This window comes from Halictus rubicundus, chromosome 1 (genome assembly GCF_050948215.1).
Source record: "Halictus rubicundus isolate RS-2024b chromosome 1, iyHalRubi1_principal, whole genome shotgun sequence".
Taxonomy (NCBI): Eukaryota; Metazoa; Arthropoda; class Insecta; order Hymenoptera; family Halictidae; genus Halictus; species Halictus rubicundus.
In genome coordinates this window covers 23,907,927-23,968,874 of record NC_135149.1, presented here as the reverse complement: position 1 = coordinate 23,968,874, position 60,948 = coordinate 23,907,927, and the positions used below count along the sequence as shown (strand labels likewise).

At 38.2% G+C, this 60,948-nt stretch overlaps 5 protein-coding genes across 12 annotated transcripts; 4 read left to right on the top strand and 1 right to left on the bottom strand.

Annotated features, from left to right (window-relative positions):
* The first annotated feature begins 774 nt into the window (after positions 1 to 774).
* Wdr79 (Telomerase Cajal body protein 1 homolog) lies at positions 775 to 3,105 on the top strand. Its single transcript, XM_076798229.1, has 5 exons — positions 775 to 1,119; positions 1,236 to 1,873; positions 1,967 to 2,199; positions 2,289 to 2,522; positions 2,590 to 3,105. The coding sequence occupies exons 1-5, from the start codon at positions 1,066 to 1,068 to the stop codon at positions 2,805 to 2,807; spliced, it is 1,377 nt and encodes a 458-aa protein (XP_076654344.1). The 5' UTR covers positions 775 to 1,065; the 3' UTR covers positions 2,808 to 3,105.
* Positions 3,106 to 4,180: 1,075 nt separating this feature from the next.
* Positions 4,181 to 11,177, top strand: LOC143358207 (uncharacterized). 6 transcript variants are annotated; one of them, XM_076795176.1, is made up of 10 exons: positions 4,181 to 4,445; positions 4,855 to 4,920; positions 5,534 to 5,701; positions 6,045 to 6,207; positions 6,636 to 6,707; positions 6,873 to 6,992; positions 7,268 to 7,375; positions 7,976 to 8,275; positions 8,374 to 8,466; positions 8,692 to 11,177. In XM_076795176.1, exons 1-10 carry the CDS (start codon positions 4,366 to 4,368, stop codon positions 8,800 to 8,802), a joined length of 1,281 nt encoding a protein of 426 aa, XP_076651291.1. In that variant the 5' UTR covers positions 4,181 to 4,365; the 3' UTR covers positions 8,803 to 11,177. The 6 variants fall into 6 exon arrangements, with proteins under 6 accessions (XP_076651291.1, XP_076651282.1, XP_076651300.1 ...); XM_076795167.1 differs by having other exon boundaries at positions 6,855 to 6,992; XM_076795185.1 differs by lacking the exon at positions 6,636 to 6,707.
* Positions 11,178 to 11,702: 525 nt separating this feature from the next.
* Positions 11,703 to 13,333, top strand: Oscp1 (Organic solute carrier partner 1). Its single transcript, XM_076795242.1, has 4 exons — positions 11,703 to 11,918; positions 12,090 to 12,409; positions 12,485 to 12,768; positions 12,838 to 13,333. Exons 1-4 carry the CDS (start codon positions 11,807 to 11,809, stop codon positions 13,211 to 13,213), a joined length of 1,092 nt encoding a protein of 363 aa, XP_076651357.1. The 5' UTR covers positions 11,703 to 11,806; the 3' UTR covers positions 13,214 to 13,333.
* Positions 13,257 to 17,113, bottom strand: LOC143358239 (enoyl-[acyl-carrier-protein] reductase, mitochondrial). Of its 2 annotated transcripts, none has more exons than XM_076795222.1 (6): positions 17,008 to 17,113; positions 16,084 to 16,402; positions 15,759 to 15,995; positions 14,551 to 14,772; positions 14,215 to 14,445; positions 13,257 to 13,804 (listed from the first exon to the last, which is right to left on the bottom strand). In XM_076795222.1, the coding sequence occupies exons 2-6, from the start codon at positions 16,273 to 16,275 to the stop codon at positions 13,577 to 13,579; spliced, it is 1,110 nt and encodes a 369-aa protein (XP_076651337.1). In that variant the 5' UTR covers positions 16,276 to 16,402; positions 17,008 to 17,113; the 3' UTR covers positions 13,257 to 13,576. The 2 variants fall into 2 exon arrangements, with proteins under 2 accessions (XP_076651337.1, XP_076651345.1); XM_076795230.1 differs by having other exon boundaries at positions 16,084 to 16,391; positions 17,008 to 17,111.
* Positions 17,114 to 17,595: 482 nt separating this feature from the next.
* LOC143358191 (solute carrier family 12 member 9) lies at positions 17,596 to 23,708 on the top strand. Of its 2 annotated transcripts, none has more exons than XM_076795149.1 (10): positions 17,596 to 17,955; positions 18,517 to 18,795; positions 18,881 to 19,015; positions 19,304 to 19,641; positions 19,944 to 20,157; positions 20,621 to 20,890; positions 20,980 to 21,187; positions 21,264 to 22,052; positions 22,122 to 22,553; positions 23,088 to 23,708. In XM_076795149.1, the coding sequence occupies exons 2-10, from the start codon at positions 18,528 to 18,530 to the stop codon at positions 23,284 to 23,286; spliced, it is 2,853 nt and encodes a 950-aa protein (XP_076651264.1). In that variant the 5' UTR covers positions 17,596 to 17,955; positions 18,517 to 18,527; the 3' UTR covers positions 23,287 to 23,708. The 2 variants fall into 2 exon arrangements, with proteins under 2 accessions (XP_076651264.1, XP_076651271.1); XM_076795156.1 differs by lacking the exon at positions 17,596 to 17,955 and adding an exon at positions 17,973 to 18,187.
* The last annotated feature ends 37,240 nt before the right edge of the window (positions 23,709 to 60,948 follow it).

Sequence of the window (60,948 nt, the reverse complement as noted above, 5' to 3'; positions counted from 1 at the left end):
AATCCGCCATTGCAAGTGCATTTTCAAGAGATGAAGGAATTTTCCTTCAGGCGGAAGAAAAAGCGAGCTTACCAGTATTACCTACCGGCAACGACTACCAGGTGCAGGTGATTGGTGCAGGCTATTGTACCCTAAGTTCGCTAGGTAGGTAGGTACATCCATAGTTTGGAATGAGAGGTCAGTTCGGAAAAGGTACAAGGTCTCTTATTTTGATGACAAAGCACAAGCAAAAATATACATATTTGACGAAATTCGTAGTTAAAATAAAAAATATATGCCCATCGATAGACTACAGGTACATGATGCATTTAAAAGAACAAAAATATAATATATATAATAATTATTATGCATCATGGAATATCGGATATTTAATCATTCACCATTTACTTCGGAAAATAAAGCAAAAAATTGGCAAAATAAAATACTGTTCAACTACTATTAGCATGAAGTCAAATAAACGTTATTACTTTTTTAATATCCTTACCATTTTGTATACTATGATATACAACTGTTATTTCTAGTATTTCTTTAAAATCTCTTTAAAAGAATACTCACTCACAGGAGTCTATCCACAAAAATGATTAACAAAAACCGTTTTTATAACAATAACTCGAAAATTACAAATTGGAACCACTGAAAGCTATCTATTTAATTAATTGTATTTGAAAATTAAGTAGAAAACAACCTACTGTTTAAAATTTAAATTGTAACACTCCACTGCAATACACGCTGGCCAATACTAAAAACAATAAAAGCTTTGTACCAACCTAACTATACAAAAATAAAATAACAATAAACAATTTAAATATTGTATTTATAATAAATTTCAAAATGCGTAACATCATTTCAAAATAGTAAAAATAATATAACAATTTAACATTGATGCATATTGTTATTTTGTGTATTTGTCAATCTAACCTATTACATCTTACCAGTATTGCGATTGTAAATAGTATAACTGAAAATGTATTCAAATATCAACAAACAGGAAGAATAATAGCTTCTTAAATAGTCACATGTTATAATAATTGATAGAAGTTATTATCGTATTTATGTAGTATAATCATGGAAAACTTTCAAGCCACAGAAAATGTAGTTAAAACTCCTGATCCACCTATGGTAAGTGTTTGAAAATATTAATTAACACTTACAAAATGAATTTTTTCATTTAACCAGAGAAGAAATGACTTAACGTTTATTATGGTATAATATACAGTTTATTATTTATATTGTAGTCAAATTCATTGATGCCCGAGGAAACATTACAAGATGAAATAAATACAATAGAGATGCAAGATTTAGAAATAAATGAAACAGTAAATGAAAAGTTAGTAGAAGAACATAATGTTGAAGAATTACAAGAAAAATCCACTGATCAAAGCTTACAAAATGTTGAAGGCAGCAATATAGATGAAGATGTGTTACGATATAACTATTGTGTAGATATTTATAGTCTTCGTTATAACTGGAATAATGTAGCAAAACAGTTATGCAAAGCCATGAAAGACTATGAACCAACTAAATCGTGTGAAAATTTTACAAAAGGTTGTCAGTGGTCACCTGACGGAACATGTTTACTAGTATCTTCAGAGGATTTTAGAAACAGAATATATGAAATACCTCGTAAATTATATAATGAAAAGATTCGTCCAATCGGTCAGAATTTCGATCCATTGGATTTAACACCAATGAGCATCACAGCAGTATTAACTATAAAAGAAGGAGGCCTTATATATGATACTTGTTGGTATCCTTACATGAATTCTTGGGATCCTGCGACATGTTGTTTCCTAAGTACTAGTAGAGAAAGCCCGATACACTTGTGGGATGCTTTCAATGGTGAATTACGAGCAACTTATAGGGCTTACAATCAGTTAGTACTACGAATGATTTTAATCAGTATTTAAAACATATTTCTTACAAGCAGGTGAAGAATATTTTAATATGTACTGTTTTATTATACCAGAGTTGACGAAGTAGAAGCTTCAATTAGTGTCCAGTTTGTTGATTCTGCGAAAGAAGTATGGGCTGGTTTTAAAAATGCTTTGAGACTTTTTAATATGGAACGTCCAGGTCGTCAAATAAGTACTATTCAGTTTAAGAAAGATTTTCCAAATGTTAGCGGATTAGTTTCCTGCATTAGAGAGAATCCAATCATGCCTGGTCTAGTTGCTTTTGGCACATATGCTAAATGCATTGGTGAGTATTTCAAATAAATTAAAATACTCTAATACTAGATAATCAATACGTTGTAGCATATTATTTATATTTACTTGTTTTAATTTTAGGTTTATATAAAAACGGACCATTATGTTCATTTAAAACTGGAAATGGTGTAACTCAAATTGAATTTAGTCCTTGTGGTACAAAATTATTTTCAGCTGTTAGACGCAGTAGTGAATTTTTATGTTGGGATCTTCGTAATCCTGGCACTGTACTCTACACTCTTCAAGGACGTAAATCTGATACAAATCAGAGAATACAGTTCGATATTACGCCTGATGGCAAACAAATAATTTCAGGTATGCGAGTGAATAATTATATTGCAAATTGTTATTATTTATTAATGATAATATTTATTCTGTTTAGGTGGCACGGATGGAAACTATACCGTTTGGGATTTAGTTGAAAATACGAGTTGTACAAATCTTAATTTCTCACATGATATGAAGTTATATCGTGATTGTATAAATGGTGTAAGTTTACATAAAACATTAGCAATACTTGCTACAAGTACAGGACAAAGATTATGTGATAGTGATACGGAAATAAGATATAATGATGTCGGATTATGGTGTTTTCCTTGATAATTGAGTGTAACTATGATAGTATTATAAATCACACTATTATATATACGAGATCTTTTGTACTATAATTTCATTATAGCATTTTATAGTCTAAAGTACAGTAATGTCAGAAAATTTCTGATTTCGAATCATCACACATATAAACTACAAAATGTTGTGACTGACTTATTTTATAGCAGTGAAATATGTAATTGAATTTTAATATAAAAAGAGAATACTTCTTTACATAGGGATATGTAAAAAATATATAAATTATAAGACAAAAGAATGGAATATAATGATATTTTATACATTATAATATTTGTGCACTCATTGTGTATATCATATTGTGTTGCTTTGTTTTTAAGTTATTAGCAATCAAAATCGACCAATAGCGGCGTACGAGATAGTACTTGATTTGACTTATGCACAATTGATGGGCCAGAAAAATCTTGAAATTATTAATAACTTAAAAACAACGCTGAAATCGCAATTTTTTTATTCATAATTTTCGTCGTGTATTATCCCGAACAAACATCCCTTAAATTTTCTCTTGTTTAAAATAACTAAAATTAAAGCAGTAGTAACATATATTTAGAGATCATTTATATCCATATATAAACATATTTGTAATTTACTAGCTACGTTTAATTAATCTTTAATATTTTATATTTTATTATAATTTAGAAAAATTATATTTCAACGAAAATGACTTAATTTTTAACATCATTATACGTATGTCATACATACATATATGTTCTATAAAATGTATATATATATATACGTTTCTAAAATATATTTTAGAAACTTAAACTTTACTTATGTTTAAAATAAATCGATGAAAGATAAAATTAACAAAATGGTGTATGAAATAAATTAAGAGACAGTACATTATTAATTTATTCATTACTTTTTTATATTTCATTCATTTCATAGATAAAACACTTCACTTCTCTTATTATATCAGAGAGTTATTGTATACTTATAATTCTTAAAGATAAAAAATTATTAATGCAGACCATACGTGGTACTGTAATTTTTAAAATAATTAAAACCATAGTGCTATTAAATTTAAACTACATTAAGCAAATACAAAATATTTTCTATTTCGAATATTCTTAACTGTAAATTATTGTAATTTTGCCTTTAGATGATTATGATTATTTTTTTTCTATTTTCACGATAATGACACTTCGACAACAAAAATTTATTTTATAGTATTTATAAAAATATATTTAACCTTTTATATTTATAGAAATTGATTGCAAATAGTTCGTTTTAGTTTAATCCGGTAATTCAAATTAAATTGTTTCTCTACAGCAGGCCCGTCATAGTTACGTCACTGTTTCACAGACGATTCAGCGTACTTGTGAAAGCTTCGTACCAATCGTACCATATTTTTCAATTAGTCGACGACAAACCATCATGGCGATGGGTTTTAGTTGCGTCTTTACTTTACAGATGAAAAATTCATTGTGATGGTCTGAGAAGAGATTCTTTTGTAATTATTTTCAACAGTCGCAGGGCCTCACCATTTTACTTTGTTTCTGTTATTTTCTCATAAATCACAAATTTCATTATGGTAAAATTAACAGAGGAGATGGTCGTGGCTCGGACACGAGTGTCCGATTTCTCTGCTGTAAAGAAACTTAATTGTTGGTACGTATTTGAAAAGATGTTACAGTTCTCAAACAAATTGTTCGACTTTCTCCAACAGTTAGCCGATTTATACGGACAAGAGTATTAAACTGACAAGTTCAATGTTCCCAGTATTTTTTGTAATAGATGCAGCTATGTGATTTACAGTTCTTTCTGCTATATTCTTACTACAGAAGCAATTGTCTACTCTAAAGTATTCACAGATTTGTTCTATTACCTTATTAACAATTATTTTTCTAACCGTGTTATTCGACATTTGTATATTTAAATGATTGAAATTTTGATGTTTGTTCACTTAGTTATTATTTTTTATTAATAATCATTTTATCTCTCTTAAATATTCCACAATATTTATCATGATACGATTATTACAAAATGCAAATACATAATTTCCTTCTTGTTATTCTAGGGGTACCGAACTAACTGATGTGAGTATTTTACGGAAAATGAAAAATGTGGAAGTGCTGTCCTTAAGGTAAATAATTTAAATAAAAAATTGGATGATTAAAAATCTGTTATACTGAATTTTATTGTGCGTTGTTACAATTTCTGCAACAGAAACTATATTGCAATCCTTGTTTACAACAGAATGCTACTATGAAAATCAAATTATTTATAGCAATGATTTAAGTCTCTCAAATCTGTTTGTATCACAGAAACTCTAATGCTCTCCTACTATGGAGAGGTTTGTGAAAAAATGAAGATCATAAGTACAACCTACATATGAAGAAGTTGTTCTACCCACACGTTTTGAATTCATTGTAATATATTTTCCAGTGACCAGAGAAAGAGAATTCAATTTTCCTTTATAACAACATGCAATGTTTTCATTTCGAATTGCTGATGTATGAAAATATTTTCTCCGATTTTATATGATAATTTTTTCTTGAAAGTTAATCACATTTTATTTTAATCTGAGTACATGTCTACATGTACCTTATTTGTAATCTGTAATTTTTTAAATAGTAATGTACATGCATTCGAACACACATAATTTGTTCTTATTATTTAATTACTTTTTATAAGATAATAAGATCATTTTTTTAATTTTATTTGTTAATATTGATGTTATTCTAATTTATTTTCAGTGTGAACAATATTAATACTCTCGCTGATTTCCAATATTGCCTAAGCCTCCAAGATTTGTTTGTGAGGAAGAATAACATTAAAGACTTGAATGAAGTATGTTACCTCCAAGGTCTACCCAATCTACGAAATTTATGGCTTGGTGAAAATCCTTGTGCTGAGAAAGAGGGGTAATATACCTTCTATCCTATGCTACAATTAATGCTGGGTTTATATTAGTCCAGTTGCTGGTTCCCGTGATTACATTCCGGTGGTTTGACTAGAAATTAGTCAGTGCCTACATACTCTTCGTTCACTAGAAGATGGCGTAAAGTAGACTGTCAATCTAGTCATTTGAATGGATGGTTTGCTGGAATGATGGTACTGTAATTGAATGAAAACTATTTACACTACTCCAGTTACGATCTAGTGTTGAACTGGATCACTGGACTGGAATGCTACTGGGCCAATGGAAACCCACTTAATTTGTAGTTTTCTTAAAAACTAAAATATTTAATTAATTATTTCGATTAGGTATCGGTTAACAGTACTTAGAGCTTTGCCAAATTTACAAAAGCTTGACGACAAAGTAGTTTCGGCAGAAGAAGTGCAAACAGCTGTAACCCGAGGTCATATTCTAGTTCATCCCCTTGATATTGATGCGTCTCCACCTCAGTCCGAAGTAGTTAGTCCAGAGGTAAGATGATTCATTCAACAATATTTTACGATACATTTTTATAGAATGTGTTCAGTTATTTTATCATAAAAAGTATTTTATTTAAAACATTCACATAATTTTGTTATTACTGTATATCATCTACTGATCACTAGTGATCACTTGCTGTTATTCATAAAAACTAAGAGATTAAACCTAAGGAGTTCGCGATACAATTATACCATGCTCCTTAAGATTTTGATGTGTGCTAATGCTAAATTGTAGCTATGTATTACATTAGGAAAAGGTTTGTTTTCACTTAAATTGCTCCTAGATTTAACCTTTTCAGTTTCTATTAATACAGTTGGGATTTTATTTAATGTTACTAAAATAAGTTTATTAAAATATGTTATTGTGTTACTATGCCTTTAACAAACATCCTAACGTTTCAATAACATTTACACAATTAGGATATTGTCACTGAATATATTGAAGAAACAGAAGTGATAAGACATCGAAGATATAGTTCATCAAGTGATCAGGTAATATAATATTTAAACTTTCATCTGCTTTTCTTAATTTTCGTTTGTAATAATTTTTCGAAACTGTTATAAGGATTTTTTTTGTTTATTCTCATAAATATGTTTACAGTAATATACATGATGTGTTATATAAGGATATTTTCTTAGCATGGTGCTTGTTTACAGAGAAGCTTTGAAGAAACACAGCATAATCAAGAAGAATATCATGATTCAGATCGTAGAAATGCAAACTATAATGCATCGCCATCTCATCGCTATTCACAAAATAATCAATACACATACGAAGTGAGTAAACTGATTATTATGTGTACGTACATATACAAATACTTTGCATGAGAATTTTTATATTAATATGTTCTTCCATTTAAAAATACAAGGAATCCTATTATTATCGATGTATTTAGATTTTCAATTACTTGCTTCTGCATTTATATTAGATTTAGAATGATACTAACTTTCTCATTTAGTATTTGCTGAGCAGAATAATTAACTATCTTAATATTTAATAAACGAGCTTGATTATATCATTGCTCCCTTTATCTGTATTCATACACTAACAGCTACAGAATGGACAGTCAAAGAATCACAACAAAGATGACACTGTATGTAATACAGAGTCACGCAACGTCAGTGAAAGTGTGACCACTAACACTGTTGAAGTAATGAAGGTATATTTTACAGAATTGCAAAAATTAATTCCGCAGCATAATAGTTCGTTTATAGTGTTACCTTGATAGTTCTTGCATTCATCAATTACATTCATACTCATATAATTAATCGACTAGAGCTGCTACTATTATTTGAAGTAGTAATCACTGGCAAGTAGATATTCTATAAAGATATTGATAATCGCTCATACGCAATACATAGCATGTGTATACATATGAGATAGTTCACCAAAAAGCGTGATATCTCATTACTAGAGGTGTGCGAGTACCGAAGATGTTTGGTTGGGATGGGTTTAGAATTTTATTTGGGATTGGTCTCGACCCGATGCCTTCCCGACCCGTCCCCACCATCTCTACTCATCATCAGTTTTTGATATAATTAGATGTATTCCGCTTCTGGTGAATTTATCGTGTGTATGTTACATAGCAATATTTTGTTGTCATCAAAATTTGAATAGGTTGCGAGAGCAGAGCAATCATCCGTCAGAAATCACAGTTAATTTTACAACATTTGCTTTGTCTTGTAACGATTAATGAAAGTAGATATAACGGTTGATTTCGAGTCAACATACAGAAATTGCATTGTCTTACGATTTTTAGGAATACGATGAACGACCAGCGGTTTCAAGACATAACGGTGAATATGATGAAAGACGTACCTATACAGAATATAGTAATAATGAAAATCCTCAAAGGACATATGCGCCAACGTCTCCACGTACGCAATACTCCTCGAATGAGCCAATAGATGATAGGCGTTCAGATAGAAATAATTACGAATACGACAACAGACAAAAATCGGAATACGAAGAACACCACGAGCAGAGGATAAATACAGAATTTGAAGATCATCAACAACCTCTTCAGCCTAGAAGGACGGCCCATCAAAACATTGAAAGGGTTAGAATTGAAATGGCAAATTATTTTGAGAAGAGATTGAGTACCAACCAAGCAAATTTTTTCTTTGTATAGAAAAAAATAATGAAATAAAATTACAGGAAGATTCGAACCAAGCGCCTGGATGGGTAAGACACTCTGACAAAGAAAAATGTAGGACGCAATTCCATTATCACAGAAGGCCTGTTACAAGGGTAAGGTCTCCTATTTTTAACCCTGTAGCGGTCACGGTCGTAAAAATTCGTTCCGAGATCGCAATGTATCTGAGAGATACAGTAACTTAAAATTTGTGCCGTAGTGATATTTACAAGTATTTGGAATTAGATTTAATATGTATCTGTCAGATCAACCGTGACCTCCGGAGGGTTAAATTTGACATAATGATATTCAGGTAACATTTTCTTATGTTTTCATTTTAGAACTCGAATATACTATCAGCTGTGCTTTGCTTAGTTAAAGAACTCGATTATCCAAGCTTGGAAGTGGTAGAAATGGCCGTTAGGAATCGAATGGACGAATTGGAAGAATGATGTTTCTGACACCGTCCCCAAAATGCTCAGGGGACGGTGGTCTTCTCTCAGATGGGCAGCGTATCTTCAATCCCAAGTCCGGAATTCTCCGATTCTCTCGACTCTACCATAATTCCTTGTCAGTGCGTTGAAAACGATGCAAATTGCAACCTGAATCATCACATGTGCGACAGACATTCGATTGACGATACCACCGAGAAACGTCAGACCCGTCGGAATGGATGCGTGGACGCCTGCTCAACGCGAAATCCAAAAAATGTATCGATAGATCCAAGCCCGAGGTACTTCGGAAACAACCAATGCGCGTATAAACTTAGGGATTCGGTACCGGATAACTTGATGTCAGTAGTCGGTAATTATGAAGAAAGGAAAACGAACGATGTTAGAAGAGTGGCAAGCAGTGACAGCATCCCCCGAGGTGGTTACACCGGTTTAACTTTGAGCCCGGGATGCAGGGTTTTAAGTCAAGATTGTGTGAGAAGGTCGAAAAGCCCCGACGTTAGAAACACGATTGTCCCTCTTCGATACATTCAATCGGCTAAAGGTACTTGGACATATAACTTGTAAGTTAAATTGTTAGAGGTGTGCGAGAACCCGAAAATGTCAGGTACCCGATGGTCGGAGCGGGACGAGTCGGGTTCTCGAAAATTTCGGGTACTCACACACTTCTGTGAATTGTATATTACTTATACAATTATTGATTGAAATATTATTGATTCAATCATTATATTACTTAAACGAAATGACATGACTCTGGCAAGTTTCTTAGGAAGAAAGATATATATATATATATATATTTAGATTATATATATATATATAAAAAATAATGAAAATCGATTGTGATATTTCTACAAGGAGTGAAAACAATTAATTACCCCTGTGTATTATAAAAGACATAAGTATTCTCAGAATAAGGTGACATGTTTACCTATTTCAAGTAAACGGTATAAAAATCAAAACAGATTAATATTGCATTCTTTAAGTAAATCTGGGATTTATTACGTTAATAATTTAATGCGTTAAGACGCATTAATTTAAAAGGAATGTTATTTATTATTCGCATCTACGCGACTGAGATTACAATTCCAGTAATTTTTCGATATTAATTTATTTCAAGGATTATAAATAGAACTGATACATACGTGTACTTGATATTTTTTGCAGATTGTAAGGTAACATGATATTTAAATTATATTTTGTATACAGTGTGGAGCATTTAAATGGAAATATCATAAAATCTTCGTTTTACTTGGCCGTATAAAAAGTTACATTATTTTAAGAGACGAATGTAATAGTAGAAAATTTTGTTATTGATCTCATTTTGAAATGAAATACCAAGGTGAATTTTTTTCATCTTTAATGTAATTATTTTGTATAAAAAAATAGGTGAAGCTTTTCGTAGAAGTGTTCTGGTACGACCATAAATAACGGAAACACTTAACCTTTCCATTTAGATCTCCCGTCCCGTAAGAAGGCATACAATCAAATTAATTTCATGCCGAATTATATAGGTTTTCTTTTAAATATTAGATGACTTTTATTTAAGCATGATATTAATCTTAAGTTTGAATTTTTTAGGACCTGACATTTATAGCATGCAATAATTTATACAGTAGATTATTATGTGTACAGAATACTTGAAAATTGTTTGACAGCGTTTTTAAGATTTTTTAGGGAATTATTGAATACCCTTACATACCGTGTTTGATTTTTGACACATTGTTATTTTTACACATTTATATATATATATATATATATACTCGAAAAGCATTTGTGACTGTAAAAACTTGCGTATTGATTTCTTTGAAACGCTTACCTGCTTTCACTTTTTTCACGGAATTAATTTACTTGGAAAGCTCTAAACAGTGCAATGGAGTCATGACCGTTTATTCCATAGTACTGTAAAATAGTACTTAAAATGATATGAAATGTGGGGTAACGAGATAACAAAATGAAAGAACGATATACCTGTGCAATAGAGTGTACTATAGATTAATATTAGACTGAAAAATATGCGTGACATGTTTGGTTTAGAATTTTCGTGCATCAGTAAATAACAGCTGACAACAGACACTAAAGGAAAAAGGCTACTAAATTATTTCTAGAATCTAAACCGTTCCACTTAACTGAGCCAATTTTCATCGTAGATTTAAGATATTTTATAAAAATGCGGAATACATCTTTTGTTACATATAACCGTCCAATTGTATTATTTTTTAACTGAGTAATGTTACTGTTATTTATATTGTTGGCAACTATTACCATTAATTGTTTAATATCTGATTGCATAATATAGCGCAGATAATAACCATTTTTCTTTTTACTTAAGAACAAATTTTTATGCAGTTATAAAATAAAAGTAACAATTGTAAAAACGTCTTTCATTCCGAATACAATAGTTTCGAATAATTTGTGTAGATTGTTGATTATAAGGTTGTCTATAACATCAATGTTATAGACTGAAATAACGTGATTGAAAACTGTTATTTAAAATTTTATTATTCGCTAAATATTATATGTGTTGAGACTATTAAATTATTGATTGTTATAAGTTAAAAATTTTTACTATACTTAATGTACACAATTATAATAACTTGCTGCAATTAAAGGCATTAATGTGTTTTAAGAAATAAATTAATTACAAAAATAATTTCGTATTCATTATTTCAACATATAGATAATAAATTTCCAGTATCATTGTTTAGTATGAAAGGGAAAGTATTAATTTAATCTAATTTAGTACTTAACATAAGTCATCTACCATTTATTGTTGTCACCTTGAAAAATGTAGTGTTTATATACGGGCAGAAGAATGATTGTCAGCGGGTGTACGGCATAAAATATCGCGCAGTCTCTAAATATACCGCGTCAATTAATTGTATGTACACTACTGTTGTCAGGACAACCGAATGGATAGAGTAATTGTTACGCGTATTGAACGTTCAAAGTGCTAAAACACTTAGTTCCTGGTAATAGTGAACGTTAAGAAACAATTCGTGCAAAAATGTATAACTACGTAACACCAATTCTTTATTTAAATATGGGTGGTGAAATGTTGTATGTTCTACAACAGAGATTGAAAGCACAAAAGATCAGTGTTGATAAATCTGTACATGGCAAGTTTATTGTTCCTTTCTACTAAATCTACGTTTTATCTATAGGAAAAACATATATTATTTATTACTACCTTTTAAAAATTTAAATATTAACTTAAATTATAAAATAACTTTGTCCTACTTTCATGTGGTAAAGATCAAGTTAATGGAATTACTACGTATTGTTTTTAGTGCTAGAAGGTGTAACCACTGCTTTACTTAGTCCTAAAATACTAACTTCTATATTTGAGGAAGAATCTATGAGTGGGTTGACTGCCCTTAGATCAACTTTAGAGGCTGTTGTCCTATCATCTATTGTAAAACTTGATACAAGTAGCATGGATAAACTATTTGACCTCATGACCATGATGGTGAAATATCAATTAACTGCAGCCACTGGCCCTAAAGAAGTTATTCTGTTAACATTAAATCACACAGATGCAATGCGTGAGATGGTCAGCCATCCAACTGCACAAAGATGCCTTGGAATGCTGCACCAAATGATCATCGATGTAAGCGAATTGTGTTTCCATTAATTAACTCGTTAGCACCAAGTTTGTATAAATAGACCGTTATTCGTTGCATAGATATACGAGGATTTAACTTGCGATGAAATCTGGAATATCAGGCGTGATTGTTTAAAAGAATTAGACTCGTATTGCGTAAGGGTGTCTCTTCTTCTCAGGTTTGGATTGCAAAATGACGACGGTAGTTTTAACGTAACGACAATGAACCGAAAATACGACGAGAAATATGAAGAAAACAAAAGCACTTTTTCCGAGATGAAGGTGCGCGAAATGCATCGCAAAAACTCCTGCAGTGGTTCGTTTAATCTTTACGGTGAACGTGGTACTTTACTGGGTAAAAATATGTAAGTAAAGAATCAAAAACATTCGATGGTTACTAAAACAAGTACATATACTTAACAAGTATCATACAGGTATGCAATGACTAATGAAATGTCGAAGCTAGCAAAGAAAGGAGAAAATGAAGATCATATCCAAAATTGTGGTGCCAAAGCAGAACTTGGTATGTTGGCTATTCAATTGGGGACTGAAGAAGCTTCGTATACAAGACCTTTTACTTTGAACTTACTCTCAAACAATGATTATGATAATGGAAACATGGAAAAAGATAGTTCTGATTCGAAAGACGCGAATTCAAGTGATACAGTTGACATAAAAAGTGAAAAAACAGTGTTCAACGAAGATTATAAAGCAAAACTTGATAACGTACGTGCAGATTTTTCTGAAGACAAACTGAATGACATGGAAAGCCAAATGTTGATATTGGATATGTTGGAAAAAACAAACTAATTTCATGTGACATAATTTTAAGTTACGCAATAAAAACACCAAATTCTTTTGCACATTTTGTCTATAATTGTATACAACAATCTTTCTGTACAAATAAATACTTCTTCATTTAACAATAAAGTACCTCAGTATTTATAATATTCACGAAACGTTGTATTTCATGTTAAGTTTCTCATATGCTGCACAAAATCTTAATTATAAACTGCATAACAATGTATGTTTCATATTAAAAATTAAGAGCTGTTCACTTTACTAACACAATAAATCAATATTATTTGCATATTTTAAGTTTTAATCATTTCGAAAATACAGCCGTTTCGTTGAAAGTTTAGAAAATTCTTATTTTCTAAAAAGATTTTAAGTTTAAGATGTCATATCCAAAATATACTTTATACCAGTTCGACCATCAATGTTGAGTGCATTTATAACAGCTTCTTGGAACTGAGAAAATGGGACTAGCTTATGTGGTGGAGCTTTGAGCTTTTTGTCTTGGAATAATTTCCCTAATTCACTAAACATGTCTGAACGTTCCGTGGAATTTTTGTTTGCGTTTGTCCATGCTGTCATCCAGAATCCTTTCAAAGTTATGTCCTATATATATTATGGAGTTATTAAACAGGTAATTAAAACCGGTATTGGATTAATAAAGTTGTACCGAAATCGATATAATACCGAAATGTAACTGTCATAGCAACTGCATATCAATTTCGGTATTGCTAACATAATAAAATAATACTAGTTTTAAATCTATGCTTAAAAATACTTTGGAAAGTATCATAAACGTTATTATAAATTAGGGAAACCGAAAAAATGACCAATAAATACCGGTAAATATACCGGTATGACACAATACTGGTATTTTTGATACCAGGTTTCTATAACGGTTCTGAAGGTACACCAAAAAATATAGGCATAATACCTGTTATTAACAGATATCTCAGGTCCAATTATGATATAGAATATCTTATGAATTTTAATTACAATTAGAAGACTTAGAATACCTTAAAAATAAGTGCAGAAGTTGGAACTGTTAAAGGTTCCCTGGACATGCCACCATAAGTTACCATAGTACCTCCTGGTGCTAAATGTCTCATACAATCTAATGCATTTTGTCCACATATACAGTTGAGAGCCAATTTTGGGGATGGTAACTTATTACTTTTAAAGATTTGAGTTTTCCTTACATCAGTATCAGTCAATATTTCATTTGCACCTAAACTAGTTAAATAATCCTAAAAGAAAATCCAATATTACATGTAGATTTATAAATTTTATAATGTGAATCATATTAGCATGAACATGTTAATATATGAAATGTGTTGGTCTTTCTTTCTTGCCTTTAATTCTTGTAAATTTGGCCTGTCCCTAACAACACTGACAGACTTATAATTCCATATTTTACATAATTGTATAACCATTTGCCCCACCGCAGAATTTCCACCATTTTGAATGACAGTATCCCCTGGTTTCAATGCTACAAAGTCTTTTAACATTCTATACGCAGTGCATGGATTTACATTTAACATACTGGCTTCTATTACTCCAACATCTTTTGGAATCTAAGGGTTTTGTAACAGTTACAATGTTAATCTATGTACAGGATGAGTCACCTAACGTTTTCACCTCAAATATCTGTGTTGTTTTCAAAGACACATTAAATGTCTTGAGAATAAAGTTGAATGGTAAAATGGGGCTCACGCGATACCAAACAAATTTTTGTTTTTATGTCATTTTTTTAGAGATATCAAGGTTACTTTAATTTTTTAAAATGCGACCACCTCTTTTTAAACACCTACAATGATAGTCCCTTTTGTTAGGAATTCAATGACTATAATTACTCAAAGTCATTCAAGGTCACAAACACAGCAAACATATAAAATTTAAAAAGATTATTTTTGTTAAAAGATAGTGTACAGATGAGTGCTCCAACAACCGTTGAAAATATGCATTAGCGTATCATCACAACATGTACGAATATCACGCAGATTCTTTCAGAGTCTGCTTACAAAAATGTATTGATGTAAACAGCCACAATTTCGAACATTTATGAAATAAAGGTATTCTGCTCTTATATTTTAAATCTTATGTTTCCTCTGCATGTGACCCTGAATGATCTTGAGTAATAATTACAGTCACTGAATTCCTAATGAAAGGAACTATCATTGTGGGTGTTTAAAAAGGATGGTCTGGGTTAGGTCTGGGTTATGTATTCTGTTCTCACATTTTAAATCTTATATGTTTTCTCTGTCCGTGACCTTAAATAACATTGAGTAATTATAGTCACTGAATTTGTAATGAAAAGGACACATTGCAGGTGTTTAAAAAAAGTTTTTTCATTTAAAAAAATAAAGGTGACATTGACATCTCTAAAATAATGACATAAAAACAAACATTTCTTTGGTATCGTGTGAGCTCCATTTTACCATTCAATTTTGTCCTAAAGACATTTAATGTATCTTTGAAAACAACAAAGATATTTGAGGTGAAAACGTTATGTGACTCACCCTGTATATGTTTAAATGTTAAACTGTAAATTGTTTTATACTTTCATGACATCTTCAGAATTATAAGTTGCGTGTGTTCTCCATGTTCCTAGATTCGTACCATTTGGAATAATTTTGTCACCGACAAATAGATTTTTAACACCAGATCCAACAGCTATTACTTCGCCGACTCCTTCATTTCCTGGAGTAGCTGGTAAAGCTGGCTTGCTCGGATATTTACCTTGTATAGTATTAATGTCTGCTGGATTAACAGGTGCTAGTAACCATTTCACAGAAACCTTTACGAAGAACAATTTTTTATAACAAACAATTGTAAGAGACAAATTTCTATTTAATAATTTTACTGATTAGTCAAAGACAAATTACCTGATTACTTTCTGGCTTATTAATTGTTTGTGTTTGTATCTGTAAAACATCTGCAGGTTCCCCATACTCCTTATAAAGCAATGATTTTACAGAATTGACTTTCAAATGTGTGCCCATTCCACGAGTTAATGTAAAGTTTGTTTTAATCGATTGTGAAACCGGCAATACTAACTTTCTTACATAGATAACCATTTTGGTGTATATTTTCTCAAATATCTTGTCGTGCTTCGAGCTCTGTTCTTTGACGAAGTTCCGAACGTGTAGAAAATGACAGCGATAGTCTGACGCCTCTTACAGCTTGCCGCGGTCTGTAAACACGCTGCAATTCATATGACTTACACGATACATGCCAAAGTTACGGCGTCGTCAATGCTGCCGATAAGACCCTACATGTACTTTCTTTGATGCAGTGTCAAACATAGAAAAGGTCAGCGAAGCTCGAGAACTTCTTTATGTTTCATTATTTTTTTATGGGACTTTCACCAACACATTCGTGGTATTTTTCTGATTAAAATTAAACCAAATATGATATGATTCCGATGATAATTACTTGTATAATGAACGAATAAAGTTTCGGACGCAAAGGACAGCCTATGAGAAAGAATGAAACGCAGAGAGAAAAGCGTTCGGAAAAGATGAAAGACTATCGTGATCTCAGGTCTTTAAATCAGAAATTAAACTTTTTTATTATTAATTATTTTTTCATGGGACTCTCACCAACATGCTCGTGGCATTTTTCTAAAGAAAATGATACCAATTTTCTGTTAATGCAATTGTAATGGGAAGTAACTTTCAGCGTTCATTACACAAGTAAATATCATCGGAATTATGTCATCTTTGTTATCATTTTCCTTAGAAAAATGCCGCGAACACGTTGGTGAGAGTCCCATGAAAAAATAATGAAAAATAAAGAAGTTTTCCTACTGGCTTAGTAGTGGTCTCCTGATCTCACACTGTCTCACACCGATATACCCGACCCGTGTCATATTCACACTTGTTGGCAGCGGTGGCTCTCGAGCTTCTTGGCCCCTCACGGGGTATACCCCGCGGAATTAGGGATATATGTAGAGAGGAAATGAGAGTTCTCACGTCCGGGATTTTAGTGTCCCCGGTATAATGCTGCCGCCTAGTCTAATTTTTAGCCTGGACCAGAACCTGCTTCATCTTTTTAGCCTGGACTAGAACCTGCATCATCTTACCTGCGTCATTAGCAGCGGATTCCAAATAATGCCAGAGTGGATACTACTTCTATGTAGGCTCTGATCCAACCTATGTAAAAGATGATGCAGGTTCTAATACAGGCTAAGAAGATTATGCAGGTTCTGGTCCAGGCTAAAAAGTTGATGGAGGTTCTGTTCCAGACTAAAAAAATGATGCAGGTTCTGTTCTAGGCTAAAAAGATGATGCAGAAAAGTGGGGACACTAAAACCCCGAGCGTAAGCACTCTCATTTCTTCTCTGAGGCTAACGTAACGGTCTATGTAGGCAAACTGTACTGCGTTATTATTAAATCATCAATACTACATAGACGAAAATATTCAGAAATTCGATTGACAGGTTTAGGTTTATTTAACAATATTACTCGATACGTTGCATTTAATTCACAAAATATTAAAATATTTTACAAACAATTAAAATTCTGTTCTCGTAGCAGAAAGAATGTTCATAAAGCGTCCTCCTGCAATTAAAAATTGTAATACGTATTTCCTGGCATGAGTTTGATAACCTCGAATGATTACGTTGTACAGTGTATATGTATGTATATAGTCAGTGGTTGTTTGACACTTCGATAGGTGACATGACATCATGCTTGTGATTTAATTAATACGTGTACCGATAGTTTTGTGTTGTGTTATGTAAATAAAAAACCGAAGTATGTAAATTTTGCGTATCAATATACATTCCTCGTAACTGTAACAAAGATAACCGCTATATTCTAAATGTTACCACTTGTGGGACTTGTTTTTGTAGTTCTGTGCATTGTTCATTGTTAAGTTATAGGAACGCAATTAATCTGTGAATCAGATTGAACGACGCAGTTCCATGTTATTGATCATCAGTAAACTGCGGATGTTTATGCAAATGCATATTCTTACAGGAAATAGGTAAAGTTATAAGACTTGGACAGAAATATGTTTTGTCATTAGAAGATTCTAAAAATATATTTTTTTGACAAATATCAGTGATCTAACATCTAGATCACGTACATACATCATACACGGTACGATTCAAAACCATTGAAGTGACAACATAGCAAAATCATATCACATAGCATATACCGTGTATACATTGTGCATATTTACTTACATTTCTCCTGCATATTTATTGCATATTCTGACATATTTTACTTGCATAAACATCCGTAGTCTAATCATCACTTATCAGCTGATATTAAATATTAATGTGTTTATTGAAAAGCAACACGTATTTCTAGGAAGCAAGAAAATGATAGCATCAGAAATAGGGTCAACGAACAATGAATCTACACACGTTAAGATTGGGAGTGAAAAAGCCCCATTAATCCATGGGAGAAGTGTCCTTTATAGATTAAGTAATTTCTTCAGAATCCGAAGAGTTCAGCATACCGAAGGAGATGGATATGTTGAATTTGGTAGTTTGGGTGCAGACAGTGGTCGTACCTTGGGAACATTTGCCGGTGTGTTCAGTCCTGTCACATTATCCATGTTCAGCGCCTTAATTTTTATACGAATGGGTAGCTTTTGTTATATAATAATATAGCCCAATGTGTTATTAACAAAAATATTTTAACATTGCATAATGTAAATTTGATATTTCAGGATATATTGTGGGCAATGCAGGATTACTGGTAACTTTGGCTCAATTTGTGATTGCTTATGGAATTTTAGTATTCACTGTGGCATCTGTGTGCGCAATCTCAACAAATGGAGCAGTTGAAGGAGGAGGCGCATATTGTATCCTTGATCATATTGTATTCTTTATCAATTCGTAAGCCATTAAGAAAAATTTGTCATACGTTGAACAGAGATAAGTTATCAGTCATCAGTGTACTCCATTTGCTTCTATCTGCTGTTTTTAATTATGTTCTCCAATTAACATTGTGCTCGATTAAATAATAATTTGTAAGATTTAAAATGGTTCTTATTTATAGAAACAATTTGTATTTTTTTTAATGCAGTTCAAATGAAGTTTATACTAAGATTTCATAAAACTACAATTTTTCCTTATGAAATATTATACAGTTATGATTAGCCGTACCCTTGGGCCAGAATTTGGTGGCTCTATCGGTACATTATTTTTTATGGCTAACATTGTATCAAGTGCACTTTGTATCTCTGGATGCGCTGAAGGACTGATAGAAAACTTTGGGCCATCTGGCTATTTGTCTGGCAAGAGTGCTCTTATCCCAGATGGCAGATGGTGGCGATTTTTATATTGTTCTGTGTTAAACACTGCCAATTTATTAGTATGTTTAATAGGAGCATCAATGTTTGCAAAAACTAGTGTAGCTATTTTGGCCATAACTTGTGTTTGCCTGTCAAGTGTTTTTATAAGCTTTTTGGCACAAGGATCTATGGAGGTAATAATATATTATTATAGGTACCAGAGAACCCGACAATGTCAGGTACTTGATGGTCGGGACTATCGGGATTCCGAATATTCTTGGAAAAAATTCCGAAAATGGTCGAAAACCCGAATATGCTTGGGAATCTCAATATATTCGAGAACCCGTCCCGATTCCGAATAAAATTCTCGACTCGTCCCGCCCTGACATTTTCGGGTTCTCCTACACCTCCATGTATTATCTAGAAAAGAATTTAGTATATTGAATTACTAGATTTTATGTGGAAGCAATTTTTGATGTTATTCTTTTTACTGTAGATACCAATTCCAGATGCAAACACAATTGTTCAAAATGCAACTGAACATGTCAATGGTACATATACAGGGTTGTTATCATCTACTCTTTTAAATAATCTTTATTCAAACTATACTTATGATTACTCAAGTGGTGGAGCAATGACTAGTTTTGCAAGTGTATTCGGTGTATTATTCAGTGGTGTAACCGGGATAATGGCAGGAGCAAACATGAGTGGTAATTTCAAAGCTGATTTAATGACTCGATATGACCGAGCCGTTTAATGCAAAATTGGTGTAAGTCAATTTACTCCATTGACCCTTCGTTTTCGTGCAAAGAGAAAGAGGGTAGGTGTCATTTAAAACAGTAAAAACGTTGGAAAAATACTGTTATATTATTTTCAACCAGTTGAACATATTAAGAAAGAAAATAAATTTCTATGTCACTCCACTTTGTTGCAGTTCAGGTAGAATATTTTTTATTTTGCATTAAGATCAGCTGTCTACTTATAAGCTATTTTCGAAATTGGATTCAATTTACCCAAAAAGTTTACACTTTTCTTTAACACTGCTTCTTTTATTCTCAATGTTCAGTAGTTAATCTTGTTGACTTAGATTGCTTTTGCATCGAACAGCTCATTTGTTTATAACTACATAATTTTTTTAATAATTTATAAATAATATTTTATAATTATTTATAGGCGAACTAAAGAATCCAGGCAGAAACATTCCATATGGAACTTTATCAGCAGTATTGTTTACATTTATATGCTATATCCTTCTATCGATTTTTACAGCTGCAAGTACAAGTCGATTTTTGTTGCAAAATGATTTTATATATATGATGCCAATTAATATTTGGCCACCGTTCGTAGCGATTGGAATATTGACAGCAACATTTAGTGCTGGATTGAGTAATTTAATAGGGTCGAGCAGAGTACTAGAAGCGTTAGCCAAAGATAATGTATTTGGTAAATTGAAATGAATATTTTCCACAAAAATATTTTTGCACGATTTTTACGCTTTCGTTTCGATTTTTTAATAATTTTGACAATTGCAGGGTCTGGATTAAACTTCATAACACAAGGAACATGGAAAGGAAATCCAATTGCTGCAGTTTTTACTTCGTGGACATTAGTTCAAGTAATTTTGCTTGTGGGCTCCTTGAATACTATAGCTCAAATTAATTCGGTATTGTTCTTATTAAGTTATTTGGCCACTAATTTGGCTTGCCTTGGACTTGAACTAGCTAGTGCTCCAAACTTTAGGTACCATTCAATTTGTATTTGTGTTATGTTAGTTCTTAGTACAATACATTTTAAATCGTTGCATATCTCTTTACAGACCAACGTTCAACTATTTTACGTGGCACACAGCAACAATTGGACTTCTTGGAACATTGATAATGATGTTCGTTATAAACAGTATCTATGCTTCCAGTAGTATAATATTATGTTTAATATTAATCATTGTATTACATTTATTCTCACCGAGTAAAAATGCACCATGGGGAAGCATATCGCAAGCATTGATATTCCACCAAGTCAGGAAATACTTATTAATGCTTGATTCACGCAAAGACCATGTAAAGTTTTGGCGACCACAAATGTTGTTAATGGTAGCATCTCCACGATCGGCATGTCCGCTTATAGATTTTGTGAATGATTTGAAAAAAGGAGGACTTTATGTCATTGGGCATGTGAAAGTCGGAGAATTCTCGGGTCAGAATATTGATCCCACCATAGAAGAAAATCCGCATTGGTTGAGCTTGGTTGATCATATGAAAGTAAAAGCATTTGTCGAGCTGACAGTGACAAAAACTGTACGCGAGGGATTGCACCACTTAATAAGAATATCCGGAATGGGAGCAATGAAGCCGAATACTATTGTCCTTGGTTTCTACGACGAAACATCGCAAGTGGATTTTTTCACGAACTCGCAATATGCGACAGATATGTTTGAGAATGTTTCAACATTCCCGAATAGCACTGTATTTCCTCTGAGACAGTCGAATGCCGACAAAAATTTAGATTCAGTGCAATACGTTGGTATGTGTTCTGACGTTTTAAAAATGAAGAAGAATTTGTGCTTGTGCAGAAATTTCCATACGCTAAATAAGGCGCAAATATCAAAGTAAGAATATACCGAATTTCTTTGTTTTATAATGCAATTGTTTTTCACTACAATGAGTTTCTTTTCCAGGAATTTAAATTTAAAATATATCGACGTATGGCCGGTGAACTTTTTCCAGCCAACTGATCAAGATCCATTTGATACAACGTCATTGTTCATGCTGCAGCTTGCGTGTATTATCAACATGGTATCTGTGTGGAAGAATTTACATTTGAGGGTGTTCCACTGCGAAATCTCAGACAGCGACACGAGTCTGAGTATTTCAGATTCGCAGAACTCGATTAGCGAGTATCCTAGAGTCTCTAACGAGCATCGCATTAGAAAATTGTTGAACATGCTAAGAATATCAGCATCGATTAAGAAAATTCCCAATTGGGGTGCACAAGTACGAGGATTGCAGGGCAGACCTCTCATCGAATCAAGAGTGGAACCTCAATATGAGTCGAGCAGTGAAAGCAGCGACAATGTTTTAAGTAACGTTTCGCGTGCTTATATTTTGAGGTAAATATTAGTGTCAATATTTGGGGTCGGGTCCCGAAGTTATTTGAAGGATCGAAAATATTGGGATTCCCGAGAATTCCGAGAACCCGAAGCACGTTTTGGGACTAGTATAGGCCGTGTATTTAACAACATTGTGATATCGGTTTTAACTGTAGTTTTAAACTTTTCTCGCAAAATAACGTTCCTTTCTTTCAATTTTAGAACATATAAAATAATGCATAAAAATTATTTTTAGTCCATTAAACAGATGTTAACAGTACTTTTCTGCGATATCGGATTTCAAACAGTCTTAAAAATGAAATTTCCGGAACCATGGCCATATTAAACAAAGCTAGTCTCGAAATGTCGTTTGAGTCCTCGAAGTGCTTGGGAATCCCGAGATTTTCGATCCTCGAGATATTTTCGGGACTTGCTCGACCCGAGCTGCCCTGAACACCGGCTCGAACCCTAATCAATATACTTTCGTTTGACAAAAAAGGATGAAAGAATAGTATCTACTATAAATATAATGTATTTAATTATGATATTTTTTAGCGTAAACCAATTAATTAGACAGTATTCTTCGCAAACTGCTGCGACATTCATTTATTTGCCTGCACCACCAGCGTCAAATACTTGGGATGAAGAAACCATGTACCGTCAGTATCTTCAGTTGTTAACGGAATTGACAGCGGATTTACCGCCCATACTATTAGTGCATGGTGTCAGCGCTGTCACATCGACAACATTGTAACAAATGTACATACAGTCATTAATTTGTCATACTATTGGCATTCAAGAATATTAGTTAAGAAGTGAGTATTGTTATTTAAAATCTGAAAAGTATTGGTAACATTTTATTTATCGTTTTACTTTATCACGATTGTAAACTTATATGATTAATCAGTTTAATGTTGTTAATGATTTCTTATTGCAATAAGAGAAGCTTAATCTTGTAACAAAAATAGTTTATTACTGTGATAACGAAATTATTCAATAAGAGACTTCCTAGAAGTGAATATTTTTTAAACATGTAAAATATCTTTATTGAGAAATATATAAGCATTATTTTAACGTATCTCATACATGAAACTATTTCCATATCATTTTTATACTGCACTTTATCTAAAGATAGACGTAACTTGATAGTTGTAATAAAAGCAAATGTAAAACTGAGAGTGTTGTGTCATTTCAAGTTCCAAATTTCTTTCCAATTAATAAATTAATTATCTCTGTTTAACCATTGTAAGAATTCCTTTTGCCTATGATGCTGATAAGCACTCCCTTGACCATATCTTGTCAACTAATTTTTTAGTAAAAACAGGTAATAGAATTCGAGATATAGAATAACTTTTAACACATGAACATTACCAAGCATAATTATATCGAGGAAATGTAATTAATAAATTTATTATCTCTGCTTGTTTAACGGTTATAAAAATTTCTTTTATCAATGATGTTGGGGAGCATTCCATTGGCTATCTTGCCACCTCATTTTAAAAAAATAAAAGTGGCTAGGATCGGTACTATCATGGTACCCTCTGGTGGTACTATTGATGAGTGGTAATGCTAATATTTTTGTAATTTAAGCCCTCAAAAGGTGACATTTTCAATCTTATCTCGTCTGTGACAGAAAACAATTTATTCCTTTATCGATCAGGCAACATTTCATCTGATTTGATCTTATTATTAAAACTTTTATTCTAATTTTCGTCCTTGTCGCCACATTCTAGAAAATGATAGCGTCATCTGTCGTTGACTTGTCGATACAAAAAAGAAGGTAGTTGCTTTCGCATTTTGCCACAGGTGACTCCACCATTCTTATTTGGCGGTGAATGCAGATTTGATAAAGTAAGTATATAGATAAATGATTCTTGTTAATATTCACGTTATACTATTTATTTACGAGTTTTAATATTTTATTAGCTCGCCATTTATTATTAATTTGTTAATTACATCACAAATCTAGAATATATACGAACGTTGCGTTTTATACTGTTGCATACGGGTTATGTTATAAACCATATAACCAAAATCAGCGCAACGAACAAAATTATCGTTAAATATTCGTTTTGTTAGTTCAGTTATGAGATGCTACTTCTGCTATGTTTCGCATTTCCGAAACAACGGAATAGCTCTTTAGGCGATCCAAAATTCGTTCCCAAATAAATCTTGCAACTAGGGCAATAGTGAGCTGTGTTCTTGAACTTTGTACTGCAATATGGTACCATGCACATGCTTCAGTTTTTTCAAATTTTTCAATGAAAAAATAATAATCGATTAAAATGATCAATTATCAATTATTATTCAATAATGCACACTTTAGATAAGGCAAGCATATTAGGCCATAATTTTCTATTTATACCAACCATACGGGGATCAAACTTGCAGCAACCGCATGCGTTCGACGAGTACTATAATAATAAACGTCCGTTTTAATGTAACTTAAACAATTTGGGCAAGTTGTTTCATGCGGATATTTATCGAAGTCCGTATGTTCTGAAAGCAATAATATTTCATTAATAATTTCCACTTTTTAATCATTTCAACTTCTCCAAACTTTTGCAATTCGATTCTCGCTCGTTTTGGAGATAATTAACGCATTTGATGCACTTTCAATGTCACTCACCTTTTTGTGTGCGAGGGTGTTTTCGTGTAGCACCATTCAATGATTTGACAAATGTCTTTACTCTTGCTTTAAAGTTACTGTGTCGTTTGCCTTCTTGAGAAACACGAAACACGTGGTGTTCTTTTACGGTACGATTGAATTTACCAGTACTAGGATATACGTCTTAAAAAGAAATATTATTTCTCATTACTTACATAATTTTACATTATTTTCATTAAATATTCGAATGAATTCGTAATTGATAAACTGCGAATCTTTATCCAAAAATTATCTTTATCATTAATATCCTTAAATTCTTTTAATCTGTCTTACTTCATTTATACATGTAAAGTAACTTATAAATTTTATTGTGGATTGACAAATTGCAATTATTCATTTCAGTCATAATTAGGTATAAATGCACATGATCTACGGTCCATTCATCGAAATGATTAAAAAGTGTGTATTAATACGTAAAACAGATTTGTTTGCAAATTCTTCTTCCTCCTGCATAATGAATTATTTTTATACAAGTATCTTTTCAATCTGTACAATTGACTTCTTCAGATTCACTAAATTTTTCAACTATATAGCTGACGTATTTGCTGCTCGTTGCTACGAGTCGCACAAACATAATATTTCACAGTAAACAACATATTACACGAAGTTGTAACACAGACATGTTCGAAAGTTTATTTTAATATTTTAACACGACCAAAACTCTGATTTTCAATCGAAAAGATTGTTGAGGACACTTTTTCCACATGGTGAAATGAGAAACCAAAGCAGTTTTGTAATGCTAGTTGTTTCGAAAAATATCGAGCAGAGTTTAGCACCATTACTGTTCGCATTGCTTTCAAATAATTCGCACGACGCAACGATAACAACGTGCAGTATAGTGTTCCCATTAAAATATCGGCGAAAAATGTTATTCTAGCCTCCATAGAGGCTGCTGAGAGGCAGTGTCGAATTATTTATGAGTTTGCAGCATGCTCGATTATTTACAATGCAGTGGATTCGCATTGCTCAACCAATAACGATCAAATTCCCGCAAGACCGAACTAATTTATTCGATGAGACCAAAGTCGAAAAGTTAATTCTCATTAACCCTTATGTCGATACTCTAACAAACTTTCTGCGACGTTCAACAATATTGCAATCTTTCGACCTCATAATTTGGTGCACGCTTTGCTCTTTGTACGCTTCAAATTTTGAATTAATTTATAATCATCCAAGAAATTTTAACCATTGCTATTTGCCAACAAGAATATACAATAAATTTTAAAGACAAATTGAAAGTATGTACAAGGGTATTTATACAAGAATTAAATAAATTATACAGTAGATTTCTGTACACGTAGTAAACTAATCGTTCTAACATCTCAAAAAAAAAAAAGATTGAAGTCGTTTGGTCCAATTTTAATAAAGTAATTAGATATTGAGTCCATTTAATTTTGTCTCCGACTGTACATATTAGAATATTCGAGACATATTCTAGTATTAGAATCGATATCTTATCTCAAACTTAAACAATGGTTCAAAGAGCCAAGAAAGTTGTACGGACTACTGTATGAAAATCCACGTTTGCATAAACATCTACAGTCCAGAGTCGCCAGATCAAGACTTGTTCCCCCACTCTAATTTCCCCCTCTACCGCGCTATTCCCCACGCTTCCGCCGCAGTCCGGTCACGTGACGCGTTTCGTCACTGTCGTGCATACTTCGGTACCGGAAGAGAGAGGGTAACTTTTTTCCCCTCGATTCGTGCTCCCTCCCCTGATCTGGCGACACTGATACAGTCTAGTCGTCAATCGAAGACAGAAACAGATACTTTACGCCGAACGGGCTGATGATCGAGTTTCGTTGTAAAACGATGTGCTGGTGTCATTGTCATCGCGGTTATCGAACGAAGGGAGTACGTTTGAAAGGGGTCCCGACACTTGACCCCGCGGTAATCAATGCTTGACTGACTTCACCGATTAATTTTACTAACACTCGTCGAAAGCGGTACCTATAGCGGCGGGAATCAATTAGCTGGAGAATCGTCGCGGATGAAGTAGATCCGTGCCGATGAAGGTTGATCAATTTTCTCGTCATGCCTCAAAGGGGCCGTTTGTGTTTGGATTATCTGCTGGAACGGGTTCTACCTAAAAATCTGTGAACGAGTCGACTCACCGAAATAGACTGACACGACCAATCACAAGTTCCGACAGATTGATAAACAATTGGTACAATTCCTTTAATCCTCGTGCAATCTTTTGATCTCTTTAAAATTTTGTTCAAATCATCGTCTCCGACACAAGATGGAAAACAGAATTCCTCTGTTTCCCGTGTCTTCCGTATGACAATCTGAACAAAAAATTATGGTTAAACTAAACTAATCATTTTTCTACATAGATACTATTTTTTTATAGGTCGTGGAATGTCGAGCTGCATCATGCGGCTTCTGCCCCGCTTAGGTACTTCCCCCACTCTTATACATCATCGTTACGTAGTAGTACGTAGAACTTCTTCCCTGTTCCCGCTAGTGTCGTCAGATGAGGGGAGGGCGCACGAATTGAGGGGAAAAAAGTTACCCTTTCCCTTTCAGTATCGGAGTATGCACGGCAGAGACGAAACGCGGGGAACAGCATGACGAAGCGTGGGGAATATCGCGGTAGAGGGGGAAATTAGAGTGGGGGAACAAGTCTTGATCTGGCGAGTACGGCTGTACGCAGAGTTGCCAGATCGAGACTGGTTCCCCCATTCTAATTTCCCCTTCTACCGCGCTATTCCCCCATGCTTCCACCATGGCCCGGTCCCGTGACGCGTTTCGTCTCTATTGTGCATGTGTCACAATGTCACGTGACTAATGAGAGAGGGTAACTTTTTCCCCTTGATTCGTGCTCCCTCCCCTCACCTGTTGACACCGGCTTTACGCAGTAGTGGGAAGAGGTTTGACTAATGGTGGGGACAAAGATGATTCTGAGTTACGAGTGACCAGAATAATACAACTGTATGTTGCATTGGTTGTAGTTTCGTTTAATACGAGTTACGTTCACTGGACAGGCCACCCTAATATTAATTGGAATCCACGAACTGAAGTCTTCTTTCTCCCAATTTCGCGCAGATCGACCACAGTAGCGTATCACCGCAACGTTCCCGTGCCCGCCAGCAGGATTTCCTCGATCAATTTCGTAATTTCCTCAGCGATCGTGGTCATGGTTCGTCATAGTTCATTCCCGATTGCCAGGGTGTCGCGTAAATAAGTCATGCGGCGTAAGAGAGCGAAAGATACAGAGTGTATTGAATAGATAGGACATGGCAGAACGGGGGATGAGTTGGAGAGGGTGGTATCCAGCTAAGAGAAAACCATTGTCGGGGGAACGTGAACACTATTTGTTGGCAAAGTAGATTAGGTCGGGGTATTGATAGAGAGAAAGAGAAAGAGAAAGGGAAAAGGGGGAGGGATACAGAGGGGGAGGGAGAGAGGAGCAAGAAGGCAAGAGAAAGAGAAAGAGAGAGAGAGAGAGAGAGAGAGAGGGGGGTCGAACCGTGTGTAGTAAGAGTGAAACGAAGATGACGAGAAGAGTGGGATGAGGAGAGGAACAAGGTTGTGTTCTCTCACAGGGAGAGGCCAATATAGACGCGCTCGAGATGGGATATAGCAATAGAATTTCGCTTACGAGGTATAACCGCGTTAGACGATGCCCTTTGTTGTATCAGTGCGCAATTGCCTTAAGTTCTGATCTTGTCCGATATTGATGTTCGAGAGGCCGGTGAAACCTCCGATAGGATACTAAGAGTTCTATTCGCCTTCGGTCGTTTCCCAGCCCGTGTCCGGGATAGTTTAGAACGGGGTTCCGTACTTTTCTTTTACCCGCAAATTCCCCATACATACAGGCGCTTCCTACTTCTGGCCCGTTTACCGTAGCCCGCGATACTATCCTCGTTCGCTTATCGTAAATCAATACAATTCGCTTGTAAAAAAAGTTCGACGACCCCGGGAAATCTGGGGACCACCGCTAGCCATCCTAATTTCTATCCTGGTAGTACCGCATTCGATCGACTCGTCTCTACAAAGTCTACAAACTTTCAAAAATATCCTTCAACGTATTCACCTTGTCCACCTACCCGAAGAATAGCTTTTTCTTCCGAAAACTTCATCATCTTCTGAAATATTTATTTATTTATTGATTCCTGGGATTATTTGAGGTAACTTTTTTCGTCGATTTTTATTTTCTTTGCAAGAACGAAGTTATTAACGAAAAACACTGACCAATCAGAGCGCGGCTACACCAGACGGATTTCGGCTCTGATTGGCCCGTATGTTTCGCTGATATCTCCTTAACGAACTCGCGGAGAGCATTTTCTCTCCCGAATCACCCCGTTCAACATTTTTGGGGCACCCTGTATATTCCTATAAAATAGTAATCTATACAACATCACTTCCTGTACAAATTTTCAATATATAGTCCAACACTGCAGCTAGACAACAGCTCCGTTGTGCGAACACTCGCGTTCCACTGAGCAGTTCGGATAACAGAGGTTCCACTATATCGTGGATTAAACGAGTAAATACGATGCAAATAGCATCGTGTTTGGTGTCATTTTAACCGGGAAAGTGTCCCGAATACGTTGCCGAAGGTTTCATTGAAAAATGATTAAAAACAAACTAGCTTTATCACTAACACTAGGTTTACGGGGTACTAACAGCGACCGTTTCACATTATTTTACAAATAAACCAAGGATGCGTCTATCCAAATTATTAGTCGTTTTTTTTAAATAATATATACCCAAAGAAATAAATTTTTCCTTAAAATTTCAATAATCGTATATTAAAAATAGTAAAATCCGTCATTTTGACGCGTCCCGTAAACCCAGTGCTAAAATGGTATTGACCAATATGTTGCTGATAGTATTAACAATTTTGCAGGTATTTTTCTTTCTGAAAACTCTTGGTGGTCGACCCTAGAGATGCAGACGGAAATTAGGCTGCTTTCGAGCGTGAATGCACAAGGACCCAGCAGTCTAACGATCGGCGAGGGGTTAATTGACGCAATTTTCCATGGACGCGTCGATGAGGCGTCCCGATGAAAACGGAAAGTCGCAAGCATTTTCGCGGCCGGCTGGAAATCCCGGACGAGGAAGAGTGGGATTTATGTGTTTTCAAAGTTTCACGGATTTTAGTATCGCAATTATATCGAGGCCGGGGGTAGTCGGAGATTGAGTTGAGGCTCATAACTCTTGCCGGTCGTAACGTTCAGCTGCAGACTGCTCAGCCCTGCATTTCATAGGCCGCCAGATGTTACGTACCTACATATCAGCAGGTACCACTTCACGTGCGCATACGTATTCATTACTAAATTACGCCCACAACACGGTCCTATGGCGCGGAGGCGCGTTTCAACCGCGAATCGCCGATGGCACGTAAAACAATGTTGTTCGTTCCTCGTGTTTATTTTGCCAGATCGGAACCGTATCCACCGTCCGGGGACATTTTATACAATATTCAGGGCTAACTCCGCTGAAGGACCGGCCCGGTTACAACGCGAATTTATTTCCGAAAATACTCGCCGCTTGTCCTTTACCTTCGAACCCTGCGGAGCATTTATTGCCGGGATTCACGCGCTGTCGGAAGTAACAGCCCAAAATTTGTCTCCGCGATTTTCCCGACAGGTTTTTGAAGACTTAAGAGCCAAGGGTAGTCACGTGACTTTTGCAGGGACAGCAGGTCGGTAACTGCCGTATAATTTCCGTTCACAGCCTTCAGCCACTGACTTAAGATCTGTGACTAAACTTGTCACATATTTTGCCCTGTATTATCGATATTATGAATTCTGACGCCAGAAACGTGCTTCAAGTTTTTCGCTTTATTTCGCAGAGAATCAAGACAAAAAATATAGCTCAATTCGTAGCTGGAGATATTTTCTATCGCGCGCTACTCTCGATTTCATCCAGAAAACTCATCCAATGGCATAAAAGTGCTTGAATACCACGGCATGCGTATCGTCAACATTTGGCCTACTTCTAACGCTTATATTACCAAATATCTGCATAATCTCGTCAGCTCATGACCAGCGCGCGCTAGATCGAACCTTTTTCTTTCGAACGAGCCCTTTACCAACGAAAAATATTGTCATATAAGGACGAAAAGTTGAGGCACGTGGAAGCATTTTTCGCCTATTTTTGTCGGTAACGTGGGCACTCTACCTTATCGCGAATTTACGGATTCTTAACAAAATAATCGTAACAGAACGAGTGCATTCTTTCAGAGTGCACGGTGCAACTTCAATCTGATACCTTGCACAACTTATATGCTGTCACGACTATATCCGTGAATTACCAGAATGATAATTTTTCGTTAAAAATAAATTATCGCGCGTCTCCCTCGAAAATCAGTTTCGGAATTGTTTCGAGTGCAACGGCGATGCGAGTTTAAAGGGCGGGAAGAGCGATTCAAGTGGGGTGCAACTCGACTGGTTTGTCGTGTAATGTTTTCTTGAATTACAGCTCGGCGACGGTGGGGGATGGGGGAGGGAAGGGGTAACGGCGCCCGCAAAAGAATAAAAATGAAAAGACGTTGCCGTCGACATGTTCTTAATGCAGCTCGTTTCCATATTCAACGGTTAATTAAATAACCGAACGAGCGCGGACGGATGGAAAGCCGCACGCTTGTTCGGCACAAAAGTAAATTTAGAATGTGCCATTCGGCGGGCTCGCGCCATTTGTCGAATGAAAAAGAAGCTTCCCGGGCACGATGTTGTTGGCAGAAAAATCTCCGACGATGCTTGCTCGCTTGCTTGCTTGCCTGCTTGCTTGCCTGGGACCCTTTCCCCGTCGAGTTTCCCCGACCACTTTTCCAAAAAGCATTTCCCGCACTTTAAAGCCCGACTTCTGTTCCGCTGAAATGTATACCACGCGCTCGTTTGTGCTTCCATTAAACGCGCGACGGAATCGCTATCGTGTCACTATTATCTTAATTAAACTGCTCCCGTGCGTAAGCAAATTTTTCTTTAACGTTCGTCGCTTCAACCGGGCGTTGCGCGCGCCGATCTTTCTAACGATCAAATTGTGTTCAAACGGTATTTTTAATTTATTGTTACGAGGATGCACCTTTATATCGCGTAGAAGTTTATACAATTTTTCGATTGTTTTTGTAGCTTTACAACGTTAAAAACAAAAAATTGCAAATGATCGTGAACAGCTTCACCATGTCGGTAATTGGCCGTTTCATGAAATATTTCATAATGAAATGACGACTAAGCGTCGAGAATATTTATTGTCCCGTGGTTTTCCATCTGTCCGGCGGCAAACATGATGCGTGTAGCGTGGGAGTCAGCCATCGATTGCTTACAGCAATTTCGAGTCGTATTGAAGGTTATTGCTACTAGCAGCTGAGGTGCTATCGATTATTAATCATCCAATTACTGGCAATTTTCTTCACGGAATACGGGAATGATTATTGGAACGATGATATGACCTGATGATCGCAGGCGGGGGGTTAATTGTCCAGGAAAGTGCGAGATGTATCGACGGGTCGGGAGAACGAGTTCCCTCGTTGCTGGTAGCACGCAATCCTTTATTACTCGCCGGATTAATTGATATTGATGTGACATACCTTTCAAGATAGCTGATCGATATTAATGCGCCGCGCCTTTTCAGGGAAGTGGCAATTAAGGGAGCAAGATATGCAATCTCGTCTCGTCACTGTTCGATCTTAAGCTTATTAGACCCGTTTTCGCGTACAGAAATACCGGCCGGAAAATTTCCGGTGTTTATGCATTCGTATAAAGCGGTAGCGAAACTAGCGGAGCAGCCGATACAGTGTGAAATGTTACCATAACTTCGGCGCACGGTGAAACGAAACGATCTGACTGCGATCGAAAACCGATTTTCGGACTTGATCACCTTGAACGACTTCTAAATTATGTACAAAAAAAAATCATTTCCACAAATGTTATATGGTATCGGTCGGGGGGGGGGGGGGGGCCGCATGGTGTACGACATTCAAGGGTCAATTTTTGGTTTGTTGAATGGTACCATATAGTTTTTTTATGCACCAATCGATGCAGCTTTTTGTTCTATCCGAAAAAGTGTTAACTCATGCATGTCGAAAAATGATTAGTTCAGCAGATATTTCAATTCGAATATCGCCAATTGTTTTAATTTGTATGGAAATTCCTATTTTTGTGGACTATTTTGTGAAAGCTGAAATAAGGGAGACATTTATGTCCTCTGAACGCTTTGTTTAACCAAATGAACGAATAAAATAAAATCCTTTAATATTGACGTGCAGTTTCAAAGCGGACTATTGGGACGGCCGTGGTTTAAATCGATGCTGACAATTATGTCATGTCTGGAAATGCAATTACCTGAAAATTTAGACAAACTTTTATCATCTCGTTACGTTATCGATGCTGCAAGCTAAACTTGATTTCCATTAACCAATACGTTGGAAGGGAATATTGATTCTCATCGGTTAAGTGCAAAATTCGCCGATTTTTGACTGCAATTTATTCGTTTCTCTACGATTGGGTTGCAATTTCGCGTGTTTGCTTAACTCGATCAATTGCGTTCCGTTCGCCGTTTGATATTTTGAGGTATGAAACGGTGGAACTCGTGGAAGGACAGTTTGTGCAACTATTTTGGAGGAGCGTGTGAGAGTTAAATACATGCATTTGGTTGATGCATTGTTCTAGTCCTTTCTGAAAGTCCTCGAAGATTAATTACGCCAGAGCCGGGCAACTGGCGGTCCATGGGCCGAACACTGTTTCTTTCCCCTGTTCACAGGGCCTAACAGCGTCTCCCACCATTCGACTTGTATCCGGTTTCGCCAGATGAGGGGAGGGAGCACGAATCGAGGGGAAAAAGTTACCCTCTCTCTGCCAATACCGAAGTATAGAAAGACGGAACGCTTTACGTGACCGGGCCGTGGTGGAAGCGTGGGGAACAGTGCGGTAGAAGGGGAAAATTAGAGTGGGGGAACAAGTCTTGATCTGGCGACACTGCTGGTATCCTATGAAAGAAATAGCGTGCGGCCCGCGGGTCCCAGTTCCCCTTCCCCGGGTATAAAGTCAAGCTAGGAGTGGTGCTGAAGAGTGGGAGTAAAGTCCACCTTTAACCTCTTAACCCTTAACACTCGAATGGCGACTATAAGGCGCCACTAAAAATTGCTGTATCATTATTCAAAATATTTTTTACATTATTAAATTTGTTTGTATCCAATAAATTACTAAACACTTTATTATTGTACGTGTAAATTGCACCATTTTCGTATGTATAACATGACAAAAAATATATTGAAGAGAAATATTCTAGGTCTGAAGAAATGTTTCGTTTTAGAGTTAAAATAGCTTCGAGTGCAAAGGGTTAACCCTAAACCTAAATTTTTCTTCCGTCTTAGAATATGTTCATTTTATTCGTACGAAACTGATCCGATTTTCACATATAATATTTAAATGTTTAGTAATCTATTGAATACAAATTTTGTAAGCAACAAATATTTTGTAATATTTCTTGTAATTTCGTTGAAATAATGCCACAACAATTTCTAGTGGTGCTTCAGAGTCACCACTCGAGCGCTAAGGGTTAAGTACTGTACGCCACTATAGTGGTTTCCGTGGAAAGCTTCAGTTTGAACGGTACAAACCACTATAGTGGCTTTTGTGCAATCCGCGGCCAAGCGCGCCGTACCTGGAAAAGAGAGTCGCGGACGAGCGAGGCTAATTAACACAATACATTCAGCTAGCAGAAAATAGTCACGATTAACAGTTGTGTGATTAAGAAAATGAAACCCGTATAACACAAAAAAAGGATCTGCCTCGTGGGTCGAGGCATCGGCTGTACTTCCTATATCTAATAAATCGCTCGGCAGCTGAAACTTTTCGTCGATAAGATGCGAGATCTGCCGAACGACCGTCGACGATGAAATTTTTCGAGGGAACCGGCCGGCGATGCTTATGCAACCGCACGATTCGGTTGACGAGTGGTCGCGAGGATGACCCCGGAAAACTCGAAACGTTTGCACAGATGATAAATCTACGGCACGTACAGGCGTTCTCGGTCTCGCACCCGGGCAAAATCGTACTAAAAGATATCATGCACACCGCGGTGCGGGGCTTGTACGCGTACGCCGCCGCCGCCGTCGCCGCTGCCTCGAAATTAAAGTTGACTTAAGGAAGAGCGATGCGCCCGAGCGTTAAAGAGGTTCGCAGCTTCCGCAAATTAGTTTACGTCCAACCGCCGAACGAATGGGGATTAAAGTGGATATTAAGCGAATGCATTAAGCTGGAAGCTTTATTAAGGGGCAGGGGGAGAGGGGAGGGGGGAACTCCTTGTGAGAATCGGAAGAAACATCGAAGACAAAGCAGCTCGGCCCACCGCCGAGCCGAGCCGAGCCGCGCCGCGCCGAGTCCCAGGCTCCCTTCCTACGGTTGGTTAGCTGCTCGGCCAACCGACCATTTATCAAAAACGCATAACACCTATGCAAGAAAAATCGACAATGTTTTAGCTCTATCAAGTGGAGGAAGGCTGGCCCTGCTTATGACACGGGAGATGGATGTACGAACCCGAAACCTTGTACATTCTACAGGACGGCAAGAACATTATGTATTATACGCTCCCTACTTGCCGACAGAATCCTCACCGACGAAGGGATAGAGACTTTATAATGCAAAATCGTTCAACGGCCGATGTACACCGTTCCGCGGCGGCAAAACAATACTGCCTTTCCGCTTGCTTCGTTTGTTACCTGGGATTTTACGTGGCCCATTGTCCATTTCACCGATTGCGTCTTTCTGCTTGAACGAATGCACACCGTGGTCGGAAGTTATTGCATCAACCCCTTCACTCCTGATTGATAGCATCGTTTAGGATCTGTTTTAATATCTTTCGTTAGATAGCAGTGTTAGGTTGTACCATAAGTCGTTAATACAGGTTGTTGATACTGATACGTATACGGGGCGGAGAGGGGAGGGTAGAAATTAGAGATTCCTGTTTCGCGTGTATTTAAATGCACGCATACTATTTCACGTGCAATACTCTACACCTATATTTAGTCGCCCGTGCATTAATATATTCTGATTTTAATTCGTGTAATCTTTAAAACATTGACATTAGTGGGGATACAGTAATACACGCGTGACTAAATACATGTGACATAGCACACGTGCATTTGAATATACGTGAAACAATACACGTGTATTGGCATGTCTATTGCGAGAGGCTGAACCTAGATAAAATTATATTTTCTCTTTTAACACGTTGACTGCCATGTCAATCATTTGTGGGTGACGGAATTATTTGTCCAGGTTTTAATTTTAATATATTCATTGTACCAAATTTGATTAGGAACTGGAAAATGCAATTTGGAGGACTACTCAATATCATACATTTAATTTTTTTGAATTTTTATTTCATTAAATAACTTACTTTGATCTTATGGAATTTTTGAGGTTTCTAGTTTGGCCGTCATGGGCATGAAAAATGAAAAATAATGTAACAACTTAAATCCTTCTGATGTCTTTCCAATTTTGTATTTATTTTGGTATAGGTGTGAAATTTGACCGAAACCAGGAAAAATGTAGAGAATTTTAAGTGGTTCTAATTTCCTGGCCAGACGACGTAATTGGTCCGACCATAAGTTCATCGATTCCCGATGATTTAATAGAAACTCGAGTGTCAAGGGAAGATCAATGAATATAGGAACAATTTGCGAGTGAAGGAGTTATCAGATACGAACGGTAGATTAAACGGCGTAAGGATTATAGGCTGGGGCGTGGCGAACATTTAAAGCCCGAACCTAAACTCATCGGAGGCGGTATGGGAAGCCTAATAAAATGCACCCACATACTGATGGATCACAATACCATCGCATTAGTAGCTGGCAGTAAAGGTTAATGTTGATTGCACGGAGTTTCGGAGCGACCCGTAAAAATTCTGATTAACCTACCAGACGTGACAGTATGCTCTTTCTGTACTTAAGTGCCCGACCTGATAAAAAAAAACCTCTCGCAAAGACCAAAATATAAAATGCGGCGCGATGCTAGCGGGCGACACACGTTTATGGCAACGTTAAAACATGTAAAGACAGCGTACAGTTTTTACTCGGTTTTATTACAGATCTCAGATTATACTAATTCTGTATGCTGCAGTGTCACCGTCGGATCCGTTGAATTTCTCGTTTTTTTTTTAATAAAAATGAATAACTTCCTACACTGTTTCCGCACATTTTAGTTTAAATTGGAGTATCGTGTCGTTTACGTTCGGTTATCTTCGATATCTTTCTTCCATTTATTAACAAAGTATATAAGTTAACAGAATAATATTTGTGGCCTCTTTTTAATCACACCTACTGCAAATACATACACGTAGCAGATAAATCTTCTCTCATTACTACACTGCGGATTTTTATAGAAAATAAAAATTGTTTAATGTCAAGACACTCTAGCTACGTACTCGTTCATTTCTTTCCTGAATAATTATAATCAAATGAAAATAATACAAGAGCAATTTTGAATTCTTTAAATGAGTTTTACATCTCGCATTTTGTCTACTCATTTTTATTATGAATGCATAAAATCCACAATGCCATCGCCACGAATACTTGAGTTACGATTAGTCATTTTTACGAAATTTTTCAATTAATTCTCCAGAGTAGAACACACTGCAAAATGGTCTAGTTAGAAATGTATTATATGTTATATTTCGTAAAAGAAGAAGTTTTAAAAGAAATGAGACCGTTTTTGAAGAAAATGTAAAAATATTACTAATGGATCGTGGATAAATTTTCAAACAGTAGCGGGACTGACGGAACAACTTACAAAATTACAAGCCAAAATTGACTTAAATTACTGAAATTGTTAAAGACAGAAAAATATTTCTGTGTGGTACCTGTGGCTTAGAATTAACTAAAAAATTTTACATATAATGTGCACAAATCAAACTGTGGAACACTAAAAAGAGGCTGCGGACGTCTGTGGATCGCGTTGCAGGATTTTTAACGGCGGATTGATTTATTCGCGATAAATTGCATCGCAGCTGAATTAGAAAAATATTGCATGACCTTTTATGATCGCGACATCGGGTGTTTCCGTGGGCAAGGGGAAGGGAGAGAGAGAGAGAGAGAGAGAGAGAGGGGGGGAGGGAGAGAAAACGAAGAAGTACGGTCGTCCAGCTACAAAGGCGAAAACTGCTCTTCATTCTGCCGGCCGGTCGTAATTTTGACCTATCAGAAACATCTGCGTGGCGTTTGTACGAACGGATCGCGCAGTTACTTGCAATTGACAAATTTCCAATGGGCTACTTCGGTGGTGGTATGCGCCTCCCCAACAATTAGTCGCGATGAACTTTGGGAACACTTGGCGTGTGACACTGATCGCGACTTATCGGACACAGCGCCGACACTTAGGTACACCTAATGACTAACACGCTCGCAAACTTCGCCGAGCAAGTTTTGATTACCGTGAATGTAAGACTGTATCGGCTTTCGAACAATCGCTGGATCCGCAGTCTTGGCTTCGAACTTTTCGGAAACGCTCCAACGATTTCGCCATTGTCGCCAGACTATGAATATTTGTGCAAATCCTCGTTTTGACGGGGTATTATTTTCCGGAAATTGGAGCGACTTCCAGTTTTTCTTTCAACAAAGAAATTCCGAACATAGTCATTATTTCTTAAATTCTATATTGGGGTAAAAGTAGGATAAAAGTATTCTTTTATATTCTTTTATATTCTTTTATATTCTTTTATATTCTTTTATATTCTTTTATATTCTTTTATATTCTTTTATATTCTATATTTCCACTTTCGAAATTTATTAAAGTTATTTGTTTTGGTTGAAGATTTACAATTACTAACTACTCCACGAGATTTAACAATTCTTTTCGCACGATTCAACGGATTTTAACAAATCAGTCCCGTCGTTATGATATCAGCCACACACTCCTCCCTTAAAACGTAAAACCAAAATCACGGCAAAATATCAAGGCTTCCCTTCATAACGTCACGCGGAAACGACTATGTGAAAGAATGTTTAAACTCCGCGGAATTATTTGAGCTTGTAAAATGTCGAAAGAAAAAAAGTAATTCCAGTTTCCCATTCCGTTTTATAACAAAAGAGGGTCTTTGAAAAAAACTAGGTCCAACAGTGCGGAAGTCGAGATTTCACCTTTTAAAATTCGCACCGGTAGAAAGTTATAAGATTTTTTCTCACAAAGCCCCAGGATTTCAAAGATCAACAATTTTCCAGTTTTCCTTTTCCTTGCAGGCTGGTGCTTTCAACAATTTTTGTGTCAAATGTACCCATTTAAATTTTTGCATGCCAATTGTTTTTTCACATAGTTTGGCATCTAGTTCAACGCCGATCGACGTTGAGTCTTTCGTTGATGCTGAAAGATAAATAAGTGATGAATGAATAATTTTAATAAGCTGCAAGTCATAGAACGATACATCATACTGTGGGTCAAAATGAACCCAAATCTTGCTATACGAAGATCTCCCAATTGAATGTAGTAGCACAGAGCTGCTCAACATGCCTATTACCGGGCAAGGGCGCCCGCCGATGCCCGTGGGCACAGACAGTGTCGCCAGATCAAGACTCGTTCCCCCACTCTAATTTCCCCTTCTACCGCCCAATTCCCCACGCTTCCGCCGCGGTCCGGTCACGTGACGCGTTCCGTCTCTGTCCCGGTACTGGCAGAGAGGGGGTAACTTTTTCCCCTCAATTCGTGCGCTCTCCCCTCATCTGGCGACACTGGGGACAGCTACAGGCAAAGCTAAGTACAAGTGATTTAGCGGAGGGGGGGTAGGCAGTAATCGCATGAAATACATGCAGCTTTGCCCGCAGGGGCGTGGCTTCGTGCCCGCCGTTCTGTGTATGCCCAGGGCAAGAAAATCGCTGCCCGTACGAGCAAACGCTGAACAGCTCTGCAGTAGCATATTCGCATCAGGCTTTTCGCATTCAAATTTGACTTTATCTCTTCACAGAGAATGATTTACAGGGAAGCATTCAATCCTTTCCTTCCCATTTTCTGGACTGTCATTTCCGTTCGGTTTCACCGCGTCAGAATTTCAATTAATTTATTTTAATTTGTATCCAATTGTGTGCCCTTCTGGTAGCAAAGAGGCTAGCATGTGAGGAGTCTATTGTCCTACCGGCAGGCCTAGGCATCATCTATTGTACCGAAAGTTTGAAGAGATAGCGTGCTCGCACTGCCCGCGTTTTAGTATGACGAACAGAGACAACGTTTTCCGGAGTTCCGTCGAAAAACATAGCCACTTCTGCAATGTGTGCGGAGAGAAGGCGTTCACGCTCGGTCGGTTGTCTTTTGCCCGGTTTAATTAACACTTCCGGCAGCTCGATAACCGGCGCGGCGCAACGAAAATCTTGGCCCGAAAATTTCGCAGACGCGCGGAATTGTTTCCAGGTTTGCGCTGACGCTATTTTCATCCGCGTAACTACCTGCCGGATTATTCACGCGGCTGTAATGTAATCCAGCTCGTACAGGGTGGAGTCCGGTAGTTTGGGCCAGGAATTGTCGGTAGTTTCTACGGCGAAATAGCAGCTCTATTCTTCAGTCTGCGGTTACGCAGTGTGAATATCTTGTAGATAGATACCTGCGACCGTGTAATCCTGGCTTCGATCTACAGACCCAGTAATTTGGATTAGGTATTGACGCCCGCATACATCACCTGCCAATTCAAGGTGTTCGCGCGTCCTACGGTGTTAATCGGCAGCGTTTCGGCCAGGCCGCCTGATAATCGCGCATAAATGTAAACGAGCCACGGTCTTCGCCCAAAGGTCCTCTCGTACAGTCGGGGACAAGAAGATAGAGCGTCTTATCGATTCGTTTATTTTTTCTCACTAGACAACATAAATGACATTTCTTCCACGTTCGTCGCTAGGGTACTCATCCCAATTACTGTGCCATTAACCTCACTTCGCGAATTAAATGACTATTCGATTTTAATTTGATCTGTTCAAAATCTATATTGATTCTCACACTCTTTCTCTTTATTGGATTGTTTTTCTCAAGGTAGAAACGTTAAAGTTCACGGCAATGTGAGTAAAGCGAAGAGGAAGGAGTTTTGTCCCAATTAGTGAGCCAATATTTTCCACTGTAACATATGCATTAAGTGTTCAATTTAATTAGAAACGAAAATAGTTTCGGTAAATATTTGTTCAAGTTCTTTTTACTACTTATCGAAATATGAAAGCACATCAACAGGGACAAGCACCCTACACTGTTTTTGTTTGTTTGGCTCTGTTGGTAAAACAAATGTTGCTGAATATATCCACAAAAGGAAAGGAATAATTAAAAACAATAGAGTTTTATCATTAGTGTTGTATTATCGATACGTGGAATTTTGTTTACTCGCTATTATATTATTATTGTGTTACTTTTATCATTTTGTGAAAAGAGGATGGGGCCATACTATCTTTCTAAGTTTGTATTTTACGTACGCAGTTGGTCACGAACAAATTGTATTCCTTGTGCTTTCATTTGGTACTAAGTATTGCATAATAGTGTGAGGGTAAAACGGTTGTTGTTCTATTATGTGAACAATTCTCTTGTGTGACTATTCTTGTCCACTAACTGGTTCACATAATGGAGGTTCCACTGTACGTCTATATGCAGACGTAGATCTGCATAAAACCAAGTATTCGAACGAGGATGGGGTTGTGCTCAAACACTCAAATCGATCACCTGAACATGAAATTCCAGAATAAACTGAATGCCATTCCAGGACGCATTCAATGACCCCTCGAGCTTATCCGAATGGTATTTTGGTCTTTTTCTGTCGATTATCATTGAATTATCCAAAGCCCAGAACGTTATCAGAAAATTGCACAAAGGAAACTAAAATATTGCAAACAACAAGCAACTATTTTAGCCTCTCTTTCATTAACCTTAAATGATTATTTAGTTTCGATCAGTCTGATCATCTGATGGCGATAAAACAAATCCTGTGAAGATTAATTTTAACGGTTTTTTAACCACGACGGCGACGTGGTCGTCGGCATCAAGATGAGTCCAACGACCATGACCTCGAAGTGACCTGGAAGGCGAAAAATTAATTTTACCTTCAAGGCTTAGTGATTTTTCTTTACTTTCAATAGTAGCAGAAATAATTTAGGTGCCCCAGTTAAAATTAACACCCTGTATGTAAATAATATATTTGCATCGACTAATTTAACTTATGCAATTACCATCTCCGTAACACGACGAATATTTTGGCGGTTGTTTTTGCATTTGCACACTGAAATGTGATTTTCCTATTCGCAAATTATACGGGCGCGCACGAGAGGATATTATGCAGCTCATACTTGCTAATCAATAAAATATTCAATGTCAGAGGATGTAATCTGAGGTGCTAGGTTGCCAAGCGAATTTCCCTTAAGCTTATTAACGACGAAAACTGAAGCTCCGAGGGAAATGAAACAGTGCATTACGCGATTTAAAGATTTGTTGAACCGGCGAATGTAGCCAGAGGTGTTTGATGCATGTATTAACTTTGTTATCAGATTTCACCGTGTTGGGTCGAGGCAAAAATGCACGCACATATACAGTATATATATTTTTTATCGAAAGCTGACACGCGAGTAGAATCAGGACATCAACGGTACATTTGAAAATTGTCTGATAACTAAATCCACATTACACAAGCGACGCTCGATCCGAAAAGCCTTCGTAACTCTTTGAAAAAAATCCGATACTGATATTTTATCTTCGCGCGAAACATTTCGAAAGGCATTCCACGATCAATTCATTTTTGTTATTAGATTATAATCTAGCTTATCTACATCAGTCTAGACATTAATCTCGCCATCGCTAGACTGTGGATCTTTACTGTCCATTTTTATACTAAACTTTATGAAAATTGGATTAAGAGAATAATGTCTACACTAGAAAAAAAAATATAGAAATTTGTAAAATTAGCTGTATATTTCGCAGAATCACCATCCAAAAACAGCTCAAAAATCGTAGGATGTCTCCTCGTCCGTGCAATTTCCTCGACAAACCGAAAGACCCGTCGCTGTAAACCGAGTTTTACACAAAGGGTGTCTGGATAGCGTTTAGCTATACTTTTCGCACGATCGGGCCCGCGTAATGAGAACGGTATCGTCATCTTGCTGCAGATTCTAATCGTATCATAAACACTCACCCCACTGCGAAATTGCTCGCTGAAGGCGTATCTAACTTTCTAATTGTTTGAAACACTCGACAGGGGCGAACGGCGGAACAAAGGCACTCATTACTCTTACACGCTCGTTTCGGCCTCCCATGCACAGCGATCGGTCTCACACCGATGTAAGCAGCTTTCGCACAATCAGTTGATTACGCCAAGTTCGAAAACCTGTGTCTCGCATGCCTCTCCCCCTCTCTCCCTCTCTCTCTCTCTCTCCTTCTCTCTTTGTCGTTCTCTTTTGCACATCCCCGGGCCTCTGCCGCGTGTCTAACCGACTCTTCTTTGTCGAGTGCACCGAGCCCGCAGGTGCAATTCGCGTTTTCCGCTCAATGTATTACAGCGCATTAACGAGTACGACTCATTTACAAATCGTACTCCCGGGATACAGTTCCCTTCTGCCCGGGGTTATTTTTTTCGATAATTCCCGTGCAGATTTGACCCGGCCCCTGAAGCCGGCTCGACAGTCTTCGCTTCCTCAGGGGGTTCGGCGGAAACCACGCTTGAGCTTTGATTCTCAAATTTCAATGATTTCAGTGATTCTCAGAATTTCAAATCACATTTCAATGTATTTCTGTAATGGCCATCGTTAATTTATTTATACAGGGTGTTCGACTACAGGCGTAACAAAATTTAAGGGGCGCTTCTCCAAGACAGTATAAGACGAAAATGAAGAGTAAAAAATTGCGATTTCCGCTTCATTTTTTAGTTATTATCAATTAGAAATCCGCCTAAAATGCGGCAACCCGACCAACAGAGGTGTTCGTTGCTTACGTCATGAAGGCGCGCGACAGTAATCGCCGTTACGCGCCGAACGTGCGCGCTGTATGAAAGAGAGGTTGGTGGGGGAAGCAAGCGTTCGAGGGGCCCCTACTGTGCCCAGCACTCCTCTATATCGTGCAGAGTCGCCAGATTATGACTTGTCTCCCAACTGTACCCTTCCCCTTCTACGACACTATTCCCCCACGCTTCCACCATGGCCCGGTCACGTGATGCGTTTCGTCTCTGTCGCGCATGTGTCAGGTGACTAATCGTCACGTGAGTCACGTGACTCGATTCGTGCGCCCTCCCCTTATTTGGCGACTCGGATCAGTTGCTGTTCGTTGCCTGGGTGACTAAAACGGTTTCTAATTGGTAGGCGGGTATGTCGTTGAAGTAGGAGTATATTTTGGGGAAACTAGGCGAAGGAAATGGAATGCAATAAATTACGATTCAGCTAAGAACGTGTTCTTTCGATGGGGTTCGCTCGCGGGGGTCTTCGAGCGAAGTCCGATGACACCCGAACGATTTTGGGACCGTCGTCCTATGACGTCCCAAGTGTCCCAAGCTGTTGCAGCGGACCGTGCCTAATTTTCACGTTCGGTGTGCTTGAGGCCGAGCATCATTCGCGAATTAACAGGTCAGCTTAATGGCGCAGCGATTGGGACAAGTACCCTACGTCAAAATTCGTCGTTACGAGAGGTTGGAAAACAAACTATCGCCAAACAAGCCATCGTCTATTCAGATCATGCCTGGTGCATGCTCCCCACAGCAGGTGTATTACAATCGTTTAACTATAACGAAGAAGAAGAAGAAGAAGTAAAAGAAGAATCCTCCGGTCGCCTGCGGAGCAATTTTTCTTCTTTCTAGAACGTCGACACAAGTAAAAACGACGTCTCACGGGGTCCGTCAGTGGTGGATGCAACAGTTGCTCGTATGACGTCGTGTGCGTCGTCTGGCGCCTTGGTCGTCGCGCGTCTCTGGGTCCCGGGGTGCGAGAGACGCGGTGCAACGCGTTGCAACGCGGTGCAACTGAGTGCGGCTTGGGTGCATCGTTGGGGGCGGTGCGACGGCGTCGGTGGCTTCGCGTCGCGTCGTTGCATCGTCACTGTAACCGAGCGCTGTGACGGAGCACGTAAACGGGGGTAGCGCAAGCTCCGCGTCAGGATGCCACCGGAAAGAGGGTGGCGTCGGTGCGGCTGTCCACGGCTTTATGCTTCTCCTGGGAATATCTCTCTCGCGCTCTCGGCGAACGCGACGGCAGGCCAGGCCCAGGCCAGGCTCAGACATTCAACCCGGACTGGCGCGCACACCACGCGCGAAAACCCGTCACACTGACGTACAAGGGGATACCACCTAGCGCGCCCGTGCTAAACGTCCACCGACGTACAAAGGCGTGGCGTCGCGTCGCCGTCATCCTGAATAGGAAAGTTCTCGGTGATAATTATTATTGTTGCTACGCTACCGGATACGCCGCCTCTATGGATACCCGCTGCCAACGCTGGCACGGTTTGTAGCGCGTCGCGAAGCCGCCGGTACGGTGTCTCCCCTCTTACCACCCCCTCAAACCCTACCCCCGATGCTTTGCCTATCTCGATTCGCGGGGGACGTGTTTGCGGATCGCGCGACGCGAATCAGACCCGCCATTGTTCCCCGGCCGTTATTAATGATCGTGATTAAGGAAATGGAACTGTTCGAAACGAAAAAGATGCTCGCCGACGTCCATCAACGAAGCGGTCGCGTACCCTGTTCGAGCGGCGATCGCACGCACGCGGGGAAGAGATTCGAATCTCCGAGTGCGAAATAATCGCCTAATCGTGGCTGATACTCTCCAAGGGGGGCATCCTGGGGATCAATGCTGCGATCATTGCTCCTCGCTGAGTGATTCCACTCTCCGAGCGCGACACGATGGCTGGAAAATAATTCGAAGTTCGAAAATGATTTATCCGACCGTCTCTGGATCAGCGTAGCCGATACTCTTTAACACTAGATTTACCCGATCCGTTAAAATGACGGATTCTAATATTTTTAATTTACGAACATTGAGATTGTAAAGATGCATCCACGAGGAATTATTTAACAAATTGATTTTTTTGGGTATACACAGTGAATTCTCGATACATGTCAACAACACGGGTCTTGCCAGCGTCGTGTATCGTCCAGGAGACATAGCGGAGCCGCGTTATGTTTACACTCCTCGCGGCGTCCGCGTGTACCACACGGTAGTGGGGATAATTCCGCGACGTTTATCATCCAGGCCTTGGCGACATATATAAAGAAATCAGTGTATTATTAAGAAAATGGTTACAAATTTTGATAGATACTTTCATGTTAATTTTATAAAGTAATGTAAAATAGTTATTTTTAGTTAGTGGTTTAGTAGTTAGCTCCGTAAAGCTAGTGTTAATAGACGATAATGGACTATTTTTTCCCCAAGAGAGTCAATAGGATATTGACACGTGGCAAATATAGCGCTCGTCGGATTGGAAAGTTTTTCTTGGGTCTGGTGAAGCTGTAAAACTTGTATTGATCTTTGTCCTCTCATGGTGTTCACCGTCTACAGTGTCAAATATACATGTCAAGTTAATGGTGATTGAATTAATGAAATTACTATTCGTCAGCGTTTGGTCGATTTTTCGATTTACATATTTAATTTACCGCGTAACGTGACTGCGATGTTTATTGTATCGGGAAGAGCAGTATGATTAACAGGTTGACCGCCACGTCGATCATATCGCAATCACATCTTTCCCAGCATGAACTTTATATAGTTATTTCTGCCTTTATACGTGTAATGAAATGTTATATTATTATTGTACGTAAACGAAATCCTCTTTTCAGGGTAGCTGGGAACGTGTCTCGACTTTCATAATGATGTTTATGTCTCGTGGAGTGAGTGCAAGTGCATGGAATGTTAGTTAAAATAATTAATCCTCATATATTCCAGAGAGGATGTTATTTCAATGATTTTTCATGCATCCTGCAAAAAGAAAAAATTGTATTACTTGGATTACTAATTCTAGTGGATAATAAATAAATAATAATGGTATAGTATAATATTATATATAGTATATATAGTATATATATAGTATAATAGTATAATAAATATATTTTATCAAATATTCTTATGGAACCAAAACTAGAACAATTTTGAAAACACCATCTTCTTTAAACGAAAGTATTTCAATTACTATTTCAAATGCAGATACCATGTCACTCTGTCACATGCTACATCGTTCTAACTCTTGCTGCAGTAACGTTTAGACCATCTTACACAAGATTGACATTTTGATATAGTAATATTATGCGCGTAATGCTTCGCGTCGTTACTATGCATCAAATTTTGTATTCTATCTTTACTGTACTGGGCTGCGCATGAGTCGGAAATATTATATAGAATGTGTGATGCGATCCTATCACACTGAAAGGATTATTATTAACACGTCCGTGTCCAGGTCTTTTCGCGAGATTCTCTGCTCGCGTCACGTGTATTATCAGCGGATTCGTCGATTGCTATTTCAAACACATTTTACTTTAAATGTAGTCTTAACTGATCGGAACAGTAGCTTCTAATCAGTCTATCACGGTCGGTCAAATTACCGGTATCAAACATCCCATCTCACGATTATTGAAATTATAAAAATGCATTCATAGAAGAAGGTCATTCCTTACTCGGGCTCATATCAATCATCAAAGATCAAAGATCATGTTCCCAAAAATGGCTGAACTACATGGAGCAAGTAACGAGGAGAAGTAATGGAGAAGTAAATTATTTTTTGTCATCGTGAGAAAGAAACTGAAAAATAAAAATTTTCTAATTTTATTGCGAGGCACACAGGTTATATAAAAATTAATTTCTTCTGCTACGCATTTCAGTAAGTCGAAAATAATGTGACAACGTTAAATTCTTCTAATGTCTTCGTTATTTTATATTTCATCTACTCATTCGTGTGAATGCATAGAACGCCGAGTTTAATGAGAAATAATTCTATTGAGAGTATGTGTTACGTGCCAATGATAAATAATCTTTTCCATCGCGTCTCGTGTTGCAGGGGTGGTTTCTTGAAATTCTGCAACCGTGTTAGTGCAAAATCGTGTTACAAGGGGGCCATCTGTACTCGAAGGGAGACGTTCGGTTGATTGGGATGAAATTCGTCGAACGATTCCGAGTTCACGATGGGAAAGTTGAAATAAATTGGACCAGTTGGAAGGTTAGCGGTACAGTATTGGAGAGGGTGGAGAACCATGACGCTAGTTTGAAATATGCTCATGAGAAATATTTATTGCTGGCTCCGCGGACCGAGTTCGGTAATGAGACCTTCGGATTTCTCTTATTTGTCCAGATCACTTATTTCAGCGACTATTTGCACCACACATTCGCATGGAAGTTAAGAGGCGAGGCTAGTTTGGTCCTCGAGTGAAATTAAAAATGCCACTGCTCGATAAAAATTCAAATAGTCCACTAATTTATTAATATGTTGTTAACGAACTCGACTGCATTTAATAGCTTGGCTGTGAACGCATTAGCCTTAAAAATGGCATAAAATTGGATTTATTTATGTAATACAATCAAAAATTGATAACTTACGATCTATACTCTTTCAACCTTCTTACATATTGATAATTTTAACCACATTTTGAATAGATTAGAACAATTCTAAATTTGGACAATTAATTCCATCAGCCACCACAGTTAACGTGTCAATTAAAAATACATATTTTCAATAGTTTGAGAGAAGAATTGTTTCTGAAAATAACGTATCTTCCTTTTCTGTAGGTTATTATTTGAAAATTGTCTGCACGAATTGTGAAAAACAGGAGGCAAGTAGAAAATTGTTCCTCTCAATAACAATTTTAATGAATTGAGAAATATATATTTTGCATTCACTTAATCTGTTCACTGTTTTAAATTGCATCATCTCATTGTTGCCACAAGCGCATAAAATCCGACTATTTATTATGTCGAAGTGTCCACTTTAATCTGAAATGTAACGTAATCTGCAAAAGAAATTTTGCCAATTTGTGCAAGAACTTTTCGCGAAGAAGCTCCCCGCAACCAACAAACAGTATTGATACCGTGCAAATGTGCGGACTATAATGTATTGATCAAGCGATCCCGTATAAAGACACAAAAACACGTCCGATTATATAGCAATCTATACATCCCATCTACATCTCTATGTATACTACGATACACAACGTAGAGCGGTGAGTGTATACCTGTACATAACGCAACTTGCGAATCGTTTCGTACCACGATAAATTTCTCTCGGTCCAGAATACACCGGAATGTTAATGCGATTCGAAAATAACGTGCGGTATTACCGCGCCGTCATAAATATTTAATAACGACTGTTGATATTCATTAATGGCAAATGCATCTCCGCGGCACCGAAATCCCTGACCTAATAAAGTTTGTTACGTTCGGATTTACGAGCGTGCGATTAAAAAAAGAAAAAAAAAAGAGAAAAAAACGAAAAAAAAAATTTGTAACCGTACGGGTTAATAAATTACGATCGCCGGAGTTCCATGGTTTTATTGCGCAGACTAGAAAGTTAAATAATTGTTTTTCCAGTGGCGTTCGACGCGAAGGAGATTTTTTGTTTCCAGTCGGAGTAAAATTTAAGGCCACGTGCAGTTACGCTGGCGCTGTTTTGCCTCGGTTTTGTGCTACAAATTTTGCATCCACAATTTTTCTTCTTCTAATTCTTGATTCGATAGTTAATGCATAAAATCCGCAGTCTACGTGTCAATTTTTTTTTTCTTATAGGAAATTATGAACGACGAGATTCTAATCAGTGTATCTGCAAAAATAAATGATAATGGATTAAGGGTTATAAGGGGGTGGGGATGAGGATGAGGGGTTAATAAATGGCACCCGGGACTACCGAATAGATAAAAACGAAGCATTTCGAATTTTTTGTTTCATTAGCATTACAATAATTGTGAAGATACTTTTACAGAAAATTATTAAATAAATCCATTCACTTCTGCACACTTTCCATCGGAAACCGTTCAAATCTTGCAATTTTTAGAAGGGGTTGAAAATGAGTAACTGTCAATATTATATACTATTAATATAGGTTTTTTGAAAATACAGTGTTTACTCGATATATGTCCAAAACACGGGTCTGGCCAGGGACATATATCGGCCAGGAGATCCATGTCGAACGTAGAAAAGGACAGCGAAGCTTAGAGGCCTCGGTTTATGGCTCCCCACGGGGTATATCCTGCGGCAGTGGGGATAATTCTAGGACTTTTATCGGCTAGGCATTTGGGACATATATAGAGTAAACACTGTAGTGTTATACGAGAAGGAAGCTTAAAAATCTTCTTTCATAACACCGAACAAGATTATAGGATTACGTCACTGGGACGTTGACTTGTTTGTTTACGATTAAAGTTGCTATTGCTGTTGGAGAAATCTATTAAAAAGTTCTTAGCCATGGGCCGTAGATGTTCAAAAATTATGAGTCGCCGGTAGACAATGTGGTAAAACAGTGAACGATATCCGCCTGAATCCACTTTCCCCCAAACAATTTGTAAAAAATGTACAATATAAAAAATTTATAAAAATCGTCTCTGTATTCGCGGAGATCACTGACGGTACCAGAAAGCGATTGGACCTTAAGGGCCCTAATCGCACAGGACAAGGCCAATTAGATTGCTCGCATAACGGCGAGAAAGCGAGACAGAAGTATTTTTCGCAACATGCGCGAGCGCGGCTTTCGTTTCTCGCTGTGTTATGCTTGGCGTTCATGAATTTTATGCGCCATTGTTCAGCTTTCGACGACATAACGAAAACGTTTGAGGCGCAGCGAGCATCCCTCGTCAGGATGACGATCTCCATAAAGGGGACGTTTGCTCTGCGGCCGCGAATGTTTTCAGTACTTCTATAACCGACGTGCCACAAATGTAGAAAATGAACAACTGTTGCACCTGGCTCTTTGTACTTGTTCCTCTCTCTCTCTCTTTCTCTCTCTCTCTCTCTCTCTCTCTCTCTCTCTCTCCATTCGTTTCTTTTTCCTCTTGCCCCCCTCTCTCTCTCTCTCTTCTTTTTTTTTCATACGTACCGCAGCGAACCGAACACCAACCCCCCTTTTTCTACGCTTTGTCTTTCATCTCTCCACTATGCGGGGGTGGTTGCGGCCAAGGACGGGCGTGACGTCGCGACGTCAGCGTTCTCCAACGCGCACGGGGCCGTTTGACAGTGACATTATCGGCGAAACAATTGTTTCCCATTCGATTCCTCGTCATTCGAATGCGAAAGAATTTGGCAGGAAAGGGAGCTGGAAAAGCCACTACGGTGTCGGAACGACACTCGACGTCACTTCCAACAATTCCGCCCGAACGTTTGATCACGTAGACACGCTGAAAACCGACGATGTCTATCGCTCGGATGCTCTGCCGATCGAAAAAGAGAGCAGGGGACACTTACGCCCCAGCGCCGGACACTTACGGGGGGTGTCTCGTGTATCTCCAATAAATATTAGTAAACGATTTTTTTGGTCAAATACTGATTATACGGTACGCCGATTTGTGGCGTAGGGTTGTAACATATACTGAAAATTTGCTTACTTCAGACCTTGTTGTTCATTGAGCACAACTCGGTATTCTCGTTCTTTCCGAAAAGATAAACTTTTTCTAGATTGTTCGTTCATTCATAAGAAAAGTGACATAAATTGCAAATTTTTCTTATCGTGTATAATCAACTTAGAAATGCAAAATAATTTGTTGTAGTTTAGATACTGGGTTAATTGTCACGCACATGAACTACACTACGATTTATACATTTATTATTGTAATGTATTTTATAAATATATTTTCGGTTATCTCGTTTTTCCGGCGAATAATTGTCGAAGGGTTGAAAAGTTAGAGCGACCTCGAAGCTAGTGAACCAATGAAAATAATTGAAAAAATTTGTTTGAGTTGTGTCACGTTTCTTCTGAATGGACGAGTTCGCCACAAGCAATTTACCTATGTGCCCCGCATTTAATAATTCTGAAAAAATGTGAAAATTGCGCCGAATCTGAGAGAATCCCGACTTACGATTAGCACGTTGCTCCACCGATTAATTTCCGCACAGTCGAATCCCGTATTATTTGTTTGCCGGCATAATTGATGTAATAATTAGGCATCTGTAAAGTGCAAAGCCCGTCAATTTTTGTTCCGTTAATTTGCTGCGTGAACATGTTTTCCGGTGAAATACGCCGACAATTGGCATACCGCATACCCACCGGTCGGGGCGTGCACAACAACCGGTTTTATGTGTTTCGGTATTAGAATGTTTGGCGAGGTTTTCTTCCTGCCGGTGAACTTTGCGAAGCAATTGCCAGCACGTAAGCAAACTAAATACAGAGGAAAATTCTCGGTATTCTTGTAGATACTGAAAGATTCACAACTGTTGTATTCATCCTCTGCTCACTTTTGTACCGGTTTCGTGTCAGTGCGTTCGCGTTTCCTTCGTGCCGTGCCGTGCCTTCCTTTCCTCGAAAAAGGATACGTATTTTTGCAACTCCAGTTGCCCGGCGTTGTTCTGTCCTCTTTTTCTCTCTCTCTCTCTCTCTCTCTCTCTCTCTCTCTGTCTCTCTATATCTCGATCTCGTACTGTCAGCACTTTTTCGGACGTTGTTTCTACGAATTTTTTCCTGTCCCTATGCATTTCTCGAATCGTTATTACATTCGATAAAAAAACGAGCTCCACGGGAGAATGAGAACGAGGCTACCAGCTGCATAGACGCTCCGTAAAATATTTCTTTTTTCATATAATTTTTCGGGTTACCTCCGCTGGAAAAAATTCTAAAACTGGCGAATTCAAGATTCCTTCAATTTATGTCGAAACAATATTTTCACGTTCTACTTTTCATTTTTGTCAGTTTTCACGAATTTGGCGCACCGCTCGATTTCTGTTACGACTTGGTGTTATTAGGATTGTAACAGACTTTTCAGTGGGTCAAGTTTTGAATAACTAGACTGCGGATTTTATGCAAAATTAAAATTGTCTGCACCAATGGCAAGAGACAGAAGCCATGTAGGCAATTCTTTCTTTCTTCAATCATTTTCGTAAGTTGGAAATAATATATTGACATTCTTAAATTCTTGTAATCTGTCTTCCATTTTAAATTGTAGTTATCACTGGACTGCGGATTTTATGTATATTTATAAGAAAAACGGTGGAATTTTACACAATAGGATTCGAAGAACTTCGGATACACTATTTCCAACTTGTTGCGATTATTAAAAAATAAAGGAAAATGGCCTGTAAATGACTACTGTGCCTTGCAAATAATGCAGACAATTTTTATTTACACAAAGATCCACACAGTAGTAATCGTATTTATTTTCAGACAGTCGTGTACAATCGGCTTTGAAACCATTCCTGATGAGCGGTTTTCAGAAGCTCCAACACTCACCCCTAATAAACATCGTGTGTTCTCGCAGTCCAGAGTGCCGGCTACCCCGGCTAACTTGTTGATCGCAGAAATCAATCTCGCCCACAAAAAAAAAGGAAGAAAATAGAAAAAGGGTAAAATAACATAGCAGAATAAAAGAACCGTCACGGGCTCGTATTACGTTCGAAATCTTTTTCCCCGGGTCGCCGCGATGGAACTCTAAAGTAGCAATCGTCGGGCGCGCGCCGCGAAGTTGAGCGTAAAAAAGGAAGTTTCCTTAGCGTCCTGCCCGGCTATATAGTTACCATGCCAGAAGATTCACAACTGTTGCATTCGTCTTTGTTCATTTTTCCACCCTCCGCGTTGTTTCCGCGTCCTTCCTCCCTGTCGCATCCTTCACCGGCGCGGCGGTGGCGTCATAAAGGAGCCACGCGTCGAGCATCAACGAAAGAGAGAAAGAGAGAGAGAGAGAGAGAGAGAGAGAGAGAAGAAGAAGACGCACAGAAAGGGTGCGAGAGAGTGTTTCCTTCCGTTGTCACACAATGCGGTACTCCCGTACAGCGCGATCAAACAATTTTTGAAAAAAGACTAAATGCTCTTTCGATCCTTGATATTTTAATTATCTACCTATTTTTGTTATAAATCCATGAAATGCATAAAATATTGTATGGTCGAAATAATAGAAAATGTTTATGTGAAACTGAAATATAGATTCTGATTCTGATTTGTTTATAGAAACGGAACGGGGCCTGCGAAGTGAGATTTTACACCGGAGGACCACAACCCTGGGATGGTATTCCGGGGTCTCCCGTGACCCCAGTAAAACTTACGGTACGCTGATTTTGGTGTTGGCGTTGCAAGACGATTGTAAATATGAAATTTCTTCAACTTTCGACCAGTTTAGTAAATCTTTGGAACTATTTTCGTAAATTTTCACTGAATTTCTAACCGCTTGCACTACGATTTATTTTACGTTCCAGTGATTCGAACTTCATCACGAGTCTGATCCTCGTAAAGATTCTGCTGTGGTGTTTCGTAGTCTGAGAAAACGGTGTACCAGAAGGGTTAGTGATAAAGAAAAGTGAGTGAGATAGTGAAAATAGTGAGAGCAGAAGATGCACTGAAAGGGAGAAAAAGAGAGAGACAGAGAGAGGGAGAGTAGGAGATAGGAAAATAGCAGAAGAGGAAGACAGAAAGAGAGAAACACAGAGAAAGAAGTATAAGAGAGTAAGAGAGTAAGAGATAGGAATACGACAGAAGATGTACATTAAGAGAGTAGTAGCAAGAAAGAGGAGAGGGGAGAGAGCAAGAAATGGGAATACAGCAGAAGATGGACAGAAAGAGTGGAAGAGAGAGAGAGCAAGTAGGAAAATAGCAGGAGATGCACGTTAAGAGAGTAGTAACAAGAAAGAGGAGAGGGGAGAGAGCAAGAAATGGGAATACCGCAGAAGATGAAGAGAAGGAGTGGAAGAGAGTATCAGATAGGAAAATAGCAGAAGATGCGTATTAAGAGAATAGTAGCGTGAAAGAGGAGAGAGGAGAGAGCAAGAAATGGGAATACAGCAGAAGATGAAGAGAAGGAGTGGAAGAGAGTATCAGATAGGAAAATAGCAGAAGATGCGTATTAAGAGAATAGTAGCGAGAAAGAGGAAAAGGGAGGGAGCAAGAAATGGGAATGAAGCAGAAGATGGAGAGAAAGAGTGGAAGAGAGTAGCAGATAGGAAAGTTGCAGAAGATGTACAGAAAGCTAGAAGGAGAGACGGGACGCGGTGCGTCGCGACGAACAGGGAGCGCGGCCGAAGAATCGCAAGAAAAGGCGAGGGGCGGAAAGCCACGCAAACGAAACGGCACGAACGACGAGCGTGAGCGCCCTCGACGAGCGGCGTCGGGACGCCGAGCGTCGCGGCGCGCCGTGAAAACCGAGGGACGTCGGCGTTCGAGCCAGTCTGCGTCCGCCAGTCGTCGCGACGTCCTCGCATCGCAGTGACTTGCGCCGATTTCTCTCGTCGACATACCGTGCACCTCGAACAAGTTCTTTTTTTTAAAAGGATACGCGCCACCGTTAGCACCGGAACAACCCAGGCCAAAAAATCAAAACCCGTGCCCCCGAATTGGGAAGAGTCCGCTAGCACTTCTACCAAGGACGATCGAGATCCCGCGATCCGATCTTGAAAGATCACCGTCCGCCGACACTCGAAGTTTCCCCCGGCCGATTCCTGCGCGAAGGTTTTCGCCCGCCGAGTGTCCTGAAAGATTCGAAGCGGGATTTCCGGGACACTTCCGGGGACACCAGGAAGATCTCTCGATCATCGGCGCTCGACGATCTCGTCTGTAAATAGCCCGTCGCATTGACTTGAACCATCCCCCAAGTGATCGCGCCGGAGTGTTGCAACGGGAGGACGTCTCGTGGACATCCTCTGCTGTTATCCGCGGGACATCGGTGACTCCGACGGTCGTTCTACTCGTCCTGCTTCGTACTACTTCTCTCCGGCAATCCACGGGTTGCTTTGTGCCGTGTTTCCGTGCCCCTCTCCTCCTTCCCACCCGGTTTCGTCGGTTTTTCGCACCTGTGTGTGCCAACCGCTGACTTGGCACCGGGACACCAGCGAGGGAACGAGAGACCGGCCCGGAAAAGAAGAGAACACCACCCGAAGGGGGAAAACACAGAAAGCGCTCTACGAGCGGGAGAGAGAGATACCCTTTCTTCTCTTTCTCTCTCTCTCTCTGTTTTTTCTCTTTCTTTCTCTCTCTCTTTCTCTCTGTCTCCCCTCCCTCTCTCTCCCTCTCGCTTTCTGCCACCGCCGGTTTCTCTTCCGCGCTTTTTTTTTTGTTCGCCCTCTTGAATCCCGAACGAGTTTCTGTGCGCCCCGCTGGATGGATCGCAGCCTTTGATATTCGCCTCGATATTTGTCTGCCCGCCTACTCCATTGTTCGGTGAGTAATCTCAAAAGTAGACATTCCGCCGCGCGGGCCTCGCGTGACCGACTGCGGCCCGCGGCTCGTTGCGGGAAATTACCGTTTAACTGGGTCTACCCGGATTCTTTTTTGCCCACCCCCTCCACACTGCTATGGACTTTCTTCGAGAGTGCAGTGGTGTACGGTAATGTCCCGATACGTGTGGCAAGAGGTGCGCTCGGTATTCGCGAGGAATTTCGTCCCCCAGGCACCGTCGAGGTGTACCCCCTCAGGGCCCCGGGAGGTTGAGAAGCGTCAGATGAAACGTTATGAATTATGATAGTTTTATCTGGAGATTCGTGACATTTTCCCGAGCAAAACGAGCCCAAACTTGGCGTAATTCGGTGCACGTTTGTCTGCGTGATCGAGGATTTTGTAGAACCTCTGTTATCCGAACGCCTCTCCAGTACGTAAACGGTTCGTTTTAAAACGACCCACGTACAACACGATTCGTCGTGCAAATCGGTGACGATTTAACCCAGGTATAACGCTATCAAGAAATTGTTTAAAAATTACTGTATGCATCTTTCGTGTGGTGATAAGCGGAAAAAAATCTTTTCGAAAAGTTCTTCATGTACATTTCCTGTTACAGAAAGTATGTATATAAAGTCTTTCTAAACAATTTTTTGATCGTGTTGTATGTTCTATTATCCGAACGTTCGTGTTCCACTGGTCAGTACGGATAATCGAGTATGTCGTGAATTAATGACGTACAAATGATCCGAATTGTGTCGTGTTGGGTGTCGTTTCGATCTGGAAAATGTCACACGACTATGTTGGTAAAGGTTTCAGATATAAAATAGATTCTCCATTGAATTAGTATTGTCTTACCGATACTCTGGTGTCGATGTTTTGTTTTCTCGCTGTCCTTTTCTACGCTCGACGCCAGCGGCAGGACAAAACAAGGAATAGTACACGGCGCATAATAGGTGACATTTCGGTAGCAAAGTTTTCACATATATCGCGACATTACTGTACGTACTCCGTTAAGAAGTCCTTTATTAGGAAATGTATAACGCAACTTCGCTGAAAACGCGTTGACAATAGCGCACAGTTCGTCAGTGGATGAATCTGTGAGACAATCGAGTGCGTGTGGCATTTAAAAATGGAAAAATTTGGAACTGAGACAAGACATAGATGCATATGTGTAAGTTCTGAACTTGAGCGGTGGGGTATAGAAATTGTATTTGATAACTAGACAGCGGATTTTATGCACAAAAATGAGAAAAATAAAATTGTAATAAAAATAAAAATATATAATAAAAATTATTTTGTGACAAAAATGTGTAGGAGTAATTTGAAACACTAAAAATATTAGAAAAATTTAAAAATGTTATTTTCAAGCTATTAAACGTATGGTGAAAGAAAATAAATTTCTATTTCACCCTAGTTTGTTGCAATTCTGGTAGAAAAGTTTTATTTTGCATAAGGATTCGCTGTCTGTTAATGACCCTGATGAGTGCGTGTGAAATTTAATGGGATGATAAGGAAAATAGAAAACTTTTTAGAATTGAGAGAAGACGGTGCGTATTGGTTCTAAACTTGATTTAGTGGGGTTTAGAAATCGTAGGGGTTAGTTTGGGAAAGTTTGAGGATAACTAGTATGTGGTTTGTATGATGAGAACAGCAGGTCTTCCGACCTGAATACGTGAAACAGAGAATTTGTGCGATTTTGGGGTATTTGAATGGAAAATTCGAAGCAGGGTGTCTAATGAGGAATGACGGTAAGCATCGAATAAAAACGAACAAGTTGAATTCGAGAAATTGTGCAACGATGCTCGGACTTTTGCGAATTAATTGCAACGGCAACCCTCGGCTAGGAGATCGGAAAGTTTGTGCTTGTTGACAGTTCAGGACAATGCAACTTCGACACCAATTTCTAGTGTCATGTCTGTAATAGTATAGTAGCAATTTTGACACAGGAAACTCAGCAGAAAGTGCTGTCACAGATTTCAACCCCTAACCAGGCGCACCAATAGTAATTACATTAGTCGGACTCCGGGATCAGCTGCAACCCTACATTTATACGATCATAATTTAACCAATGGATAGTGTAAAATTGTATCCGCTGTGCATGGTACACGTTCAGTATTCTGTGTGCTATTCTCACAATCCCAAATTACAACCCCGAACAAATCTAACGAGGTCAAATCAATTTAATCAATGAAAATTGAAGAGATATAACGCGCTATATTATTCCTCTGATCTTTCTGCGTCTTTGAGTTGAGATAAAAAACTTTCTCTTATATTATGTTACAGTAAAAATTAATTTCTAATTCCGATGAAAACCCTGTACACATTCTTAAAATGGTGGCCCAAACGTCACTGGACGTCATTTGAAATTCGAATCTGTTCATAAAAGGAATAAATGTGATTTTTTAAAAAACGATAGGATCGTTTCTTTTAAAAATGACCTAATGACTTCTTGACCATCCCGTAGGAACTGTAGTAAATCTACGCATAACGCGAGAAAAGAATTGTTTAAAAAAGCTGTGCGTTCACTTACACATAAAATCGACATATAAAATCTTTTTACACAACATTTGGTCGCATTTCACGGGGTTCTATCGTATTTCTAGAATCATAAAAGTTCCCGAGAAAAAACTTGAAACAGTTTCACGGCTAAGGGTCGGAAAAAGTTTCAAAATTCACTCCCTCGGAAATTCGAATTTGGGACAAAGGTAGCTTCGCAGCGAGCTCTCCGATTCCCGATAACAGATGGATATTTGTTCTACTCCTCCTCGAGAGAGAAAGAGAGTGTGTGTGTGTGTGTGTGTGAGAGAGAGAGAGAGAGAGAGAGAGAGAGAGAGAGAGAGAGAGAGAGAGAGAGAGAGAGAGAGTGAGAGAGGTCGATAAAGTTCCGACTTTCAGCGATTAATTGGTGACTGATCGTCATTGTTTCTTCCCTGTACTTTTGACACTTGTTCCGCCGATCAATTATCCGCGCGCCTAATGGGAGACATTAAAACGCAAGACATTTATAATTGTCCTCGAACCGGGATCGCTCGTCTCGATACTCTTCGATTCCATTTATCATTCGGCCGCGTAACAATCGAGGCACACTCTCCGGGATATTGCTCCCGAGGACGGTGCACAATTAAAATAATAGACTCTCGGCGGTCCCGTGGAAATCTTAAGAATTGCATTACCGGTTCGGTAAAAGTCTCGGGTAGTGCTGTTTCTGTCTCTGTGTGGCAACGTGTGCTTGTACCTGTCTCTGTATCGCAACGTGTGCCTGTATCTGTCTCTGTTATGCTTGTATCTGTCTCCAGCATGTCCGTGAACGTCTGCACAGGGTGTTCCAGTTGAAGCGAACCAAAACTTATTAACATGTGGGACATAATATTATGGTAATGGTCATTTTTTCTAGGTGGAGGAGTAGAGGTCATACGAAGGTCATTTTCAATTTTTTTTTTTAACGGAACTACGTACTTTTTAACAGTAATTTTATTCATCACAAAAAATTATTAACCTTATATCGAGAAACTGTTTGGTGATATTTCATTCCCTTCTAAACTAATGGATATTTCAATATCTCCTAAACTAATAATTCTTCGATATGAAAAGGTTGATAATTTTTTATGAAGGATGTATTAAAAAATATACGGTACCATTAAAAAATTTGGAAGTGACCTTCATATGACCTCTACTCCTCCACCTTAAAAGAAAAACACCATTAACATACAATTACGGCTCCCTCGGAGCCATGCAAACTTTTGTTCGAAACATTTTTCGACGTCGTTAACAGTTTCGGAGATATTCGAGAGCGGTTCACGTCAAACGGGACACCGTGTATCCGTGAATGTCTACGCGCGTTCTGTGAATGTGTATATGAGTTTTCTCTGTGTGTACGTGTGTAGAACGAAGAGATTCGCGGAGACGACGACCGTTGTCAGATTAATTTTCACACGGAGCACAACGGTGTACCGGCGGTTTCGAAACAAATGTAATTAAATTCTTTCGACGCTAATGATCGCATGCATTTGCGTCCCGCCGTGCAAATGATATTTAAATTAGTACGCGGCCTGTATATTAATCGCGCCGAACAGAACACATTTTCGTGACGATTGTGCGACTTCCGTGAGGTTGTTAACTGATCCAGCAACGGTAATAAATTCCTTCCCGTGTAATTTACATTCCGCCCCCGAAACACTTGAATATGCACCGTGTCTGGTAAATCGTATTGCAATCGCTGATAAGTTTATCACCCCGGCGCGGCACGGGCGCGGGGAATCGGCGAAAAGAACTTCGGAATAAATTTTTGTTTGATCGATCGCGCGCCTCCCGAGACAAATTACTTCGGACGTGACGTTACTTTTTCATTCTCTTGTAAACGGGACACGGTGTACAACTCTATAGCGAGCTTATCTCTCACGGCTGTTTAAAGAGCTAGATGTGATTTCGAGTTGCACGGTGATTTCAAATACGATTCACTTTCGACTACTGTTTCTTCACGAACGACACGTTTCGCTTCGATTCGGAACATTCGATTCCCAAACATTTTCATATATTTTAAATATTTCATTTTATATGA

Bases quoted from the DNA above. Each gene is read 5' to 3' on its own strand.
- Oscp1 (XM_076795242.1), top strand. From the start codon at position 11,807: ATGTATAACTACGTAACACCAATTCTTTATTTAAATATGGGTGGTGAA. The intron at 12,410-12,484 runs GTAAGCGAATTG...TTCGTTGCATAG, and splicing joins TGCACCAAATGATCATCGAT to ATATACGAGGATTTAACTTG. The intron at 12,769-12,837 runs GTAAGTAAAGAA...AGTATCATACAG, and splicing joins ACTTTACTGGGTAAAAATAT to GTATGCAATGACTAATGAAA.
- LOC143358207 (XM_076795167.1), top strand. From the start codon at position 4,366: ATGGTAAAATTAACAGAGGAGATGGTCGTGGCTCGGACACGAGTGTCC. The intron at 4,921-5,533 runs GTAAATAATTTA...ATTTATTTTCAG, and splicing joins GTGGAAGTGCTGTCCTTAAG to TGTGAACAATATTAATACTC. The intron at 7,376-7,975 runs GTATATTTTACA...TACGATTTTTAG, and splicing joins ACACTGTTGAAGTAATGAAG to GAATACGATGAACGACCAGC.
- LOC143358239 (XM_076795222.1), bottom strand. From the start codon at position 16,275: ATGGTTATCTATGTAAGAAAGTTAGTATTGCCGGTTTCACAATCGATT. The intron at 14,773-15,758 runs GTATAAAACAAT...CAAAACCCTTAG, and splicing joins ATTCTGAAGATGTCATGAAA to ATTCCAAAAGATGTTGGAGT. The intron at 13,805-14,214 runs GTATTCTAAGTC...TAATATATATAG, and splicing joins CTTCTGCACTTATTTTTAAG to GACATAACTTTGAAAGGATT.
- LOC143358191 (XM_076795149.1), top strand. From the start codon at position 18,528: ATGATAGCATCAGAAATAGGGTCAACGAACAATGAATCTACACACGTT. The intron at 20,891-20,979 runs GTAAATTGAAAT...TGACAATTGCAG, and splicing joins AGCCAAAGATAATGTATTTG to GGTCTGGATTAAACTTCATA. The intron at 22,554-23,087 runs GTAAATATTAGT...GATATTTTTTAG, and splicing joins TCGCGTGCTTATATTTTGAG to CGTAAACCAATTAATTAGAC.
- Wdr79 (XM_076798229.1), top strand. From the start codon at position 1,066: ATGGAAAACTTTCAAGCCACAGAAAATGTAGTTAAAACTCCTGATCCA. The intron at 1,874-1,966 runs GTTAGTACTACG...TTATTATACCAG, and splicing joins ACTTATAGGGCTTACAATCA to AGTTGACGAAGTAGAAGCTT. The intron at 2,523-2,589 runs GTATGCGAGTGA...TATTCTGTTTAG, and splicing joins TGGCAAACAAATAATTTCAG to GTGGCACGGATGGAAACTAT.